General features: G+C 41.2%; 4 protein-coding genes and 1 long non-coding RNA gene across 10 annotated transcripts in view; 2 read left to right on the plus strand and 3 right to left on the minus strand.

The window, feature by feature from the left end:
* LOC121600596 (serine/threonine-protein kinase 10) overlaps positions 1–4,937 on the minus strand; it is a 16,079-nt gene extending 11,142 nt beyond the window's left edge. For 2 of the 4 annotated variants that reach the window (XM_041929323.1, XM_041929321.1), the window contains exons 1-7: positions 3,590–4,937; positions 2,626–2,824; positions 2,187–2,497; positions 1,947–2,090; positions 1,564–1,605; positions 757–832; positions 1–678 (exon numbers count right to left, since the gene is read on the minus strand). The exon at positions 1–678 is cut by the window's left edge and continues 2,342 nt beyond it. In XM_041929323.1, coding sequence (XP_041785257.1) covers positions 1–678; positions 757–832; positions 1,564–1,605; positions 1,947–2,090; positions 2,187–2,497; positions 2,626–2,824; positions 3,590–3,913 — 1,774 coding nt within the window. In that variant the 5' untranslated portion in view covers positions 3,914–4,937. The remainder of the gene's footprint in view (positions 679–756; positions 833–1,563; positions 1,606–1,946; positions 2,091–2,186; positions 2,498–2,625; positions 2,825–3,589) is intronic. The other 2 variants (XM_041929324.1, XM_041929322.1) reach the window with 1 other exon arrangement.
* A 12,615-nt stretch (positions 4,938–17,552) lies between these two features.
* Positions 17,553–35,178, minus strand: LOC121600037. The gene is made up of 4 exons (XR_006005777.1): positions 35,026–35,178; positions 32,112–32,289; positions 31,241–32,027; positions 17,553–17,706 (listed from the first exon to the last, which is right to left on the minus strand). It is a non-coding gene; the product is annotated as an uncharacterized LOC121600037 (long non-coding RNA).
* A 358-nt stretch (positions 35,179–35,536) lies between these two features.
* Positions 35,537–36,880, plus strand: LOC121598650 (NADH dehydrogenase [ubiquinone] 1 alpha subcomplex assembly factor 2-like). The gene is made up of 2 exons (XM_041925783.1): positions 35,537–35,911; positions 36,636–36,880. Exons 1-2 carry the CDS (start codon positions 35,664–35,666, stop codon positions 36,835–36,837), a joined length of 450 nt encoding a protein of 149 aa, XP_041781717.1. The 5' UTR covers positions 35,537–35,663; the 3' UTR covers positions 36,838–36,880.
* Positions 36,881–36,907: 27 nt separating this feature from the next.
* LOC121598649 (poly(U)-binding-splicing factor half pint-like) lies at positions 36,908–46,413 on the minus strand. 3 transcript variants are annotated; one of them, XM_041925780.1, is made up of 5 exons: positions 46,276–46,413; positions 45,605–45,797; positions 39,812–40,097; positions 38,964–39,467; positions 36,908–38,890 (listed from the first exon to the last, which is right to left on the minus strand). In XM_041925780.1, the coding sequence occupies exons 1-5, from the start codon at positions 46,294–46,296 to the stop codon at positions 37,945–37,947; spliced, it is 1,950 nt and encodes a 649-aa protein (XP_041781714.1). In that variant the 5' UTR covers positions 46,297–46,413; the 3' UTR covers positions 36,908–37,944. The 3 variants fall into 3 exon arrangements, with proteins under 3 accessions (XP_041781714.1, XP_041781716.1, XP_041781715.1); XM_041925782.1 differs by lacking the exon at positions 46,276–46,413 and adding an exon at positions 40,874–41,512 and having other exon boundaries at positions 45,605–45,675; XM_041925781.1 differs by lacking the exons at positions 45,605–45,797; positions 46,276–46,413 and adding exons at positions 40,874–41,512; positions 43,983–44,184.
* A 275-nt stretch (positions 46,414–46,688) lies between these two features.
* LOC121599244 (bifunctional peptidase and arginyl-hydroxylase JMJD5-like) lies at positions 46,689–48,503 on the plus strand. Its single transcript, XM_041926903.1, has 5 exons — positions 46,689–47,066; positions 47,162–47,327; positions 47,411–47,540; positions 47,598–48,015; positions 48,110–48,503. Exons 1-5 carry the CDS (start codon positions 46,785–46,787, stop codon positions 48,365–48,367), a joined length of 1,254 nt encoding a protein of 417 aa, XP_041782837.1. The 5' UTR covers positions 46,689–46,784; the 3' UTR covers positions 48,368–48,503.
* The last annotated feature ends 23,586 nt before the right edge of the window (positions 48,504–72,089 follow it).

The raw sequence follows: 72,089 nt of genomic DNA on the forward strand, positions 1-72,089 counted from the left end.
GTGGTGGCATTGTACCGGCTAGTGCCGTTGCATCCGGTCGATCGAGAGCCTTTGCTGGCGGTTCACCCGCCGGCGGTGTTTGTGGCGTTTCTGGTGGCGTTGGCGGCACGACATCCTTTGCCACGGAACCACCGAATATGAGCTTCGCCGAAGTTTGTCGTCCCGTGGGAGAAGTTGGCGTTTGCGGTGGCGGAGGTGCAGGTCCTTTCTTAACGGCGGCAGTGCTGGATGTTCCACCTGCAGCCATGATTTTTCTCTGCTCATTGCCTCCACCCGGTGGTTCTGCATGTGGCTCTCCCGTGGATGGTTGTTCAGGGACAATTTCTTTAGGCACAGGTAACACCGGCGTGGGAACGTTAACCGCTCCCCCACTAATGTTCGATGAGGAGGAGGATGTTTTGATGGTTGTTTCTGGTGTGCCCTCTACACTGACCGGCGAAGCAACGACCGGCGGTGGCGCGGGTGAAGGCGCTGGTTGCGATTTTTTCATTTCCGTTTTTGTATCTACACTAGGCGGCGGTGCCTCCAGCGGTGCCGCGCCTGCTGAACCTGGCGCTCCGACAGTAGTCGTCGCCGGTCCATTCTTCGATTTGCTGGGATCATCTTCGGTGGTGGGAACGGGAGTCGACTCTTTCGAATCTCTGGATGACTTCGAAAGGGACGTGGGTGTATCTGGAACTGATGCGCGATACAGAGAATGACGTACAACTGTAAGTATCGTGCATCCAGGAAGGTTTTGATATGTTTTTAACTTACGCTTATCAGTTTCTTGACTCTGTAGAGAAGAAGAATCATCATCCAAGTCGAGCGGAAGAGCAGAATTGCGGGGTTCCTGAGGAGTGAAAAAATTAAAGAATAAATTAATATACTAACCATGTTAAACATATTATAAAACCAAGCTACATAACAGTAAAACGAATGTATGAAAATAAATTTCCATTTCAATTTTAAAACAAGAATGTGAAGGAACGTAGGAAATGTTACTTTGCGGACAGTGCAAATATTAACATTTCTTTTATTTTTCTTTCACTATTCTCAACATCACTTTGCATGCTACTGAATAGAATAGAATAGAATAGAATAGAATAGAATAGAAAGCAAGCGAGAAAACCAAAACAAACAACGAAATGAACTTCTACATTAATGTATAAAAACTACGGAACTATTGCCAGACTAGACGTTTACGCACTGCAGTCCGATTTTCCTTTCTCGATGATAAAGATTGAGTTTTAAATAAATAGTACACACATGTACATGCCCGATAGACAACCGAAACGCGTTGAAAAATAACAGAAAAATCTTTAAAACAATATTAAAAATGCACACTTTAAAACAATATAGGTACCTTGGACGTAATTTTGATAGTTCTACTAGAGGTCTAGAGTTGTACAAAAATCTCATATTTTAATTCGAAATCAAGGCTTTCATCAAATAATACTCAAGCGAGCAAAGAATTACACACTATACATCACACACTTCACGCGCAAGAAAGGGACTTTTCGAAATCGGGCTGTCCTGATCATTTCGGGGCAGAAACATTCTAGTCTGACAAAACTTACCAACCCTCTGATAGAGCGATCTGCGCTTCGCTTGTCGTTTAGCCTTCTAAAGCGTATATTTGCGTGTTAGTGACATTTTGAAGCCAGTTTCGTTATTTCGTTTGCAATGAAAATATACCATTTGCATTTTGGTTGTTAAGGACAGCCACAAGTACAGACGTTAGTATTGCAATTGTGTTCAATTGTTGCAGCGTGTGTTAGAGAAAAGAAAAGAGTTAGCAAGAAAACGAGTTATATCGTAGTGGGTAAGTAACCGTATTGAAAGATAGCGTGTACACGGTTTGGTTCTACTGCAAGAAACCTGAAACGCGGTACGTTTATCAAGAGATAGCACTTCTTAGCCACCGTATCTTCATCGAACGTTCTATCGGTTCGCACAATACGCACCTCCGCTTCCTCGTCCACCAGTTCCTCCTCTACCACGTCCGCCTTGTACTCGAGCAGCAGATCTTTGATGGGCTTCGAGTCTAGATTACCACTAATAAACGACAATCCCATCAGCACCTCCGTCGACGGTCTTTGCTGTGGATCCTGTTAGAAAAATGTGCAAGTAAAAAAGGAGAAATTTAATATCAAACGCTCATGTACTCATGCGCAGTTAGCCGCACTTTCCCCTCCCGCACCTACCTTTACGAGCGCGCGCGCTAGAAAGTCGTTAAAGTGTTTCGACCACTTCGATGGTTGATCCAGCTTGGGTGGTTCACTTTTTTGTATCTTGAGCAGCACTCGCATCGGAGACATTTCACTGTTCGGTGGTTCCATCTGAGCAAACTCGATCAGCGTTATACCGAGGGACCAAATGTCGACCTTGAAGTCGTACGGATTGTCCCGGAACGTTTCGCACAGTACCAGCTCCGGTGCCATCCAGTAGGGCGTCCCGATAAACGTGTCGTGCTTTTGCATCGTGTGCTTGTTCTTGGCCGAAACGCCGAAATCCGCTGCATCATCATGGTGCGAAGTGTAATAAAATGTGAAAGAGCAACACGAACGAGAGAAAAAAAGACGTTAATGATTATTAGCTTCCTACACGCCTTCGATTGCACCAAAGGCAGCAGTCCATCCATACCCAGTTTAACGCCACCGTCCATTGTTAGCAGCACGTTGCCGGCCTTCAAGTCCCGGTGTATCACCTTGTTCTTGTGTAAATGGTTCAGTCCGGCGCACATGTGCTTGCATACGTAAGCAATCTGCGCCTCGGTGAGTGGTTTCTCTAGCTCCACCATAATACTATCTAAGGCACCACCATCACAATATTCTATCAGCATCTATAACGAAAACAAGAACCATGCAAACAAGAAGACCGATTAAATTTCTGAAATGCATCTGAACCATGCAAAAAAAAACCCTCCTACCAGTCTGCCTCCTAGTTACACCTACGAATATTGGTACACACTAACGGACCCACTTTCCGGCCTATTTACTATGCTCTCAACTTGCATTAAAAAAAAAGAAGAACTTGCAAAAAATAGCAATGGAAGCTTATGAATGAAACAGATTGCATTACTTTGCTTCGTTGTGTATCACCACAATGCTTGGAAGTGGAACTGCTAAACATAGGGGAGAGAAAAATCTCTACCAAGAAATATGATCCAACGCTTCTTTCTCCAGGGCACATTCTAGCATTTCCTATGAATCAGAAAAGTGCATCAAGATTGCATGTGCTTGTACACTTTCTTCACGTCCGTCCAACTACAACGAAAGTGCCGTGTGAGTATTCAAAACATTAGATCGGTAATAACGGGTTGCCTTCATGTTCAGATAACACATAATGCAATGCATCGATGAGCAAATGGTTTATTGTGGACCATTCACTTCTGCCGTGTACTCAAATGGAATCATTGCTTGGGTGCAGCAACATCACACCAAAGATTTTACTTGTTGATTGTACTTGGTGAGTAAAATGCAATTTTTGTGAAAATAATATAAGTACGTATCTAATCTATATAACTGTATGTAAAAATAATCCTACGCTAAGATATATTTCAAATTATCTAATGCTATGTCCTTTTTCCCCGAAACCCATTACTCACCCACAGCTTGTCGTCGATCGAAAATGCTTCATACAAACCGACAATGTTTGGATGCTTAATCTCGGACAGGATGTCAATCTCAACCATGTGATCGCTCAGATTTTCCTCATCCTCCAGTGTGCACATCTTAGCCGCAGCCAGCTGTTTCGTCTCCCTGTTCTGTGCCTTGTACACCTTGCCAAACGCACCATCGCCCAGCTCGCCGATCATGTCCCAGAAGTCGGCCGGATCCGTGTCCATGCGGATGTTGTTGAAGATGCGCTTCTTCTTGGCCTCTCCGCTGCCCAGGTGGAACACCTTCTTCAGGTTGTTTAGGAACGACATTTTGGAAAACAGTTACAGGTATCCTGGTTCACTAGTTACACAATTTCAGAATACCCAGCTTTACGGTACACTATCATATACACCTTTGCTCATCCAGATGACTGTGGGCTGTGGCTATTCGCACATTTACACAGTATCAGCACTTAATTACTTTACTATTCGACTATGTACTACTGGCACACTAACACAGCTGTGTGCTCGTGATACCAATGTCGTCAATGCACCTACGCTTATCTTCCGTGCCGATATCACTTAATATCCACGAACCTTATCTTTCACTTGTGCGCATGGAAAATGCCCTCTTTCTAGAACTTCCAGAGAGTATTGCGTTTTACTCATTATTGCTACAAACAAGTCTTTGCTGCATATAGAACACACTCTTCTATGCATGTGTTACTTTGCTTTTTACCGGTAGACGAAGAGTCCTTCAGTCAATGGATAACAAATCACACATTATCACACTTTTTTACAATCGCAGGTTCACATATTCCTCGCACCAAAGCTTGAAGTATAGCAGAAGTTGCTGGAAAACGGTGTGTCACAATGCTGTGCTCCCAACACGATCAAACCCGATGGAAATACGACAGCGGCAATCCGGTGTGCTGAAGAATAAGCTACTTTCGTGCGGTCGTGATGACGGTGACCATAATTACTCGTCCGGCATCTGTCGGCGAACAAGCCTCCTGTAGCCACACAATCGTTATCGGTAAGGCTCAGGGCTGCTGTGACGTTGCAAGTGCCAGAGATGGAGTCACCTTCTCTGCGTGCCATTTTCACTCGCACACTGGGACGAAAACAAGGCCGAGCAATCTGCTACTGTGGAACGGTCACCAAACCTCCAATGTTGAGCATTTGTTTAGATTTTGCCAAGGGCTATGACGGGTGCCGGGGGATTTCTGTTGACCTTGATAGGTGCTACATTAACAAGTTCTGCGTTGTTATCCACGACGGATAATGGACGTGCACAATAAATCATTCGCGTAAAGCATACAATGATGATGTTCAACCGTCCTAATTCGGTTTTGAGGTAAGAGGCCTAAAAGGATAGAAAACAAAAGAAAGACAAACCATATTAGTCATATTTATTGAAGTGATTAATCTTTATGTGTGGCTGATAATAATAAACGTCTGGCATCTAAATTCAGAAAATGTAAATAAACACCCCAACTATGACCGTCGGCCGTCGTAGGCTTTGTGGAAGAATAGGCTAACAAGGCCATAGAATTGGAAGTGTAATTTCCTACTTCCCATTTACTTCTTTCCCCTAGAATGTGACGTCTATCAATGTTTATTTATCTGGAGTGATAAATAATTACAATTATGAATAATGCTTTCCAAACAACGGGCGAACGATTTCTGGTATCGTTCTAGGAGACGAAACAACAATCAACTGGAGGGAAAGGTTTATTCTATAGAGAAAATAACACGAATTACTGTTTGGATTCTAAAAACTAGAGAGAAAACTTAACCTACATAAGGGGTATTACTACTCTCATGGCGTAAATAAATGTAACCTTCCGCGTTTGTGTGTTGCTGTGTGTAGATCATCATTCGTTAAATTGTTAATCGTAATTTCCCACCTTCGGGTAAACATTGCGCCCAAAAACCAATTAATCGGCAGAATTGCTCCCTTACAATCACACACATACACAGAAATACACGTACACACCACCTACTTAAACAACAATGAACATTATTCGTGCTAATAAAACTGTGAAACCCAATTGGATCAGCAGTAGCTGCGGAGTGGCGCGAAATTATGTTGTTGTATGCTCACAACACGCGCGCGTAAGTTAAAAAAGTTAGTGTAAAAGTAAACTGAGGAAAAAAAAGACACAAACAATTGATTGGCGTTAAATTAACGTGCACTGTTTAAGCTTCCCAGAGCGGTGCATTGACTCAGCCGCTTGGTGATGCCCAACAGCAAGCGAAAGATCTGCATTTAGGTTGCAAAGCAGAGAAGAAAGGCACGAAAAAAGGATTTCCCCTAATTTATGTGGCGCTATGTAAGCTCATCTGAAAACTTTCGATATTTTACGCAGAGGTAATTTAACTGATTTATTTAGCGAATCCAAAAAACTAACATGTTTCGATCCAAATAGGAAAACATATCATGATATTATAATACTAAGGGAGGTTGTTACACATAAATCAGGTAAAGTACAAGAGTGTAATGAAATAACATACAGTGAAGTCTTAATATAAAGTTCTCATATTAGCCACAAAATTTGATATGGTAAAATATCTAAAAGGAAATAAACTTCAATTTTATTAGAGTTCTAGATTAAAGGGAATTGTTAAACCCCTGCTAAGTGAGATTCAAACTGATTGAACAGTTCATTACAAGACTATACTCTTTAACATAGCAATTACCAATGATATCAGCTTTGATGTTTTTTTTCTAAACATTACTTGTATACATATTATTAAACTAAAAGCAACAACAGTGATCAATGCGAAAGGAAATTTAAAATTTAGTTTCCAAAAATATAAAAATTCAAATGTAAAGGGCTTGCTAAACCTTGTAGAAGTGAATAAAAATGTATTTTTGTTTCATGAAGAACGGTCAGACCTTCGTATTAGTTGTAATATTCAAACAAAATAAAGAAATAACAGAACTAGTTCTTTAAATCATAAATCTGAATAAGAGAAAAACTTCGATTAGTGCAGGGCAGCTTTGATATAGTAAGGAACATCTGTGTTCTAACTTATCCAGGATTCACTGCCTATATATTCATTCACTACACTAAATCTAATATGTTCAAATCTTGCTCTCAAAATACACTCTTGACTGTTTGCGACAAGCCATTCACGGATGAAGTTGTTCCACCGCCATTGCAAAACGCCCTTTGGTCACACCACTTTGTCCGACGACAGGTTAGTTTTGAGGTTGGAGAGCGTACAGCGCCACGGCACACCAAATCTCTACAAGCAAGTGACCGGTAATGTGATACACGATACGGTTGAAAACTATCGGAGTTCCAGCGATCTCCAATGCGTAGCAGCGCGGTGTCTCTTTACGTAATCGATAGAGCTCCTACACACACACGCTACTTGCAGCCGTGTACAAAATCAAGATGACGGGGTGTTAGGTGTGCTAACTTGCTCACGATAGACCCCTGGAATGGTTTAATGATACATACATACATACACACAGGCACGCATCTCGGGCAAGTGTGGTAGATACAATGCGGAGCAGCAACCACTTGCAGTACACGATGTTCAAGGAGAGGTCAAAAGTGAAACAATATCTACAGGTGCCATCATCTTCCCGCCAGATTCGTGACGACAGCCGTCTTCGTTGTCTTATGTTCCAGAGCCCGGTCACGACTCCAAATGCTTCGCAATAGGTAGTCGTCGAAAATGTTGTTGGTTAAAAGATGCCTCTTCAAGGACGCAAACGTATCTATAGAGGCGAACATATCCGTTGGAATACGATCAACGGTGATCCTCTTCGAAGATCACACTCATCGATGAAACAGTTCCCCCCATCATCAGACCTCGCGTGCAGTCATAGAGATTGCTAAGTGAATGGGGAAAAAGCAGAATTGATACAACGTTTAAAAAAATACGATGAATGAAGCACCCGAAATTAAAGACGTCCGCTTCACTAATCGACTCAATGAAAGCTACTAATTTCGGGTGACCGGTTTCAGAAAGGTTCGGGTCATCTAACCCACTCGTTAATGTGCACCTCAGCGAGGGAAAGATTGGAGAAGGAATCTTACTCATCCTACCAACGCACACAAGACCAGTTGACCCCATCACCGTGTATTTCTCTCCCTTAATGGTTACATTAGATGGTTAATTTAGATTAACACCCATGGCCCCTGGTGAGACGAAACCATCGAAAAGGCTTATCCAAGTTATCTCACCCGCATTCGGCAGGGGTTTACAAGCTAAGCGCGTTGTGTCGTCCATTTAGAAGCAAAATGATGCTCATCGAGAGTTACACAGAGTGCACTTTCTTCTCGTTTTTTGGAATCCAAAAAATTCAAGCAGAGTTAGGCTACTCCGACTAGGGAGAGGATTTGGAGTGAATTTACCCAATTGGTCTTAATGCTGGATAACATCAAACAATTCTGAGGACAATAAGTAACTGTTATAGCTCATTTGGTCATCAATTTCATATATGAAGTACTGCTTACTTTATGTTTGTGCCACAAAAAAACACAATAATATTGCATTTATTACATCGTAATTGCGTATCGTATCACCTTTTTATTTTAGTTATTTTATAATGAGATGACCCTATGGAATTTCAACAAGAATATTTAGTTTTCAATACAATCAAAAACCCTAAGAAATATGAGAACAAAAATGGACAATTCAGAAAAAACTACAATTTTGTATGCTAACCCCAACGGTTAGCCCCATTAAAGATTATCGACGATCAGCAGGATGTCATCAGAGGTAAGTCACGGTGGATTTGAGACCAGCTGTTTAATCTTTAATTAAAATTAAAAAAAAAATATCATCCCTCAACAACACCTTTATGACTTCTTCTTCTTCTTTGGCTCAACAACCGATGCCGGTCAAGGCCTGGCAACACACTTGTGGGGTTGGCTTTCAGTGACTTATTGATTTCCCCCCATAGCAGGATAGTCAGTCCTACGTATGGCGGCACGGTCTATTTGGGCTTGAACCCATGACGGGCATGTTGTTAAGTCGTACGAGTTGACGACTGTACCATGAGACCGGCTACCATTATGACTAGCCAAATGAAATCGTAAAATTGTCCAACCTGAAGCCAAATTACATTACACCGTTTAGCAGTAAAATGTCAGCTATTGCGTTTACATAGTGTCTAACTCTGCAAAGGTGTTTCAAAAGGTGACAAGCCCACTGGATAGATAGGAAGAAAGATATGCATTCGCTCCTGGTTTCACATGCCAAAGACGCTAGCAAAATAAACCCGCTATATCTACTTGACGTATTTACGCGACGTGGCCTCACGGAAATGCTGCTGGCCCCAACCCAAAAGCAACGTCGCTCCAAGATGAGAAGATGAAATTAATTTCTATGAAATTAAATTCCAATGCGCCAATAATGCGTAACAGGCTAACGAACGCGAACACACGAACGCAACGGCACTTTTCTTTCTTCTTTCTTCTTTCTATTGCATATTTTTCCAATAGCCTCTGTATCGATCTCTCTTTCTCTTTTTATCCCTTGGACGTTGCGTACGTCCGCAGTCGTTGAAAGTGAATTAGATATTGGAAAGGGAAAATATCGGAGCAAAAACTAACAGATCGATTAGCTCAATCAAACGTATGCTCTTTCCCCCATACTGGTCCCCTTTTCTGTGGGCAATAGTTATAGTTCATGTGTTGTCGGTGTTCGGGCAACCCGATTTCCATCGATTCCAATCTTATCCCCGAGCGGAAGCGGACACGGAGAGTGTGCACAAGAGGTAAACGATTGAAGGAAAAAAAAAACAAAAAAAAAACAAAGCAGAATTAAATCAGGTGAAAATGTGGTGCAGTGTCCCCCAGGTGGACGGTGTGCCGGAATACGAAGCGGTTGAGTCAAAATTACTTCCTACCGCGTACACCGTTATCTAGCTTCCTCGTACCTTACCCTCTCGCAAGGATTGGAGAAAGCCAAGGAAGGTCACACAACAGCTTCAAGGGTGGTCTCCTACCTCCACCCATTTGCAAGCGACAACCAAATAGACAACACACACGCGCACGCTCAGCTTCCTACCCTTAGGGCACACCACTTTCAATCCGTTAACAGCTTACGCTACGATCGAAGCTTTAAAGAGAAAAAAAGAGGCTCGAAGGCAGAATACTCCTCGGGAGGAGGCGGCAACGTATATTGGGCAAGCGATTGGACACCTCCTCTGCATCGCACCCTTTTGGGGGACAAATTCCAAACGACACGTACGCTAGGCCGCACCGCAGCGACAACAACAACCGCGTACAGCAGCAGTCAGGCCGCTTTTTTTATTTACGACAACTTGACTCGATCGGACACTGGGTACACTGAACGTGGCTGGCTAGCTGGCTGACTGGCTAGCTGGCTGGCTGGCTGGCGCTGGGGGACTGAGTTTGTTTGTGCTTTCGAGCCACATACCGCTCAACCCGGGAATGGTGAATGGAACAAACGCGATAAGCATACACACAGACATACGATCACATAGAGAGATGTAGTGGTCGGTGGCTATGTATCGTAGTCGTCGTTTTCATCGTCAGTACAACAGCTTCTCTCTCAATCGTGATCACCAAACCGACTGGCGTGATCATAGCGGAACTCTTCGCGAAGGAATAAAACATCTCTAAGATCGGGGACATATCACAACCATTCATAGCCGCATTTAACAGTGTTGAACACTCATTCAACTCTTTTTCTGAGTGAAAAAGAAACCTATCTCTTTACCCGTGGATTGACTAGAGTCATCAACTGTTGCTCATTGGACTTGCTTTTGAAGCGAACCCTTATCCTGCTGATATCCAAATGGCACGCTAACAGGTGCGTGTGTGTGTGTGTGTGTGTGTGTGTGTGTGTGTGTGTGTGTGTGTGTGTGTGTGCGTGTGCGTGTGTGCGTGTGTGCGTGTGTGCGTGTGTGCGTGTGTGCGTGTGTGCGTGTGTGCGTGTGTGCGTGCGTGCGTGCGTGCGTGCGTGTGTGTGCGTGCGTGCGTGCGTGCGTGCGTGCGTGCGTGCGTGTGTGCGTGCGTGCGTGGTGTGTGTGTGTGTGTGTGTGTGTGTGTGTGTGTGTGTGTGTGTGTGTGTGTGTGTGTGTGTGTGTGGTGTGTGTGTGTGTGTGTGTGTGTGTGTGTGTGTGTGTGTGTGTGTGTGTGTGTGTGTGTGTGTGTGTGTGTGTGTGTGTGTGTGTTGATCAATGCGCATATCTGACGGTCAAACTTCAAACTCCAAAATAACGGGGGAAATTGGTTTGTTGTTTGTTGCTCTATTGAAACATGTATTGAAGGTTAAAAAATAACACACACTTCCGTTACAAAACGTTTGGATGGAATCATTCCGCTCGATTCCGGGTCCCTTCTCCTAAGCACATCCGCGCACAACATGCACGCAACCCAGCAGCAATGTGGAACAGGTTAAATTGTTTTATGACCAAATTTAAAACCCATCATTCCTGTGCCTCTCCCTTTAAACCGAACCTCAGAGCTAACAGCCCGTTTGATAGGTTATTAATGGCGATGCAGTAGCGACGCACATCAGTCACGGGAGCGTCAAAACGGAGTTGTATATTAGCACCGAAGGGTTCTGTTTAAAAAAAAACACATTATAGTAAACAGTTTTATAACAGTGGAATTAGGAAGTACCAGGTAACTAGGAAAACATATTTTTCGTCGCCCTTTTTGTCACCGCTATCTGAAAGCGTCTGATCGAATTATGATCTTTTTTATGTCCCGTACACTATAAACATAAGTATAAAACATTTAAGCTTCCTTCGTGACATTGACAAATTTAAGGTAAAATGGAGCGTAAAAAAAGGCAGTACCGAAGCCGTTCAGATTTTATTTGTAAACCATTCACGATGAAAGAGTTTTGTTTCACACTCACTACATTGTAATTGCCCTTGCCGGTGGATAAACAAACCACCGCACTACTCATAGATAAACTTTTTACGAGCAGCTAACGCAAAAATTCAAACGGCGTCGAAGCACGCACCGTTGTAAAAATTAACATGCAACTTTTTCGCACATTGCGCATCAGCAAAACAAACCATGAAAATATCTATCATGTTTGTCCTTCTCCCAGGTGAATCTTTTACACTTTTCGTTTTGCGCTCTCACTGTTTGTAGCCATCACACACCCGCTGTCCCGTACCCACCCAGCCACACTCGCGTATCACAACGGCTCCACCAAGGAAAGCAATCATTAAAAGCAGATGTTGCAAGTGAGGAAATTTTCTGCCGAGAAATTCCTGTTTTCACTGCAAAACGTGAAAGTGAAGATGGTATGGTGGCGGTTGCAAACAGTTGCAATCTGCTGGTGGCATACTGCAACAGTTTTCACTCAAACTTTGGTCACCCCGCCCGGAGCACCTTTAGAAGAGATGCCGACTCTACCGAAAGCCGAGCCGATGCCCAAAGTATGGGTGACAATGTCATGCTAAACTTAACCGTAATAGTTAGGGGACATCGTAGAAACTTGTTAACCAACATCACGCTCAAACTTTGCGACACCCACCAGCATCCAGCGAGTGTCTGAAAGTTCACTTACATTTATCTTGCACTTTATGTGCTGTCCCCTTCTCAAGAGATTTAAATGCGATCCAACAGTCGGAGGTTTTGCAAAACGAGTCACTTTCAACAACTTCATCGATAGCAAAGATAGATAAAATAACGGCAGGAATGTGGGGCGTGAAAAGAAAACAAAACGGTGGGCGAAAGGAAAAGGAAACCAGAGAGTGGTATTTACTTTCCTTCCATCACGCGCAATGATTGCTAATGATTGACTTTCTATCTAAACAGCGCGCACTGCAGGAGCCCCCCACTATCGCCATAACACATTTGACGCACACATACACACACACATAGATACACACAAACATCATCATCATCCGTTCATCCATCATCTGCATCATGCAACTCGATATGCCAATAACCTATTCTCTCTGTGCGCATTGTCTGGCCAAGTCCTTCGCCAGACACTTGCCGCCTCGCCGCACGTATATGTTGAGACGCCCCACCCAGTGTGCGCGTTTTTGTGAGCGTGTCGTGACGATCGAAAGGAAATGTTATGATCGATACGAAAGCTGCAATCGATCGGTCTAATAATTTGCGCCCGCCAGTGCAATTTGAATTGCTACCGATGCAAATTGCGCTAACGATAAGCAATCTTTCGAGCCGTGGCCAGTTGGAATGCCGTTTGGCTGCTGCAGATTGAGTTGTTATAGTTCTTTGTAGAGTACCGGATAAACCGGTACACCAATACTTCACTATACTTAATAGTTTTTTTTTTTAATGATACAGCTCTTATCAAAGTACGAGTAATTTATGGAAAAGATCATCGAACAACAATACCCAATCCTGTCCTATGACAGGAAACAATCTGTTTAGCAAATCTCATTATTATGGTAGATACTACGGAGATTACGGAGTTTTACGATTTACGAGAGGAAATATTTTTTTAAAGAAAATATATTTGAACAAATGTTTATACTTTTCAAACCAAACCCGTTAAAAATCCCCTTCTTTTAATCCAACTTGATCACTACATGATCTTCTCCTTTTGCAACATCATCATCATCGCGGGTATTTCCTTTCGCTTTTGTGCCTATGAGGTTGCCTGATTTTTACTACCCCTATTGCAGACAGTGGCCATTTTTCGTTTCCTTCCTATCGTATAAAACTACCCAATAAAATCACGCCCAACTGGCTTTAGATGACGTACGAACAGTGTTTTCCTTCTTGTCTGAAATTTCATTTCATTTCGAGATTCATTTTGCAAATGATACAGCTACGCAGAGGTTAATTGGAACATTTCCACCCTTTTCCCTTTATTTTGACTGTATCAAAAAGTAGTTAAAAATAATCAAACAGCACCATTTTATTTAACCTAAATGTTTCGCCGTTTTAGATACCATTATAACGTATAACCTCATCGAAATGCACTGCAAATGTAACAAATGGACTGTTTATTGTTGCAGTCACAACCAGAGGGGAACCCGAGAAACCGTGTCAGAATCTGTCGATAATAATTGATTTCTCACGTGTAAATAACTTAAACACACGCTGACGCTGACGTTTGTGTGACCTAATGTGTGCACAGTGAATGGTAAAAGAATAACAACACGCTGCCATACCCCACCGGAGACCCACATCCACCGTAAAGATGCACGGGAAAAATAGAGGTCATGAACGAGTCGGCTCACGATTCATTAAACAAGCGCTGGTGGCAACCTGTCTGCAGGCTCATGTGTTAGGGTTTGCCATCATCCACACCACCCACCAGGCAATCGGTGCTCTGCAACTACATGCACTTGAATGCATTTCGCTTCCCTTCTGCCCGACATTCCAATCAGCACACCAGCAGCAGCGGCAGCAGTAGCATTGATCCCCACATCTCGCTACCATCTGAAGTCTATGGGAAACGTTGGCCGATGAGCGCTCTGCACACAAACCAACACAATTCAGCAAAACATTAATAACGCTCACTAAAAATACTTCGCCCCCATGCAGGCTCTGCTGCTGTGAAGGTTCGGTGGGCGAGTGAAAGAGCTGTCGGAAAAAATAAACCTCTGACTGAGGTTGATTGCTGAGAGAGGTTGGGTTAGAGCTTAGGCGATGGCACCTTGAACTCGTATCGCAACCTACACACACCGGCAGTTCGCTTCTCACTTTCCTAACTTCTCATGCGTGATGATCTTGTGCGTTGTTGAGTACTCCCCCACAAACCAGTACGGGGAGAGGTGGCGTACAATTATCGAAAATTAATGCTAAATGGCGGTAGCTTTTCGCTAAATTACTGAAAAACGGTAGATTGCCCCGAAAACATCAATCTCTCAACCAACCGCTCGCTAGTGGAAAGAGAAACAAGTGATAATTAGCACGTACTAGTCGTTAGAAATAGAATAACACTTCAATGGCGACAACACCGATCCGCATATGAGGTAGTGTTGTACTTTATGAATCTTTCATTCGAATGAAGTCTTAGAGATAAGTGATTCAAATCACGAATTGAATCTCCCATGATTCACGAATCTCGAAACATTCATGAAGGACTAAAGATATTAAATCATAAAAATAAATCAAAGTTGTTTGTTGTTAAGGAAACGGGGACATTTAGTTTATTTAATTTTGTACATCGAATATAAAAATTCGGCCTTATGACGTTCTATGAAGAGATAGAAAAGAGGGGAAATCTTTAAAGATAGAGTTTCATGAATCCATAGATGTTCGTCTATTCAACGAATCTTTAAATGAGGTTTTAGTGAAGCTGATGTTAAATATTTTTGAAATACGAGTACATAAAATAAATTCAAGCAATCAGTTCATTGAAACGTGCGTGGTGAATAATAGCAAAACGTCGACAGAATTACGTGGAAGAAGCAATACATATTTATGTGACAAATACAATCTATAAACAAACCATTTTTTTACAACCTTACTCCTGCAATGCCACTTAGTTTCGTTTCAACGAGTGGCCTTTATGATTATGAGAGGTTTATCATGAATATGGAGTCTCTCGCTACATATGCTCTTCAACTGTAAAATTACATCTATTTCTACATCATGTCAACATAGGTACGAAAACGCACAGATACCACGGTACGTAAAAGCACAAATAAAACACAGCCGTTTGAAATGCATCACGAGGGGAGCAGCCTTGCATTGGAAGTAAACCGAAAGGAAAAACCGACCGCGAGTTGATACATCGAAGCGCCAATATACGAGAGTTGATGGTCGTCGCCACTCATGATGATATAATTATTTTCGCACATAGCTACTATTTCCGTTGAAAGTTGACAGAGCTAGATGGTAAAACCGAGCTACCGAGCAAATAGTGGAAGAAAAGGGAGCACACCACTCGCGAAATCAAGCTCGTGTCGGATCGGATTTCTTTGCCGCATTACCCAAAGATGAAAGGAAAGCTGTCCAGAGTGAAGTACATGAGAAAACGAGTTGAAAATTATCACTCCGCAAGCGGATATTGAACGGAATCAAGCTGCCGCCGAAATAAGCCTTTTTTGGTAGGTATCTGTACCGCACGGCGAGAAAAGTGCCAGCCAGCGCACATTACACGCTTATGTACATCGTCGTCACGTCAGCCGGTCGCCATTATTTGCCCTCCCGGAAAGCTGTCCACTTATCAGCTGTATGCTAATTGGACATTGGTCGAACACAACGACGAAGGACCAGGAAACTGTAGCACGCTTCAACCGATGCCCATCGTACTGCTAGCTACCGAGCGTGGCGCGTTGTCGTCGTAAGACCGCTCAGATTTCATAATGCCCCCACGCAGACACGCCGGGCAGGGTCCAGCAGTCGGTGCTAAAAACGAAGAACCGTAAAACCGTGGTCCGTGCACCAGTTTAGTGGCCGCGTGTGTGGACGGTTGGAAGCATAACAGCACAACACGTCAACGTTCCAGGAAGAGAGCAAAGAAGAGGGAGGTAATAGAAAATTTACGTTGAAGGCTTAATCGAGTAAAAACGACATCGAATTAGACCCGGCACAGGTGTACCTTGCATACAACCTTATGGCCCAGAGTGCAATCGAATTATCTATATTTGAGGTATAGATAGATTGCATAGTAGTTTACCTTTGCCAGCTCAAATACAATACTATGTGCATCCATCTTGGCACCATAGATGTAAAATGGCTCACAACAGTCTGCTATATAGATGATTTTATATCACATCACTCTCAAAGCCCTTCAATACATTCATGAATGTAAATTGTTTCCAAGCCACTTGGCGGTAAGGGAAGATTATCTAACTCCACACATATCGAGGTTGTAGTATCGCGGGCAGGACACACACCTGACCATCGCACTAGGGTAGGTACACGACCATCCTAACTTACTAACCTTCCCTACTCTGTTCCCTACTTGTGTGCTCCGTCTTACGACACCAGCGATGGTTACGACCAACCAGGCACGGGCTTATCGTACCCGATTGCCCATACTCCGGCGGCCTAGTCTTAAGCCCTTTTTTCCTTTTACTACACCTTTAGCTCCACAAGACATCGCTGCAATAAACCTCAAGGGCTTACCAAAACAAAGCAAGCAAAAAAAACAATCACCTAGATGTGCATGCCGCTCACCCCTCGACCACAAACATACACGATGTTCGCTCATCATTTACCGACCGATAATAACACCCATGAGCGTCTCGATTAAACTCACGGGCCTGAATGGCGGCATCGTCACTTACTGCATACATCGCCGCTGTTTGTTTGTCAGTCGGTCATGAAGCCAGTGTACATACATATAGGCAAAAGCGCCGCGAAATCATCGCCCGCTGATGTCAGCATGTACACACAGAGGGAGACCCCACCTTGTCTGCTGTGTCTAAAACAGGTTAAGATTTTTGTTCATTGCTCTCCCCATTTCCAACCACTGTTCGTTTTGTGTGCCAACGCAAAGTGCAAGTTGGCGGCATGTTTTACCAGTTACCAGCGCTGAGAAATGATTGGAACGATGTGCTACCCTAGGGGATGGACGCCTAGGACGTTCGAAGGTCCGACGGCCTGCACGCATCATTGACTCTCCCTTTTAGTATGCATAACGTATGTAAAAAGGCGCCTTAGCGAACAGGAGCAATGTACATACAACATCATATCGCAACAAGTGACCATTGGATTAATTGACCTAAATTGTAAAACATCGCGTAAGCGAGCTCCTCCTCCTGATTGCAGCACACTGCATACAAGGGGAGCCATAAGTATAACCACCAGCAGGGTGGCTAACAGCCATCGTGAAGACTTTATGTAAAGATATTAATGAAACAAAATATGTTATGAAGAGTTAAGGGAGAAAACCTAAACCCAATATAACAAATCGAATAAAACACTATAGTACTGACCCCTGTCTACAATTACGCTACACTCATTACGCTTAATAAGAGCAAAGTGATATGTTTGTGAGATTGTCGCTATCGTCTAAATGAATACATCATAGATGCTGGCATTCTTAAGATACTAAAACTATACCTGGTTTCTATCCAGTTCGGAATCCATCGATTTAAACAGCATTAACTTCTCCACTAGGAAACCCTGAGCACCGTGGTCCGGGGATCTAATATAATTCGTTTCTCACGCACCATCGTCATTGACAACACATGCCACATCGCCTGGCTGAAGTTGACACTAGTAATACTAGGAGAAGAAGAACAAGTGATCACAAGAAACGATTAACAGTTCAAGATTCTTTCTTGCCATCGTAGCACGGGCATGGCGATGGCGTCACAAGATTGTCGGCTAGAGGAGCAATACCGAAATGATGAGGATTGGAGAACCGGTTCGGAAGGTAGTAGAGAATTGTTGAGAAGGATGATAGCTCAGCCGCTGGAACTGGAACATGGGCAACGGCCGTCGCACGGGCGTTTTTCGTATATATTATCGCGGAGCTGCCTTTCAACAGTTCCGGTGTATTGCAAACGAAGGTGGGTTAACAGCGTGAATTATGGTAACATGAGGCCACGATATGAGGAAGGTGTCTTAAATAGATGAGCAACTGTGGACACAGTGCAAGTTGATTGCTTCTAGAATAGATTTCAAATTTTAGAAGGCATCATTCATACATGTTTTCTTCTCTCCAGCAAAATACGCTAAACAAGTTAATTACTTCTATAATTCGCTACTTGAATTAGTTCAGGTGCATTTTCACGTTTTTTTTTTTGCGTTGACCGCAGAATTCATACAAACTCGGTCATTATGTATACGTTAAATTCGAACAGAAAAGACAAGTTAATTCTCCTAAAACAAATTGCAGCATTTTTTTATCGCTTCGAGAAATATTCATCGGACAGTAATGAATACGAAAAGCATTCGTTTAATCGTAAAGATTATTTTAACAATCAGGAAGACATTTGAAGCTATCAATATGTTCAATCAAGTAGAAGGCAATCCAAACTCAATATTACATTACGTGGAATTATTTTTATTAGGAGCTAATGCAAACAAAATTTTAACACTTTCTTCTGGTGTCAGCAGCGACCAACGTAGCGCAAAGAAAAAGTTTGTTGCACAACACTTTTCTTCTCAACTTTTACCATTCCCAGTTGTAGGAGGTAGATAGAAATTGAGCAAAACAATTTTCCTCGACGGTTTTATTTTTCTTTTTTACTTTCAGCAATCAATTTCATTCCGTTACAACGATTTTCGCAGCAGCTCGAGATTTAACGACTCCAAGATTTCATTTTCCCTGCTTCCACAGGTCCGCAAGCGAAGGGGGTGATTTTGAATGACTTTCGATCTTATGTTGTCGCTGCGTGCAAACACCCAAAAGTGATCTTTTGAGAAAGGGACATAATGGGAATTTCACAAACGACACAAACACACACACTCAACTCATTCATTCCAAAAATCCACTGTTCTCACAATAAAAGGGAAAAATGGCCGGAAAACTCACACTTTCAATTTGCTCCGGATCGCGATTTTGTCCACGACTCTTTTTTTTTTTTTTTTTTTTGTTCCACAAACTCTCCACCACCAAACCAAAAAGAGTTCTTCAATGATCGTGCGAAATGAAAGCTCATCCACTATGATTTTACTCAACTGTGATAGATACCGAATCCATTGGAAGGCTTTGTAAAAATGGCCAAAAAGTAGATTGATGACTGTTACCACTTATCTGTGGGGTTTATTTAGCCAACCAACAAAAGGTGTTGACGAAACTTTACCCGTGAACGTTTAACATTTTTTTACTAATATTGTGTTAGCGCATAGTAGTAGCATTAAAACATCATGCTGAAAAACACCCAGCCGTATTCTATTCTTAAAATCGAGTCGTCTCGACGTCGAGTTGATGAATTTTATGTGTTCATTTGAATGGAAAATACACTTTGGAGTTCATTTTCGCTACTCGAATCGAATCGAGTTCAAAATAGAATAAGCCTGATAATGTATATAACACAAACGCCTTTATAAAACATAAACTTTTGTTGTATTTTGTTACCAAATTCACGCATAATCATCTCTGACCCAAGAAAACTTCGGAGGGACAGAATATAACCGAACAAATTACAAATTTCCCAGGAAACCCTCGGCCTCACGCGCTTGCTTACAGCATGAACGATGTAATGAACCGATTACCGCCCTTATCGTGAAATATGTTCTTGTTATCTGTTTGCAGCAATAACGGCGCTTGTCTCCGAAGAAGAAAAAAAGATGTTTCCCAAAAAGAAAACCAGCACGATAAGCGAAAGCAACCTTTTTGCATTAAACGCTGACTGAGCTGAGAAGGGGAAGGTTTTAGTCACCTACGCACCACCATGCTGTGATTTTACCTTTTTGGCGGCGCAGGAAGTGGGTTGAGCTCAAAGAATACCCCCGCCGTCTACATAGTAATCACCTTCTACAATAAAGACGAGACAGTTCTTCGCCTCTACCATCTCATGCTTATCTCTCAAACCTTTTATTAAAAAACCAAGCTGTGCGGAATTTTACCAAAAGGGAACCGGAAAACCGGCCCCACACACACACACACCTTTCGGTCTGTTTGCACTGAGCAAACATCACTTACTCTTGCAATGGTTTACTTCTTTTCAAAAAAAATGCAGACCAATCCTCTGTGTACACTGCACTTCGTAGCGGTCAACGGACACGGGAAAAGAACGGAACGAACGGTAAGCTTGTCGGGCAGATGCTTCATCATCAACACATAGAATAAACTTCTCTCTCCTCTTTGTTTTCCTCAATGCCCTTTCAAAACAGCATATTATGGCTCGTCATGATCGCATCATTCCCAGAAGCATTTTCAGCACCCCGCTCTCCCGGTGGATGGTAGTGTTAGTTATGCACCCGGAAGTTTGAAGAGGCTAGGAACTCCGTGCTTCCCCTCATTCCCCACTTTCCGGTTGGTGTAATGATGGCTGTTGACTCATAACGAACACCTGCCACTATAAAGCAAATTCCATCACCGGCCATGACTAAGATGGCAATAATGTCGTCATTCAAGCTAGCCAGCAGCTTGACTTTGATAGAATTTTTAACGGGGTAAATAAGATAAGAACGGTTGTTGCAGATAAAGAAACAGTGATTAAAGCAAGTTTCTTGTTCGGGAACACTTTATACTTAATCCTGTGCCAATTGTTATGAAGTTCGGAACACATCGGAACACAAAACCTATTCCGTTAGAGAAAGAGAAGAAAAAAAAGTCAAAACTTCACAAGTCTCCAATGTGCCAACTTTTCATTCCATTTATGGCTGGCGATCGTAAAGCAATAAATGCCGGCCGACTATCAGACCGAGAGAATACCTTCCGTCCACCCTAAAGTTGCTAAAGGCAAAGGCAATTTAAAAAGACAACAAGGTTATCCTCCAGACGACGGTGCGCACCCTATTGTGTTCCTTTGTGCAAAAAAGGCACCGTGCCACCCAACAAAGCGATCCGCCGCCGGAAGCTGCAATTGAAGGCTGAAGGAAGCAGCCACTGAGCTTTCCGTGCCAAAAAGCACCCATTATCAACCTTTATCAGACTACCGACCGGAAGAAGAATGCTACCGGTCGCAGTCTAGACGTTGAATCGGAATCGAAATCAGAACCACTGAAGTGCAACAGAACTTGCTGTAGTTATCATCATCATCATAACTACCACCAACGGGAAGCAAAAGGCAACCATCATAGAAAAAGAGATGCTCTCCAATACATAGACCGAGCCAGAGTGCTCATGATAATGTTCTATTCGCATTAGTTTCCCACACTTCAGTGCTACGCTGTGCCGTTAGTGGTAGCACACCATTCGGCTATATGATGGGATGCTGCTGATGTCACTCTACTATAAGAGGGAGCCACTCCTCTACCTCCTATCCTGATCATCTTTCCCCCAACTTCACCACAACACAGCACACGCCAGCACAAACACATAGACAGTCTTCGGTTCGTATGCACCCGTGATGCACCCAGCGATAACGAGGCTTATCCCACCAACCAACCAACGACAAACGAAGATCGAAGAAATCTTGCTCGCTCACACTAGTGTAGCTTCTTGTACAGTGCGCAACATTCGTGTGCCGGTTCGACCCGTCCAGTTTCTAACTATAGAACCACTCCTCCTTCTCTTCACTCGTTGGTTGCAGTTGACGGAAAGATAACTTCCGTCTGAATTTTGGAGCTCATCGTGGGCGAAACGTATGCACGTATCAGGGAAGAAGTCGACGCGCCGTCAACAAAACAAGCCAGGGGAAAAAACTTGTCTTTTTTATTTTTTCCGCTTTTTCTCGATTTATTTTTGTTTCCCATTACCGGCTTCTGAGTTTTATGGACGTTAGATACACGGGGGGAAAATCGGCTAAGAGCAGGGAAATAAAAAAAATGGAAACAAACAAGTTACGGTACATTTCGTCGCTTAAACACTTACTTCTAGACACACGACTCACACACACACGATTTGGTTCAAGCTTTAGACACATTTTCCGGCATCCAATTTCCGGATTAAACTGGCAAAGAAATGCTTGGCTTTCCACCACCAACACAACTTAACATCGACGACACAACACAAAAACAGATCGTGATCGTGTACCGGCTCTGGCCTCGTTCCCGTTAGAGGGAGAGATAGTAGTAGCACCAGGAGGTGGTAGATACTGGTTTTTTTTAAGACACGCTAACACACAATAGTGTGGCGGATCTGGTTCGGAGTGTTTGTTTCCTTTGAGTGAGAGATGCCTACACACACCTTGACATTGAAACATTGTTTGCTAACGTTTTTTGGGTGTGTTTGCACTGGTGTATCTGTCTTGGCTGGCCGTTTTGTCAGACGCCTAAGACTGAGTGCTTTCGAGAAGGTCGTGTTCTAATTTGTTGTGTAAACAACGCACTGCCAAACGAGCTGCTAAATTCAGACATTCCGCACTCATCGTCAGTGATGATTTTAAAATGGTGAGGTGAAAAAAATCCAACTTTTTGGAATGATTAGCAAAATAAAGGTACGCATTGAATAACAATGTAGTGTGAAGCATAGGGAATTTAAAAAAATGACCAGATTTGCGTGTACAGTTACTAACTCTATCCAACGTGTGAAAAACAACATTTCCAAACTCAAATTCATTTGCAAGTTTAGCTTTAGATGATTTGATATCGCCGTTTTGTACTTGGTACAAGATAGCAGCACTGTCAACAGAGAAGCTAATTAGAAATTGACACCTTCAACATCAACACCCTCACTAGCACCTCGCTCAATTATTACCTTTTGCAATCACTCGTCGTCGTGTGTCTCACGTTGCTGACGGTAAGTTCTCCTACAAACAAAGTAAGTTTATGGCAAAAAAAAAAAATATATCCCAAAACAACTGCCATTAGAGCATGGACCAAACGTGGTCTCCCTCAATTGCTCTCGTACAGTAGGTGGTATATTTAATTTTCAAAGTGAACTTACTTAAATGAACCGTTTACAATCAGTATCTGTGTTCGCTCGAATGTATCTCTCCCTCATTGCACCAGCGCCCACATGCCATCTGTTTGTCCCCAGACGAGACTCGACAGACACATCAGCAGTGGCGTATCGCTACACATGATAAATGGGGAAATGGTACCAGCACACCTCCCCGTCCCAATGCTCTGATTAGATAAAGTTCACGCTGCGATTGTTAGACTCGAGGAACGCGTTTTTACTAGTATGCAATCAACGGCAACAACACATGACACGTTTATCTTATCTCAACGAACGGTCTCTATGGCCTTTGTCAGATATTGATCAGAGACATACACTGCAAAGTTTTGATTCAAAATTCAAGTTCGATTGAAAATCGTCTACGAGCATGATGTTCGCATTGTTCGAGAAAATGATAGAAAGTATGCCTTGCTTGCCCCACCGTCGAGCGTCTTAAAACCATTAACGCCTGCACTAAACGTAACGGCGCCACGACGTGAAGATGGATGGCTAAATGTTCCTCCTTAAATAAACAGCTCATCATTTTTGCCACAATATTCGCCCCAAACGATCCATCCGCCCACCGAACTTGGGACTGGCTGCACCACCATACGAAGTATAAAGAATTTCCCACACCAGATTTAATGGGATAAACAAGTAAAGAAGAGCCATATATCATCACCAGCTAAAATTGGTCGAGGAAAAGCTGCGCCCGATGCTTTGTATAAACAAAATACTTCTAACAAGAGCAACTGAGAGCTACGAGTTCCATCCAAATGATAGGACATCATGAGAGACAGAAGACACAACACATGTAAAGTTGTGTCTGAGTTACCCAAAAAATATCTATTATTCAAAACAAAACCAATTTTTGAACCATTCACCAACATTTTTACGTCGGTAGCAAAACGCACCATTAACGAAACGACAGGTTGTGCACAACTCTATCCCGACGTGGACGTGGCGTAAAAAACATCCCCAAAATGAGCGACTAATACTACTGCTGTACATAACAACAAAAGCGAGAGAGAGAGAGCATTTCGGGTTTTGCAGGTGTGATGTGTGTTGTGTTGTGAGATTGCGGAAGGTTAAAATTCGAAAGCAATAAAGCATCGCACACCGATAGTGTGACAAACGAGACGTTCAATCGTGGAGGAGAAAAGGAAGCTAAGAAAACGGGGGCCAGCAGACACACAGAAAACATGCTCAAATATGGCCGAATTCCTCAGCATGACCTCAGCAACAGGTCGCAACGGTATCGTCGTCCGCGGTTGACCGTCCGGCTGGCTCATTCACAGCCGTTGTGACAACCTTGAGAAGTTTTGTTGTGTGTGTAGTTGTACAAACATGACCGAACGAAGAGTGTGATCCACCCAAAACGACGAGTTGGACGCTATACGGCAGCTTAGTGTCAAATGTACAATGGTAACACATGTGGCAGGAAAGAGGTGAATGAAAAATAGTACATGAGGAAAAGTTTTTTGACCCGCAATCCCCACTTGAACACACTTACAAATGAATTACTATGCAGGCATGATATTAATGAAGACAACGAAAACAAACTCTATTCCATATTTTAAAATAATTGCGTGGTGCATGTTTTATCCCGCAATCTTAAGAGGAGAATATGGTTATTCAATATCACTGCGTTTATGATATAAGTTTATACAAAACTGTAACTTTGAGAGGAAACTACAACAATCTTTACCTTATGTTATATAGACGTTTTGCGAAAAAAATTAATCAAAAGCATCTCAATCACTTCAAACAGAAAACGAACAAAATTTCGATGCTAACGATGCCCTGTTTCTCGGACAGCTTACTTCTAGACAAACCGCTCCTCCTTTGTTTGCACAACAAATTAGAGACCCTGTGAAAGATAATGCAACAAAACCTCGCACGTTACAGTAAGCTCTATCAAATCGAACTGGATAAAGGCAAACATCAGAATATCATTCGAATTTGTTCACACTATAATATGACACGTAGCAATACGGCCTTTTTGGACCGTTCCTTCTGAATAAAAAACAATAACATGACACGTACAAGGGGAAACGTAGACCAATCGTAACAAAAGTGGGGTTAAGGTAACTCAACACCGATGTACCGATCAGCCTCTATCTTCACACCGGAGTGCCAAAATTTCAAAAAAAAAAACGATAGAGTAAAGCATTTTTTTTGCTTGGTTTTTCAGCTGCGAAGCGATTAGCTCTTTTTTTACTGCACCACACACAGCACAGACACACAAGATGCACACTATAACGCTGTTTTCATTCATGAGAACATATATTTACATAGCTGTACAACGGGCGAATGAAACTCCGCAATGCCTACATTTCTTCCGTTGAACATTTGCACAAGAATGCTAATAAATCAATCGTTTTCACGTAAAGCACTTGCGCAAACAATGAGCGAAACGGTTTCAGAGAAGCATAAGGATTTCTTCTGATCTAAACGATATATTTTATGCTGCTTTTATGCCTATGGAATGCTGTAGTCGTTTTTGCTCCTGACTTGCGTACATCATAGCAAATAATGTTATTTTTGAATAATAATAATTCGATTAGGTACAAGTTTATAAGCAAGTCAATTTCATGAATTAGAACAGAAGACACGATTTAAGTTCTTACTAAAAAAGCTCCTTCGATCTTCTCTGTCTAACCTTTTACTTATTTTTAAATTAAAATTATATTACGTCACTTCTCAAAAAAAGCTTTTTAATCAGAAAACATGCTTCTATGCCACAACCACGCCAAAGTGCGGCAAAAATAAACCCACACATAACGAACCCCGAAACAAAACCTCCTCCTGACAATCTAGACACGCAAATCGATCGAATTTAATTCCGCTCAATTAAAATGCCATTTCAGCACGGTAGAGCACACAAATTCGCGTGGCTCGCCGTATTGGCTGGGGCAAAATAAAGCGAACACTCTAGCTAAAAAGTTAGCCGTGCTTTTAAACACAAAAGGGGAATAATGGCATGCAATAAGATTGGCTTGGTAAATAAAAACTTTTTTATTCCATCAATTTTTTAATTTCGTACCCTTTTCGATCTTCTCAGCCCACGTAAGAAGTTTGAAGGATTAATTATAGCATCGAAAAAGAGTCATACAAATCCACATTACCAACAAAAAAAAAACGACGATACTAACATAACGAGATTCTCCCGCTCCCACCCACACTCCTTAAATTTTAGTTAACCAAAATAACATTTGCAATACAGTTTTGTGGGAGATATGTTCATTATTCAGCCAAGTTCTATGTGAGAACGACCTACAGTTTCCTCCTACTACGCTTTTTATAATTACTTTAGGCACAGATATATAACACATCCGAAATCTTGTTACTTCGAATAGAACGATCAATAACGGCGAAGCAATTGGAAAAGCTCTATTCGATCAAAACATTTCCTATACTACCTACTAAAATGAATCGGAGCTGTTATAGCTGACAACTTTAATACTGGCCGGGTCAGTATGATGCCATAGCGCACATTAAATCACGACAAAAGCACGCCATCTATTAAGAAAGAATATAGCATATCATATCTCGAGTTTATCACATGTGTCAGAGAGTGCAATCATCGAAAATGCCTACCTAATGAAGTTGGTATTCAATTGCATGGAGAAAGAATGACGCAACGATTGCTGCACAGTATTAGCTTGATGACAAATTACGTGACTTCACGTTCTAAGAGCTTCAACTGATGTTATTATAGAAAATAGAATAATTCCTTTCCGAAGATAGAGTTTCGTGTGCGTTTTTATTTAGGAAACATTAATATTCTTGAAACCATATTTGTGTCGTTAAAATACAATTCTTAAGTTATACGTTTACCGGCGACACATGTACAAATTGACGGTACCACTTTAGCTCAATTTAATTAATTCAAACCTCAAATGTGAAACACATGCAATCTTGTCCCGTTCGCTGTACAAGGCAAGATAGGAAGGATCAGTACAACAACCCTAGCAATAGCTAATCTAGTTCAAAGACGACAAACGAATTGATTTTAAACGTACGTGCCTCGATCTTGCTGTTGGTGGTAGCTTTGTTGTCTCATTGGCCATTTAGTTTAACAATGGTGGATAGTGACTGGCTTCGTAATCGCCCATGCCACGTAACGCTCATTTATTGTACCAGAACACCATTCTACTAGAATCACTACCAGCGGCGCATAAAACTGCTCAGTAATACATTGGAATCGCCAAACCAAAGTTGTCATTCCGGGCAAGACTCACTGCAGATGTTTTCGAGTCCGCTGCTGCAATACGAGACGATGGAGAGCCTGAGACATATGTTTCGGTTTGGATGATATGAATAGATAATTTTACAATTTTGATCATTGTATCATTGAAGTTTGAGTCGCTCGATATTAAACTCTTAAACTAGACTTCCTCAGCATGTAGTTAATATTAAACTGTTACTGAAATTTGGCATTTTCAATGTTGAAATGTTTTGGAAAATGTGTTCACTCTCCGTAAATACAATTTATGATAGAAAACGCATTTTTATAAACTATACTCTACTTATTTACAGTCAGTCCAAAAAGTATTCGTCTAGCTGAATATTTTACAGAAAAGGCGAATTATGGCCGCAATACGTATGGGGCGATAAAAGTAATGATGAGGTTTGATAAAGGGACCATCAATACACACGTTTTGTTAAAAAATAAACATTTAAATAGTGCAATAGCAACCAGAATACATAAAAAAACTAAAAAAGTCGTTTAAGGGGCGCGCAAAAAGTATTCGTCCATCTAGCTTTTTAATTATTTACACTGGACAAACTCTACGTAGACGTGAATTAAATTTATTATTATCAATCTGCTGGTGACTTCCTTCTAAATAATGCATTTCTGTTGTTTCAATTGGACTTCAAGCGGTCAGAGAGGCACTAAAATCGGGGGAGTTAAATGATTGGAGCATGATGGCGAACATCGTATATTTAACTTATGCATAACCTATCCTTCTCATTTTTGAAGGTTACAAAATGTGTGGGAGGCCTCGTTCCATCATTTGATCAGAGTTAGGCCATTTTTCTGACACTAATTGAGTGACAAACTGCCATGTAAGCAGCCATCCTTGACGGTTAATCTAACGAAAGCAGTGGTTTAATGTCCAAAAAATCAAATTTTACCAAGGAATCAGTGCATTTTGTGATGGCCAATAAGATCAGGAAAAGAGATGGGTCACATTTGGTTGATGGGTTATGCTGCATTTCATCGTAGCTGGTCATGTAATAGCTTGAATGAGTGAGTTATTACAAACATATTTTGTTTGAATAATACCATACACATAAAGAGGCCAAATCTGTTAAAGTGCATCAAATAATACAGGAATTTATTCCAAATTAGGCTCTACTAAAATATTAAAACATGTTTCCATCGCCAAGGTCATACGGCCGACATGTACCATAGCGAAAACAGTCTACTAAGATGCAGCAACAAACTCTCGTGTAACGGTAGCACCATGGTGTCATGATACTAGGACTTAGTGAGGAAAGGTGAGCTAGAAAAATGATTCAAAATGATAGGAGACGAGATGGGGAAACATATTAATACAGGTTTTAAGTACTTTGAGTCCCAGTTCTGAAAAATTTTACTTAATGATGTATTACATGTTTCAAGAACAGTCGAGCTGGAGAACATACAGGGCATTGTCATTTGCCCGAAACTCCAAACCAGCTGAAACCAAACTGATGAAAATGATTTAGAAGACTCTCACTATGATATCAGTTGCCATTTTTTCAATTGAACTTGGCCACGTAGTCCGGAAATGCAATATTTCTACCAGAGAATAATTGGAACAAGTCTTGTAGGATGAGTGGATCAAAAATACGCCTTTTTTAAGGTTCAAATGAGTTCTTGCGTTGTGCAAGTAGTCACCAATAGTTATAAATGCAATAAGAAACAAGATCAGGGCATTTTTTGATTCCATAACCTTTGTTTTCATACGCATATTACGCCAAAGGTCTGATGGACGAATACTTTTTGCGCGCCCCTTAAACGACTTTTTTTAGTTTTTTATGTATTCTGGTTGCTATTGCGCTATTTAAATGTTTATTTTTTAGCAAAACGTGTGTATTGATGGTCCCTTTATCAAACCTCATCATTACTTTTACCACCCCATGCCTATTGCGGCCATAATTCGCGTTTTTCTGCCAAATATTCAGCTAGACGAATACTTTTTGGACTGACTGTATATACACGTGTTTAGTTACTTTAGGATGTTTATCAAAAGATAAACTTAAAAGATTGCTTCGTATTTGATTACATTACTGTCACTACATTTATTTTCGTTATCTGAGACTTGTTCATTTCTCATCAATATATTAACACCATAGTCCCAATACCAATGTGAGTTTGATAAATCAATAGAAACATCACACAAGTAACATGTAAGGAAAAATGTTGCTTTTTTGGTACACTAGACAATCCAATAAGCCACGGTCGAGCTGCGAACGATACCAATAGCCGATTGGTGTGCAAAGCTCAACCCACCCTGGTAAGGCGCATGCGACACATCCATCAGTGCCACAGCAAATCCATCCTCGTATCATGAGTTGCGGTTCCACTACCTCACCCGCAAATACGTACGATCCATCAAATGTGCCATCGTCGGGTGACAACCCCCTTCAACCAAGGACGTTGAAACCCGCTAAGACGCTAGGAAGAAAGGTTGTTAAAGAAATGGCATTTCGGTTTCATTCTGCCTACGAGTGTACGCTATTAGGTTAGTCCAATTGTGCGCGAGCAATATTTGCTGTACAGCCCACAGACGGACGAGGTCTTTCGGGGCAAATAAAATGTATTTAAATTCGCACACAATACACAACGCACCAAGTGCCCACACGTACCGCCATTGCTTCCATGGAGCACACCTTCCATCCCACATTGAAACACACGTGGTCGTCGTTACGTATGTACGTTGGCACAAATATATAAATGTGTATTGAGTACCTCCCTTTTTACATAACCGCTCGGAAAGTACAGTGATGAAACAAAAACGCTAAGGCTCCACAATTCCTAGACACAATTCCAAGAGGATTTTTTGCGGCTTGAATAAAGTGCAGTGTAGGCTGCAAACCTTCGCGATCAGGCGCTCTAACCCAGACAAACAATCAGAGAACATGAGATGCCCTTACTGGTCTAGAGATGAGATGCCGAACATTGATGTCAAACGCATCGTTCTGCTCCAAGTTCAAATATTCGTAAAATGCTCCGTGGGATGACAGGGACACTAATCAAATACACATCGTCAGTCCATCTGATTGGGTATGGCGAAAACAAGCAACGATGCACAATGTCAATTCGTTTGGAATGTTATAATTATATTTTACTATTTCAAAAAGAACACAATTGTGCCCAGAGCATAAAGGGGACCTATAACACATCATACACATTTTGGTAATCAAAAATTGTCCAATTGTCCCACGGCAAGAAACGAAGCTAATAAATAATGCAAATGATTGTTAAATGCAGGAAAAATATTTCGATTTTTCCAAAAGGCCCTTTTCCCTCACTGTCATGTTTTGGTGTCTTTAAGGCAGTGATCCAGTGGAATAAACAGAAGTGTTCCGCAATTGAGTCCAAAATTGATTTAAAAAAAAAGCTTATTACAACACATATCGTAATTTTTTCCCCACAGCCAAGATTAAATTTTAAACAGGCATGTTTAGAAAATGATTTAAACATCAAAAAGCGTTGAACTAAGTGTGCTAAATATATGCTTTCAATATATGTGGGCCTAAAAAGTTTGAGGAACACTGCTTTAAGGCATCAATTGTCAACTGTAAGTTTGTTGTTTACCATGTTTTTTTTTTTTTTCTTTCCAAAACTGTGTGTCCAAAACTTTGTCAAATCAAGTTGCATAATCAAAAATTTAATGAACTATACAGTTAAAAAATTACAATTGTTGCTTTGAAATAGAGTAGGGTCTGTTATGATAACTCAAGTTTTAACGCACATAGAATATTGCCGTGAACAATATATAAAACTTCATTATTTTCTTATTTTTTGAAGAATATTGTTTATGCATAATGGAATTCATATTCATAACGACACATAAAATCGCAATAAGCAGTGACGTCTAATAGTTTTGCAGACATTGTCGTAATGTTTTACGTGCCTTATTGGCTGAGTAGTTCACTGGCGGAAGAATTGTCAGTTGCAAGATGATTATCAGCACTTTGATGTGTTTTATTGATTCTACAGCATTCTACTGCACTTCCCCTTGTAATAAACTGTTTTATAACATCTAATAACATAATTATCGACTGTTGCCGAAGATAGTTCAATGACTATCGATTTTACCTTACCTTGAAACTTTGCAGTACTCGCAAATCGAAGGCTTGTCGCGCACCGGTAAGAAGAGTCCATTCAATGCATGCCAACACTACACCAATACAAATACGAGTCGAGTTGATTGCAAGACAAACACAGCATTACTGAGGAAGAACAGGCGGCGAAAGTATCCTTGCCAAGATCCTTTTCAACGACCGGCAGACGGCTCCTTTTCAATCGTTTGCTCTGTTATCGTTTTGCAGCGCACTGGAAAATGTTTTTCGCTGCACGCCTTCACTATCGCACACGCGCGCACGCACACACACTAAACGAAAACTCCGGCGGTTCCTTTGACCGGAAAAATATACCACTGCCGGCCGCAGCCAAGCGGCGATAGCGGCGAATCAACGTCAAAACAGGTTGACAGGACGACACTGGAAGAATGTGTACGCGCACAGCACAGCTCACCCATACACACATACACACTGTTGGATTCTTCCTTTACCAACACACACTTACACACACTCACACCACATCATATTACACACTTATACACATGGACGCATAAGTACACATACACGTAGACGGCAGAGACGCACGGGTCGAAAGATGTTTGCGAAACTAAAGCGCATCTTCCGTTACGCCGCCGTAACGGACGTAACGTTGCTTCTGTGCGCTACCATTAGCATGCTCTTTCGCTCGTACCATCATCTGCCGCTAGCTTTTATCATACTTTTGCAACACATTTTCGATTTGCTTTCAATTCACTGTATCATACACCAAACTTTTCTCTTTTCCTTTGACGTTGCTTCAGCTTACACCCTTCAAATGATAGAATCAAATAATTAGCTTGCGGAATACTACTTTTTAATGTGCACTTCCTCCCATCCATCCACTCACACGCACCCAGACTTGGGCAGCCACAAACACACAAAAGCAAATAAAAAACTAAGATAGAAAAATCCTCGTTTTGTTTATGGAGATAGTTTTTGACACCTTTTGCACCTTGAGTGCTCTTATGATCAGGTTCAGTTCTTGCTGTAGAATATTTTCAAATGTTGTACAATCACATCAAAGTATTCGACTGAAAAATGTAAAAAAAAAGTTAATCGAAAATTATAACATTAATTTTATGATTGAGCAACTTAACATAATTAACAAGGTAAAGCAATACGGAAATGCAATAACTAAACCTTGATATAGTGACTCTTGCATGGGAGAATTATCATAAAGACTCAAATCCCTATAGACTGCTGATCGATTTATGGCATAACATAAATTACTTAATTTTAAATTACATTTACAATTACAAATTACAATTTTATCAACTTAAATTACTATAAACTCTTATATTATGATGATATCTTAGGAAAAGAAGATGGCAAGTGCTATATCTCCATATATATATATTTCCTGCCATATATATCATCCATATAAATATTTATAAAAAACAAAGAAAATCATTAAAAAAAATCAAACTCCTGGTTTTGGTTTTCTCAGCTATCTTTCATAAATTTTACTATTTATTGATCTTCTAATGATCAAAAACAGAAAACCAAAATATGGGACGTTGTTGTTTGCCTATTTTGATAGAGATTTTGGCCCAAAACGGTTTCGTTAGCCGCTTTAAATACATAAGCTTTCATCTAACTCTTAACATCAAAACTGTATTCTTTCTTCCCCGCAGAGATAGTTCAAACATAGTATCAATCAATTCAAAATATTGGTTTAAAACTTCAAGACGGCAGACTTCAGCTTGAACAGCTAAATAAAATGAATAGAACGATTTCGTTTCAATTCGAATAAAATTCAATCTCAGTTTGCCCAGTTACTCATTCGCATATTTGCAGCCAAATAATTGAAAACCCTCGAGCAACAAACCACTACACACACACACACACACAGAGCTACACTGCTGACTTCCACCGGGCTGTGAAAAGTGTGTGCGAGAGACTGCGACGGTTTCCTGGTGTGGCACAAACGACACGTAGAAATAAATAATCGTAGAAAACTAGACACGAGTATGTTTGACACACTCAATCGGATTGCGCAGCAAATGTCACTTTCACCGACTGCATCGAACGAACGGGACATACGATCAGGGTAGTATTTGGTAAGCAGTTCAAAAAGACGCAGTCATTTTCTTCATCTAATTCATTTTCATGCGCTAATGCCGTCGATAGAGTCCAACACTGTGCTACCAGTTTTTCTTTACAGATTCGCATCAAATCACGACTAATTTGTTGCCTGTATGAATTTCCTACTGCCTTTGTGTGTGTATGTGTGTGACGGTATGCATGTGTGTGAGTATTTTCAGAAGTTCCTTCCCATCGAGGGATGGTTTTCCTTCTCGCATGCTTTGTTCGGGAAGTGGCAATTTTAGAGTCGAAGCGGAGAGTTTGTGCTGCTGCGAAAGGAACGGCTTCAACCAGAAACAAAATTCCGGCAATAAAAAAAACGCGTTGTTCAAAGATGGAACGGAATGTTTCGCTTCTTTCCAGCGCACACACAGAGAAACGGACGGGGCAACACACGGCAAACAGTACGACGGCCACGACAACGAGGCGGAAGAAAACCACCGACGATGGGAAGAATGTGTGTACATACACATACTCGCCGCAGCTCTCGAGAAGGCACACACTCGGCGTGGTTTGCACAAACACAACGACAGTGTACTTAGGGAGTAAAGGAGTGATGGGGGGGGGGGGGGGGTCGACGGCGGCCAGCCCATACACACTCCACACACACGCGGCGGTGTTCATTCCTTTCGCAGGCTAATGAGGTTTCGTTGCTCCCTCTAAATATGTTGTTCACGCTCGAAAAACTGCACCGCCTCCACCGCCCTTTCCCATTTTGCCCGTTGTGCGCTCAGTACCGGACCCATGACGGCATCAGGGTGGGGGTGTGATGTGCAAGTGGTACAGGACCAACAAACAAAAAAAACAACAAAACACACCCTACTTTGGAGGCGATAAACGAGATGCCAGGATGCAAGGAGGGCTTTTCCCTAATATTTTCTTCCTGTCTACTTGGATGGAAAAATCGCTTTTGTCTCATTCTGTTCGGTGAGGCATATCACGTAAACCACCAACGGACGGCAGCATAACACACGCATATACCGCACAGCAAAAGGGGAGACAGGATGTTCTAAAAGCTGCATTACACATCCACCGCATCCGCACAGCACTGCCCCAAACGCGCGTTAGTCATCAACACCGCCCAGCCCCACACGGCGTACAGGAATCGCGAAAATCGGGTGCGTTTGGTATATGAGGTGGTGGTGATGCCCCCCGGGGGCTACATGAAACGTTATCACGTCACCAAAATTTTCTCCACACTAACATATTCTACACACGCACACACGGCTGGTTGTTGCCCGGTAGCGCTTGCGTTTTCCTATAACAGGGCGAATTTGCTCTCTGCGGACTCGAACAACACTAACTTTTCTCGGGCAATTCTGCTGCTGCTGTTGCTTACTTCAATCCACGCCAATCACACAACCCGCGATGTCGTCGTCGTCAACATCAGACATTTTTTCGCTGCCATTCAGACACACACAAACACACACGCGCGCACGCACGCACACGCAACACGGAACAGTGGTGTTAGAGCGATCCTCTACCCCATACACACAACACACGCACACTACTGCACCATTTGCTCGATTGGGCTCCGTGTGTGAAATGGAACGCGCTTGCCTGCACTGTACGCCCAGCAGGGCCTCGCGTCATGTTTTATGCGACGAAATGGAGATTACGAGCGAGAAATTGAGATTCACACCTTTTACACTATCCCGTTAACGTTTATCAAACAATTTTACCTTCAGTTTATTGCTGCAAACACGAACAATTCACAAATGGCGAACGTATACTGCCCCTGGCAAGCGGAGGAGTTGCACACGTTTCAACGCATACCTAGCGAGTCAACAGATTTTGCTGCGAACTGCGGTGAAGAATTTTCAGATCCTACTCTAGCGCTTTTTGAGCGTGGTCTAGTGTTCTCCCTTTCACTCTAGCGAGATTGCGCGTTTTTTTCTCTGTCGTTCGTTGTGCCATCTCGCCTACTCTAGCGGCAGACATACTCACGCACTCTCTCCCTCCTTTTTTATTCTCGTTTGCTTGTAAATCAACGTTTTATTACCAACTAACAATTGAACTATATGCAAAATATTTTCTTAAAAGTTAAAATATAGATGTCCAACATTGGTGACTCATTTTAAGGTGAAAAATGAACTTAAGTGCATGTCATCCACGCGATCCTTCCAGGTTGACCCAAGCTCACGGTTTGACAGCGTCAAGCTAAATTTGTCACTTTTTCCACGACAGCTGTCCCGTTTTGTTTACAAAATTATCTAGAAAATTTCGACACCGGTGCACAAGTGCTCGAACCTACTGTTTATATAATAATAGTAAACTATCCCTTCTCGGGCTTGTACTAGTTCAACTCATACAAACAACGATGGCCAACGGTCCACCAACGCGCAACCTAATGCGAATCGTGCTGGACAACTTTCTCAAATCGTTTCGACCGCGCCAAATGAAGGGCAACTACGTTGGGGAGGATTATTTCGGTAACAAATATTATGAAATTCCTCCTGATCCATCCGTCGGTCGGCGCCGTGCCTCTCGGTGGTTCGAACCTACCGCCAAGGAGGCGTACGATCAGGAGATTACTGCCGAATGGGAAGCGTGGCTACGTGGAAGAAGGTAAGGTCCATGAATCGGCCTGGGCTTCCTACTGAAGTTAGGGAAGACTGCTTGACCACAAGTTGAATAACACTTAGGGCTCTATTCACTTGCCAATTTATGCAATTCTTGAAATTCGGGATACTTATTATTTTGGGTTAAATCACGATTTATTAGTGCATTTAGAATTTCAATGTATTGTATCGTTGAGAGTTTCGGATATCGTAGACCAGCGTTCGGTTAAGTACGACTAGCAAGCCTTTGATTTGGTGAAGGCAGCTCTTAACCGTTCATATATTGTATATAACTCTCATACATTTTTAATTTTGGTTTATCTATTTGGCTTATCACGTGAAACTGTAAGAACCTTTTTTTGTAGAAATTGCATCTTCAGATCGCAAAGATAAGACTCTGAAGATGTAGCTTTTCTCAATGCATCACTCGATATGTATCAAATAGAGTGTAGAGTGTATTTGGTGGGATCAGAAGAGGCCGTTACATTATGAATTGTTGAAATTGGGTCAGACGATCACAGGTGACCTGTACGCAACACAATTAATACATTTGAATCAATTTTTTTGGGATTCATAAATTGCCTGAAAGATGGAAAAATGTTATAGCTTCTGACGGGCAATACTTTGAATATATTTATTGTAAGATTTTTCCACAATAAAGCATAAAATTTCGCTAAAAAATTCCGGGTTTTAAGTTAACCAATAATTGTTTTTTTTGTTGTGTGACACAGGAAGGAACCGCCGACGGAACAGGAACTGCTGAAAAATCTGGCCATTATGAAGATGAAAGAGCGCAATGCAGCCGAACTGGAGGCCAAGTACAGCAAACCAAAGGATGCGGCAGCACTGGAGCAGCAGAAAACGGGAATGGGTTCGTTCCCTCAGTACGACGAGTACGAAGTTATGCCTGGCAAGGGAAAGCACGAAAAATAGAGCGAACTTTTGCTGTTTGGTAGGCATTTGGAAAGCAAAAAGAGAAAAAACAACAGCACCGCACGGTCAATGATTTTGGTGACGTTAGTCCTATATTTCCTTGATCATGTAGCACCGGAAAAGCAGCAAAACGAACAAATGGCCGTTACGCGCTTCCCGAGTTTGTATATACAGTTAAATTATAATATATTAGAGCAAGAGCAGCGTTGAGCGACGCTCGAAATTTATGGTGGATTTAATTAGGTCCGTGTGAATTCCTAGGTATTGCGCCTTAAATACACACAGCTCGTCCTTTACGATGCAGAATTAATTTGACTTTATGCCTATGTTTATGTCTAACACATGAATGAGAAATGGTGTCTGTGTGCATCGTAATGCCATTCACTCTCTGTTCTATGCACAGCTTGGTCTGATGGATTGCATCGTAGTAACACACGGGGGACACTGCTAGTGCAATAAAATTTGTCCTCTTGTCGAAACTCCAAAAGTCCATCAAGGTGTTTGTTGCATGAAGTGTGTGTTATGTAGTTTAAAGGTAGGTTTCTATTAATCCTGGGTGTGATCTTATGGTTGTGTTATTAGGTTTTTAATATTACTTTTAGTCTAAATGAACCACATCAATGCTGGTTCAGTGAAAAGGGTCCGTCGTCCACGCATTATTTTCTATTTCAAAAGGGATTCAAGTTGAGTGGGCCGGTAGCATTGGTGGTAATATGATGCTTGAGAGCTTATAAACAACTGTGTTCGGTACAATCTTTCTGGCTAATCGATATTGGCGGGTTTTCTCTTTGCGATGGGCATGGTCAAAGAACTGGACACGATTTTCATTTCCAGATGAACAAACTATGAACCTGCTAAGTCTCCCATTACCAACGATCGTGTTTTTTCGATCCATCCAATTCTTCCTGCCCATCTAAGGGTGTGTGCATGAGAGAGAGTAAGAGTACTTCACACAAACACACACACATATAAGCGGCCACAATGTTTGTGTCGAAAATTGATCAGCTAGGACCATTGCTCGAGAGGTAAGAAAGTGTAGAATGCGGAGCGCTTCCCACACGACCCCAAACACACACACACACACGCACGTGCTCACGCGCCCTCGATTTAGCCAGACAGATCGCCGTGGTCAAAGAGAGCCTGATCGTAAGACTCCGCCTTGACCAGGCGGCCGCCAAAGTAGCGACCGTTCAGTGACTCGCGGGCTCTATCTGCTTCGGTGGCCTGCGAGAACTCGACGAAGATCTTTACGATCATGTCGGTGTTGTCGTCCTCGGCAAAGTTGCCCTCCGATTGGCGCTCCTTGTAGATAATAACCCGGTCCACGGCACCGTACTTGCTACACTCATCTTGAATCTCCTCCTGCAGCGTCTCATCGACGTCCTCCGGTCCGACCATATTGCGCAGAATAACCACCTTGCTTTCGCGCGGTCTCATTAGCCGCTGCATCACCAAATGCCTAGCGCTCTGGCCCTTGATCGACATCGACTCTTGCTGCTGTAACGTTTGCGGTTCCCCTTCTTCCAGTAGCTTCTTCTGTAGCTCTTCCTGCTGTTTTTCTTGTGCCTTTTTGTACACATCTTCCGCTGTAGCGTTCGGGGCCGCAGCAGCTGCCGCTGCTGCTGCTGCTGCCGCGGCGGCCGCCGCCGCAACCGCAGCCGGATTCGCTTGGCTCAATACTGTGGGCAGTGGCTTGGCTGCAGCACCCAGCACCGGATTGACCAGCAGGGAGGGAGCTAGCGAAACTGGCGGCACCAGCAACCCCGGCTGACTATTTATTGCAGCTGCGGCCTGTGTGGCTGCGGCCAACTGTGCTTGCGCAACAAATCCAGCACTGGCTGTAGTGATTGCCGGGTTAAGCGGCAGCCCCGTGAGACCAACTTTCAGACCAGGCGAAGTGGCTGACAGTCCCAGGACGGCGTTCGTAGCCACAGCATCCATGGCCTGAATCTTGGCGGTAGCAGCTGCTGCAGCGACGGCTGCTGCTGTTGGCATGGCGGAATTCGCCGCCGGACCCATCAGCGCGTTCGGTGGCGTAATTGATCGTCCAACCCTGTTTCAATCGATGGAAGAAAAATTAATATTTTTAGCTACCAGGTCTGTGAACTGGACTCCGCGACGCTTACCTTAGCAACTGTCCGCCCAAATCAAACAAATTCATACTGGCGATTGCTTCGATTGCGGACTGATTCGTCTGATACTCAATGAATCCGTATCCCTTGTGCGTGTGTACAGCATTTCCCTGCGACATCTTGCAGGTCATAATTGGCCCGAACGCTTCGAACACGCTCTTGATGTCCTCCTCGGTCAAATCCGGATGGATCGAGGCAATGTAGATGCGATTATAGCTCTTCGCTTCCTCCTGGATCTCATCGATCACCTGCTGCGCCTGTGGCATATTGCTCGGTCGGCCGACTTTGATGTTGCGTCCACCGAGCATGGCACCGTTCATCTGTTCCAGCGCCAGCTGCGCTCCTTCGGGTATTTCATACTCGACGAACGCAAATCCTTTGTGTTTCTGCGTGATCGGATCCCAGGACATGTTGATCGATTTGATCGGCCCGAATGGTAGGAATGCCGCCCTGATGGTGTCTTCCTTCAGTTCAAACGAAATACTGCCGACGTAAACACTGTAAAACACGAAAACATTATAGGTTGGCGATCAAAACTTAAAATATTGATTGTGTCCGCAAGTCTGCAGTTAGTAAACCGACGACGATCAGATCTTATCAGCTTATGTTGGTTAGCATCAAAGTTTGCACGAAAATGGACTGACTTCCGTAGAAGTGCGAGAAGAAAATCAACGTTTTCTACATTCAGAACCGTCTTAGATAACATCATATTCGTCTTTTTCATAGTTGGATCAATCGATTTTATCTTATATTAAATAAACTTCGTGCATTCAAATTATATTGCAAGTGAACAGCACAAATGAAATAAAAAGCATCCCTTATAACATCCCTATGCAACTTACCGACACATAAGAGCCAAAGCTTGCTGCCGCTGCACTTGGGTGCGCTGGCTGGCCAACTGCTGCTGCTGATGGGCTAACGTTTGCTTCATCAACACCATCTTGATGCTCTGCTCCATGGCGTACTTTTTCGCCCTCGATACTAGCTCGATCTGCTCCGTGTTAAGCCGGGGCAATGCCCCACCGAGTATGCCCAGCAGTGCCGACCGAGTGCCCGGACCAAAGGCCACATCGCCAATCTGTCGAATATCATACACGGGCTGCGCAATGTACGGTAGAATCTTCGGTTCTGCGAGGAGGATGGAGGAGAAAATAATGCGTTAGTGAAATTCTTATATAGACAGCTGGTCAGTCTTGCTTCATAACGTGGTAGCGCGTATTCAACATATTACACGCGACTCATTTCTAACAGCTATTGATTCTCGTATGGCTTCGAATTTGTTTCTCGTTGCTTTTAATGCCTTCATGGCGAACGATGATATTGTTAAATGAACGGGTTTCGGTAAGCGACGTCAGAAGAAACACAACTTGTTTAAAACAAACTATATGAGCAGAAGGAAATCCTTTAAAACATATGCCTTTACTTTTCTCTTTCAGATACAGGAGCTGACCAATTAATTCATTAAAAATATTTAAACCCCTTATTTACGGGAACTACACATTCATCTACAAAATCCGTTTAAAAATAATATTCAGCTCGATATAAGAAAAAAAAACATGATGCCGAAAAAATAAATGCACCAATAGTGTAATATTAATATATTTTAAGAACTTGTGAGTTCCTATATACATGTTTTCATCATGATGGAACATACTCTCCCACAACAAATGTGCAGTTTATTGCATTTGAATATGAATGAAAAATAACAAATAACAAAACTCGTACGAAAATAAAATTAAAAATTTCAACCTTCAAATTAGGGTCCTGCAACATTTTCATTTTAAAAGCACAGGCAATGCTTAAATTGGCATCGCCAGCACTAAACATTGTCAGCCCCGCGGAGTTGGAGTACATATAGAAGTATATTTAAGGAAAAAAGAAACAGATTACAAATCAATTCTAACCTCTTCCATGGATCTGGGGGAGTCAACTTGTGTGAGGATGTTCACAAGAGACAAGTTCACAATCTTTTGATACATTTTGCTCGCCACGTGCTGTGAATATGTGTGATACTGTTCTTGTTCGTATAGTCTGCCTTTTCATTAGAGAGCAGTGGTAACATGAGATAACATTCAGAGTCTTGTTTTCCAACCATCGCGATTACGCAGTACACGCACGCGTCAGTCGTGATGCGAAATTCAGTCAAAGGACGAACGAAAGAACCGGTAGCAATTATGATGGTGAGTGGTGGTGATGATAGTAGCGGTAGTAGTATAGGTAGCAGTAGGCAGTAGTAGTAGTAGTAGTAGTAGTAGTAGTAGATAGGCGAACGGTTTCATTGTCGGCCTTTCGCTTGGGCAAAGTATCAAAATGTAACGTGATGACGAAGGAAGAATAGTTGTTGTGGTAGTATTGGTAGTAGTAATAGTGGCAGTGGCAGATTGTGTATCTGTCTTTACGCAGTACTTTTGCAAAGAAGGTGCATTTTCGCTTCTTTTGGCATACGCATGGGAGTAGATGAAACAAAAAGAGAAATAGAGAAAGATAGAAAGAGAAAGAGAGAGAAAGAGAGAAACAAAAACAATACGAGAGACATATAGATCCTGAAAATAAATAAAAAAACAAGAAAAAATAATGTGGATTAATTAGTTGACTCGATGATAGCGGGATGCGAAGCGGGCGTAATCGACAGAACAATTAGGATCATAGAACACACACACACACACATATATATGTATATGCCACGTGGAAAAAACGTTTGATCTGTGTAACGTTTTTTTTGCTAAAATGAACAAGTCCATCTGGGACGTCAAGCAAAAGGTCCCAGGTATATTGGTCATTCGTAACACAAAATAGAGTAATTGGTTTAATCACCAAATATGTTATGTCCATCTGTATTAACAGTTAGAGCATACGTTTAGCAAGACGAAATTAACCATCGGCTTTACAATTTGATTGTAAAATCGGGATGAATATGCGCAAGTTCTCATTGCAATTCACGTCTAAATATTCTCTGATAATTTACTAATGGAACTGATGGTACTTTAATGGTAGATGGTACGAAAAACAATCGATTATTGGAGACAGATGGTATCAGTTTTGCGATGTCACACAGGTACAACTCGTGTGTTGGATCAGGAGTACAACGTACAGTCAAAGTCAAGTAGATGCGGTCGATATTATCTTCCACAGCATAAGCAGGAAGAGTCTAGGTCGCATCCGGAGGCCAGGAAAGATGATATTGTTATCACAGGAGTTTTTTTTCGATTGTTTAAGAAAGAGAACAATATAATATATATGTAATTAAAGATGAGAGAGAGAGAAAGAGAGAGAAAAAGAGAAAAGAGAAAAACCAAACGTAGACAAAAAAGAAAGAAAAAAACTGCCAACGGCCTCGTTCCCAGGCTCTGTTCACATATATATTGTTGCGGTGTTGAGATGGTGACGATGATTATAGGATGGTTCAACCAGGACGAGAAGCACAGAAACACACGCGCACTCGGACAGAGCATGTCCTTGCAGAATAGCGAGCGTCGTCCCACATATCGAGCCTACAAAATACATCCCATTTTCGTGGCCCATTCCGACGATGGCTGAGGAGAACAGTGGAAGTACTACTACTATTTATGCAAAGGATTATGTGTGCTACTACCGTTGTATCGTCTCAAGAAGTTAGAATTGTACAATTATACTCAACAATACGCGCATACATGATGGTTCAGTTAGCCTAATCTTGGGGGCAAGCACGGTTCATTCAAACAAAGCTGTTCAAATACAACACGCCATCGAATCACAAACAATCCCCAGTTCGCTGAAAGTACGATTAAAGAGAACACATAGATTGAACAAAACAAAACAGAGAGAGAGAAAAAGAGAGAAAGAGAAATGGACAAAAAAAAAACAAAAAACACGATCACCGTGTTACCGCAATTAGCCGATCGCCAGGAACTTGTCCCATGCTGGAGTGGGGGTGGGAGTTTTCTTATACTATGCACTTTTCTTTTCATTTTTCAAGAGAGAGTGCAGAAATGCTGCCGATTAATACGTTCACATTAATCGTATGTGTTTCCATTTGCGCGTATATTCGTCACATTCTCTCTATCCACGTATCTTTAGACTTTTACTTCAGTCGCGCAATGTTTCTCTGTGTAATACAATACGATCAAGAGTTAGGAGGTTAAGAAAAAAAACCACAAAGAAAAAGAATAAGAGAAAAAAGAGAAAAATAATTGATCGATCTCCTACGCGCGCCCGCTAATAGCGCCTTCTCTCTGTTTCCCTCCGGGAAGGAAGGATGAATTCGATATTGGTTTGGGGTATACGCCGATGATGATTACAGCGAACGACGCAGAGAAGAGAAGCTCGTGTCCTCGAGATACGCGCACGCCGATCGAACTCTGTGTGCTGAGGTTGCATGCCCGTTTATAGGAGGTTGAAAGCATAGCACAACCGACTTGAGCTCCCATGAGTTCGACAACATTCAGAAATAAAAGAATTAAGAGAGAAAGAGAGAGAGAAAAGAGAAAGAGAGAAGGACATTCGTTAGCTAGCGTCCCCACGAGACGAGAACGTAATATAGTGTAAACGAAAAACAAAAACATTCCGGTAAGTGTAAGCGAGCACGCAGCACGCGTGTATATTACCCACGTGGACCATCGCTCGGGAGTATACCTCGCAATACGCTAACCCCAGCCGGCTGGTGCTTGATCGTACGATCCTACAGCGCTGGAACGTAACAGCAACCGTTTGTCTGCTTCCCTTTTTGCGATGCCCCGAGAAGAGGATGGAAAAGCTTAAATAAAAGTACATAGAAACAACCCCCAAAACATAGCACAATGTACCCCACGCAACAACAAATATGACCACCGATGCAGCGAATTGCAACTTAAGGGTCACACAACTTGTACTCTAAGGTACGCATGATTAAAAAAATAGTACGAAATCATTTTCAAATACAGTACACGAAGTACATATATCGCCGTGCCTTGCCGACAGCTTTTGCGGGTGCGTTTTCACACATTCACATTTTCTTCGCCATGGTAAGGCTTTTACAGTACACTAACAATAGTTTACCTCCCAGCCACATAATCGATCATCCTTACGCCAATAGATGGGTGAGGCAGTGTCATTCACACCCTGATAGATTATCGTCTCGGAAGGATGTGGGCCGTTATCGGTACGTATTACAATTAGTGCCTAAATTAATAGGCTATCTTTCTGATACATGTTATTCTTTAGAAACATTTTCACTACTATCATATCAATATGATATCAATCAAATGCCGCTGAAAGTACAGAAACAAAAAAAGAAAGAAAGAAACGAAGAAATCCCATGAATTGATTTAATTGTGTGCGGATAATGAGCTGTGGAGACTAACATGTAAGAGGAGCATGAGGAATGTGTATAATTTGGAAGGAATTTTAAACTACGTGCTCTATAATTTTCTATTTCCTTTCGGTCTGGCTAAACTTTAATGCGCGATATATTGCATACTGAAACTGCAAGACGGTGTTGTTTGTTCTACTTTTAAGAAGCGTACATATGGTAAAACAAACTATTGCCGGTTCTGTTAAAACATTTCAATCTCTCCTCAAAGCACTGAACAGCGAAATGAAACGCAAAAAATCAATTATTTTCCAATTGAAGCAAACTATCGTTTGATTTGAGCTATTGTCATCAAAATATTAGTCATACCTTCAAATAAAATAACACTTAACGATGAACGTGTGCGCTGTTAATAATAGAAACTGAATAAAAGTTGAGCTTTTTGTGTCAGGCACATTAACCCAACTAATGTTTCTAGGTATTCCAAGAATGTCTCTTCAAAACGAAGAGCGGTGTAACTCAACGATTATAATTATAAGTACATCTGGCGTAAAGAAATACCTTCAGGTGAATGTCATTGACGAAAAAAGATGACTACACGGCATATGGACAAGTACGAAACAGAGTACGAAAATGTAGTTTAACCATACACACGCTGCAAAGATTTGAGGGGGAAGTGCGTAGATGCCTAGCTCAATTTGTTTTAATTTGTGTGTTCAGAGTACATGGGGGATGGTGAAAGTTACGCACAACTGTGACAGATTCTATGATTTATTGTATTTTACCTATAATTGGAAAGAGAAAGAAAAAACGAGAGAAAAGAGAAGAGAGAGAAAGAGGAGGTGATGCACAATAGAAAGACAAATCGAATTATTTAATGGTGAGAAAACTATTTACAGTAGTAGCATATTGGCATATGATCACATTCCCATTTTACTCAATGTTTTCACATTAATTGCTTCCGGTAACTGTATGAAAAAAGAAGACAAGAGAGAAAGAGAGAAAAAGGTATGGACGCGCGGACTGGGAACCGACATCCGTGCGAAGTACACCACACCGGTTTCTGATAGTTCCACTTGAAAAGGAACACGGAACTGCACGCCGTCGCAGCCAATCAAACTTTCCGTACATCGAGAGTCGCTTAAATACCGTTCACATTTGTACTACCATCAATTAATCGTATATCAATAAGCATGCTTTTTGTTATGTCCGTTCTACAGGTGGTGTGTGTCCCCTCGCAACCGGATCGTTTCTCTCGTGTGCTCGGTTCTCGCTCGGGCGAAACGTGATTTCAAGGGGAGATGTCAAACAAGTATTAAACAAATATCGGACACTGTCGGTATCGGCTCTACAGACCGACGACACTTACCTCGGTCACGTTCCTCGCGCTCTCTGTCCCTTTCGCGACGCTCGCGACGTTCGCGATCGCGTTCCCGTTCCTTATCGCGCTTCGAAACTTTCGCCGGCGGCGGCGAGCTTTCCGCTTCCTTTCGATACTCCTCCCGGGCTGGTGAGGCTTCGCTGTTGTTGTTGTTGCTTCCGGAATTGTACTCGTTGCTTCCCTAAAAGTTTCAGATGCAGGTTAGATATGTGTATCAGTAGTATGCTTAAAAAGTGGTGCACCCCACACACGCACAAGGCGTTTTCTTATTCCACGCGCAATAGGACCTTGACCAAGGACAATCGAAAGTGGTCAAAAAGGAAAGTTTATCCATTCAATCTCTTTGTAACTTAAAGTTTTGTTCCTCCCCGCTACCGACAGAAACACAGCTGTCTATGAATAAACACTTCACTTCGCGGCAAACACACATGAGCACGGACTCACTCTCACACATTATACTATCATCCTTCACACCATTGCACATTCGATCGCCCACATCCCCCGGTTCCATTTTTAACTCGCTTCCAGAAGAAGCACAAGCCCAAACCCAAGCCGCCATATTGGATTACGCTGTTCAGCACTTGCGGGAGTGTCCGACTATTCATGTTCCGTTTTCCAGCGAGAGAACATTTATTACGTGAAAAACACACCGTACTTACCATTGTTACGGCACCATTCATATTCTACACACTGCACAGAAGCGTGAAAAAGGGGTTTTCACGATATTTATTGCAAATTAAACAGAGAACCACAGCTTCCGTATGCACCGTGCAGCAATCGCTTCGTTTTCTCAATTGACAGCTACATGACAGATCAGGACTAAGCAGTGTTTATACGTTCATGTAGAAAAGTACCGAAAACTGTCCGTTTTGTGAAGATGAAATTAAAAGCAAATTTATTGTAATTATAGAGTAATTTTAAATTATTACATTATTTAAAACAAGCTGCTTGTTTTTTGGCACAGGCCTTTATCAACAATTTCAACAGTCTGCTTTGCAAAACACGTGCGATTTGTCTGGCAACACTGGCAATCGCTTGACATAGGGTTTTTTTTTCAAACATATCTTTTGCTTTCAAAACAAACATTACCGGGAAGGGGGCACATTTTATCACTTTTCAATACCAATCACAGAGTAAAATTAAATCAAGTAGTAAAGTTATTAACATCATGGAGCGGTGCATCAAAGCTATCCTCTCCATAGTCCCGTTTAAAACTTTTCTTTTGAATCGAGACTGTGTAAAAGAACATAAACTCTACCAAACAGTGCTTTCCATCATTGTTGAACCATTAGCAAACGAGCTCACAACAGATGCTGTAAAAACCATATCTACCAATTTAATAAAAGTCGGTGTACTGTATGATACTGTGTACAATCGGTTGCACACCGGTCAGTGGAATGCGGTGGCCACGAGCGAAAGGGAAATGTTCACCATCCTAACATATGTCCGAGTAAGTTAACGATGTTAATAAGTTAGTGTTTGTTGTTATCTATTATCCATCGTATTATCTGTCTTATTAATTTGCTCTTTTAATTTTCCCCGTAGATCGTGTACACCTTATATGCATCAAATAGTTACGAAGATGCAATAAAAGATAGCATATATTTGGCAGATCTGGGATTGATGCTTGGATGTCCGATCGGGATAGAGTGCAAGAACGTCGCAACAGATTTGCTAACCGAAACGGCATCGATACTTACGATAGAATTAGGTATTGATAAATCATTAAACTCTGCATTTAAATTAATTATTGTATTTGATTGTATGATATGTATTATTATTTTGTTTCAAAAGCAAACTCAGCTAAGCAGGAACCACCCGTCAAACGGATTAAGCTGGACGACATTACAGCGGAAATTAATCTAACGGAAAACAAATCCAACGACGTTCCAATAATGGAGTGTCCATCGTTAGAATGTTTTGGGTACAACTCACCTTACCAAAAAAGCACAAATGTATAACTCTTCTCATCTTTTCTCAGAACCCGATGCTACGATACAAAGCAACCGGCCGTTCTGAAGGGAATAATCGATGGCTGGCCGGCAATGGAACGGTGGCACGATTCAAACTATCTGCTAAAAGTGGCCGGCGAACGAACCGTCCCAATCGAGATTGGTTCACAGTACAGCAGTGATGATTGGTCTCAAAAGCTAATGAAGTTTCGGGACTTCCTTGAGCAAAGCATCTGCTGCGAGCCGTCCGAATCGGCGGGAAAGCAACCACCGGCCTACCTAGCGCAACATGATTTGTTTGATCAAATTCCTGTCCTTCGAGCGGACATTGCCATTCCCGACTACATTGGCCGAACGGATGCACAGCCACGCATAAAAGCATGGCTCGGTCCAAAAGGCACTGTCTCGCCGCTCCATACCGACCCGTGCCACAATCTGCTGTGTCAGGTAGGTTGATGATGCGCACATGTGCACCATGTCTATCGCCATCAAATATTTGCAATGTTATTAACCGCGGGTGCCGCTTTCATTCGTGCGCTAGGTTTTCGGCGCTAAACTCATCATCCTCGCACGACCGGAAGACACGGAAAGGCTGTACCCACACGACCACTTCATACTGAACAACACCTCGCAGGTGGATGCACGCCGACCCGACTACGATCGGTTTCCGCTGGTGCGGGACGTTCGGTTCTACCGGCTGACGTTGCGCCGGGGTGAGGTGCTTTACATACCGCCAAAATGGTGGCACTATGTGGAATCTCTGTCACCGAGCTTTTCTGTTAGCTTCTGGTTTGAATGATTCATGTTGATTGTAGCCACCTAGGTTTCTTGCTGCGACCCGAAAGTGGCCGAAAGCCGGCGTAAATACTTATCAAATCACGCATCCCAGTATAAAACGGTGCGAGTGTGGTTGAAAGTGTCTCACAGACAAATGTGGAACGCATCGGAAACGTTGCTTCGGGTGCGATATGACCACGAAGTCAACGCGTTAGGAACGGCAAGCACATGCGCCTTGATACAGCATCCACACGATGCGAGCTATGGTTACAGTGCACCACCAAAAATATCGATATGTAAATATTATTTTCCATCTTAAAAAGGGTTTCAAATGAACACACGATACCTAAAGTGAGTATATCACAGCAGTTAGCTAATTCATTTTTTTCTCTCTTTTCTGTTGTATTTGTAACATCAAACTAATACTTATTCACATAAATCCATCAGTGTGTTGTTCACTGTGCCAACGGTACGAGCAGCATCGTTTCATTCAAAAAGGAGGTTTATCCTGCCACAAATTATCCTTCCTTGCAACGTGAACGTACACGTTTAGTATGCTCGATGGCCTCGGGGTGAAAGCATTCCACCACTGCTCGGTCGTTCTTCAGTTGGCAGGCGGTACGCATCGATAGGACCAGTACCGGTAATCGCGCAAAAGTTGACGGAAATCTTGGCGCGCGCGTATGGTGGCCGAATTTTGGCGCCCCTAATCCCACTTAAGCTAAAGCAAAAAAGCATAAACTCTTGTGCATCCATCCGGCAGTGTCCTACATTGTATAGTGAACGTTTGCTGATTTTGCTGTGGCCCCTCTGGACGCAACGGCAGTACGTTGTACGATATTTTTGAGTGTGAATCCTTCTTTCTTACATCGTAGTGTGCATTGTGCTTCATACGCTGCCGGCAACCACGGTTTTGTGACGTTCGTTTGGAGTATAGTTCGGTGGCCCAGTTTGGTTGGTGCGGAAAATTGAATGTGGCGCGCAAAAAATGTGCTTCCGATGAGCAGTGGTGGTGAAAACAGACGTGGCTGACGGGTGCAATTTTAAAACACACATACACACACATACACACACACACACGGGCGCAATTCACACAGCACGTCTACCCACAAGCGCGAAAATATCTCCATAACGAAATCGCGTACGAGGCGGACGAAATGTTTGGTATTAATTTGTTCAATAGCGTGTTGACAGTTTTCGTATTTGCACAAGGTGAGTAACGGGCACCCGCTGGGAGGGATTGTGGGGTAAGGGGAAGAGCAAAAACATACACATCACATCCAAAATCGAGCTAAACAAAACACCGGGACCCGATGGCAACGGAAGCAGTAATCCCGTTTTGGGAGAATGGGTTAGCGTAACGTTTGGAAGGACTGGCAGGTGCTCAGGTTGGGGTGGTTCGGTGGCTTTCCACAATCTAACGCTCCTCACTGTTCGGTGACGTTTGCCAGTTGGTTAGATACATCCCATTTAATACATTTTTGGGTTTTGGTGGTTTGCGGTTGATTTCGATGCCGCCAAAACTGGTGTGCTTTTTAGTGCTACAAACACCCCAACATACCTTGCGCCCCGTTTTGCGCCCATTTGGGATTTTTTGATTACCAACAGCATATTATTCCAGCTTGAGACGATTCCACAGCACATGAATGAACATGAAATCCAATCTAAAATGTACTCTGTACCATGAAGGGGGGGGGGGGGGAGTCCATACTCCGCCTCCATCTGCGATTTCTCAAGCCGCTACCAATGAAGGCTTTTCCCCTTTTCAACGAAACCACGGTACCGCAAGGAGGGGGGGGGGGGTAGGTAGAAGAAACCACATTTAACGCTATTTCAACGAATTTCTAAACCCGACGTCGGTGCAACATTTCTAAAGGAATGGAGAAGCATTTCGTTTGAGGTTTTTATTTTCCCTATTTTTATTTTGTATACATTACGTTTTATTTCGAGCTGCTTGAGCGGTGTACAGCGGCTAATCTAGAGAGAAAAAAATAGAGCTAAAATCCGTGTTTGTTGGAATTGCGCCAAAAAAAAAAGAAGAAGAGTGGAACAAGGACGCGCTTTACGTTTGACCGTAAGCTATAGGATCGCAAGGATTAAACATTAATTCGCTTGTCCTTACCCCGCGCGGGTGGCGGTTGGTTGCAGCATTGAAGGACTTGACAGGAGCGGCAGTTTGAACTATTCGCCTTAATCCCACCATGGGACGCTTCCAGGCGAACCCATCCCACCCATTTGCCGACTGTCCGACCTGCCTCGCGCAAAGCGTTATTCTACGAGGTACTGGGCTTCTCCATCCGCATTGCGCACACAATAACCGATACGAGCCATATTGTTGTTTTATCACCTTTTTTGTGAAGCTGTTTGTTGTTGTTTTCTTCGTCCCCATTGCCCGATCCAGCTTGGCCGGCCCTGGGCTCTGGACCGGGTTGACCATTCAATCCCCGGTTACTAATCCGGTGCTTAACGGTCTGGAAGGAATCCGATTTTATTGTTTATTTCTTTTTTATAGCTTTTTAAACGGTGCCGTGCTTTCGCTGTGCGAGTTGATGCAGTTTTTTGTGGCAAAACGTGTACGAATTTCCTTTAATTGCTTGATTTAATGCTGAGGAAAAGTCACAAGTGAGCCTTTGATGCGGCGTGCCGGTTTTGATCATGTTGGTTGAGGGTTGGCTGAATTATTTACTACCCCGCAATGGTGGTGCCACCGGTACAATAAAAACAATATGCGTGGAGGTGTAATGGGCGAAGGCTGAATATAATTGCAAATGTAAATACCGCCCTTTGGGAAGGTCGATGGCGTGATTTACAATAAATATTTTTAGGGTCGTGGAAAAGTGCAATGCGAGAGTTGATGGAATGAGAGAATTTATGATTTTTTATGGAACATATGTTATCAATATACAATAAATGTATTGCGATAGAATCAACGATTTATACTTTTCTTTCAAAATTAGATAAGTGCAGCTTTTATGTTTGCACCAGCTGATGTTTTAAATGATAAGCTCTATCATCGTCAACCGCACAATCGCTAGGACGTGTGGTGGCAAAATTAAAACGGTACGATGAAGCGGCACAAAAGTGTCAAAAGTATATTTAAATATTTACCTTATATTTTACCCTTTAGTTAAATTTCTTCACAAGTCCTTTTTCAATGAATGTATTTTCCCGCTAATCAATTTCAACAATCAAGTTACCGAAATACAAAATCCTCATTTCCCGGAAGCAGAAGCGTTAGTTTTTACCTCCCCCGGCAAATCCGTGCTTCTTTTCCCATGTACTTCTGGAAGAGCGCGGGTTAATATTTAATGATCCCTTGAGTCTTGGAACAAAATCAGCACAAAAACCTTTGCGCTGTTCTTTGGATTTGCCACTGCTTGGATTATGTTTTTTTTTCTTTCAGCAGTTTTATATACCAGGCCACTACGTCGCTCTGTAGAAGCATCGGGAAAGCTACAACAATGGTACAGTGATGCGGGGAAACAGTATCCGATTGTTCCCCCGGGCGCGCACAGTACGGACGGTTTTGTGTTTCGACACTTCAACATGTGAAAGCATTTAAAAAGCAATTTCCAATTAGTTTAGTTTGACTGGGCCCGATTTATGCAGTGTGGCAAGAATACTGTAACTGAATGCTTTGGCAATTAGATCAGGGAAGTGGCAGTAGGGAGGTTAAAACCAGTCCATAAACGTTCTTAGCAGGTAGGTGTGTTCTTTCGTAGATTTTGGTAGAAACGAAATATTAGCATCAATGCTAAACGTTCGTAGCCGAACCGTTCAACGGTAGTGCCGGCAAGCACGAATGCCGGCATTGTTGATTTGCAAGCCTATTTTGTGCTATGTATTGTACTCTTCCCATACAAGGGATGCAATCGTTTCCAAACCACTCTGAATCACGTTCTTTGATATGATCAAAGCAAGTACAGACTTGTGCACACTTACAGATACAGTGGCGTTCGCTGAATTGAAGGTACGGATGCATTGGATTTTGCTTTGTTCATTGATTTCAATTTTAAACTGAAGTCATAGTATGTGACGTTTGGCATACAAAAAAGGACCTCCGGGTACCTTCAAGGGGATTTAAATTTTAAATCTTCTTCTTCTTCTTTGGCTCAACAACCGATGCCGGTCAAGGCCTGCAACCCACTTGTGGGGTTGGCTTTCAGTGACTTATTGATCTCCCCCCATAGTAGGATAGTCAAGTCCTACGTATGGCGGCACGGTCTATTTGGGCTTGAACCCATGACGGCATGCTGTTAAGTCGTACGAGTTGACGACTGTACCATGAGACCGGCTCCAAAATTTTAAAATAATATTTTATTTATTCAGTACGATTTTCAACATTCTGAAGCTGGATTGAATTTGACAGTTATTTGTGATGTGTTGGATATCATGTGCAAAAACTGAATGTTGAAAATCGTGCTGAATAAATTAAAAATATTATGATGGTTATGAAATATCAGATTGGGGTCGATTAACAACATCGCGGTGAATAACAACGTTTATATTCGAAACTGACTTGAAAAAACTAGTAATTATGTGCACTTCCAAGTCACTTTCGAATGTAAACTGTCTTTTCATCACGTGCAAATTGTTATGCCACATCACTCTGATATATAATTTCCATCATAATCATTTTTAATCTAATCATTATGATTTTCAACACTTCAACGGTCTGTTGACATCATTTTTTTACCGGAGTTTGAAGCCGATCTCATCACCCGTTGGGCGTTGAAGTTGTCGTTGTTGAAGTGTAGTGTGTCGTCGTTGTAGTCTGTTTCAATCTTTCGATTGTAGCCCTTTTCTTAAAATGTTTGCCGACTTTAAATGTTAAAATAAAAAAAAAACAAATCTATTCGCCTCTTTTCCGAATAGAATTTTTTTATACAAAAAATAGTAAAAAAAAAAACAAACAGTTTATGTTACTTTTCAATTACCAATAAAAAATCGATGTACAGAAATATTATCGATCGAATTTAGTTTTGCTTTGTAGCTCGCTAATGAATTTGCAAATAACTGCATACTAATTGAGTGTAGCATTAATTCAGTGAACCACTGTGCCTTTGCAGAATGGCTTTGATTTACGTGGTACTAAGACTTTTCCTCAACCGGTAAAAAACCCACCCCACTCCTGAAACACTAACGCTTCTGTTCATTTGACTTCACTTCCCTCCCAGAGTAATAATCATCGCACATGAATATTTAACTATCTTGCTAAAATGAAAATCTCTTCACCATCCCTTCTACGGCACCATTTCGCTGGAACTATGAGCAAGAAATCCTGTCAGTTAACACAAAACTGTTTTCGTCTTGGGAGAAAGTTTTTGTCTTCTGCGTATGTATGTGTAGAAGATGGTAAAAATGATGGTATAAAGTAAAACAAAAGATTTACAGTATTTTTTACTGTATAGAACCAACAGCAGCATCTCAAGGGAACGAGCAAGCTGCTCTTTCCAGCTTACACTTTTTTCTGTATGCAGCCGTCCCGTGTCTGTTGGGAAGTTTTCATTGAACTGACACGGCTGTAGAATGTTCAGAGACCGGGCGGACGACCTGTCCTCGCCGATCTGGTGTAGTGTGCTGCACCGAACGCATCAAACGCTGGGTCACACATTTGCAGTGAATTTTAATGAATTTAAACCATCATCCACCCGACTTGTGAGTGTGTGTTTGTGTGGCAGGTGGAGGGAGTGTGTCCGTCCGCGCGTTGACTTGCAAATGTTCGTACAGGCGAACCGCGAACCGCCTGTGGTCCCTCATTTGGTTTGGAATGAATATTTACGGCGGATGTTCAGGTTTGACTTTGGTGAAAGATAAAATGGTGACGCAGCCTTTGCATGTGTTGCTGTGAAATTAAAAAAAAAAAAAAAAACAAACACCCAAAGGTCGCACCTTGTTTTGGCCTTTTTAGGGTCATGTTAAGCGTGTCGCATATATTGGGAATTTTATGAGCTGCCAACGACCCAAACAAAAAATATTGTAAAAATAGAGTAAGAGTAAGAGTGATCCCGGCTTACGAATGCGTATGACATCTCTTAGTCTAGCTATAGTTTTTTTTATCCGCCCACAAATAAGTCTTTTCAACTTATGGATGTCCTGCACCGGATCCCAACCTCATTCCTAGCACCGAACCCACCGTGACCACTCGGTTAACCTTTCGGAAGTATCTGACAAGGGTTCTGACCTGCTAGATCGGTTCACACACACACACACATACACCTTACCAAAAGGAGCAGCAAGGAGCAGTGCTAATAAGAACGATCCATGCGATCAACACTGCTCCATGCGGTTTTGTTCAAACGAAACGGCAAATACCCGGCATCATAAATTCCCCTTAGAGTCCGGCACGGCACGGCAACGGAAACTTTGCTTCTATCCTCACCCTATCACCACTGCAAACACACTCTTCTCTACCGAAACTCTCAATAGATCCGATTTGATAAGTGCTGCCGCTGCTCCCCTCTTTGTTGAGCGTTGCAGCAGGTAGCCCTACACAGCAAAAAAGAAAGAAAGCGAAATCCTTTGTACTTATTCCACACTTTGCACTCTCTTGGTGATGCAGCACTCACTCAATGTCTTGTGCTTGCTCCAATGTGACTGCTTTCCCTATTGCACCAACCGCTCTATCTAGCCTATTTGTTGTTGGGTGCTGTGACGAACGAACCGGCAGACCGAACCAGGTCCCTGCATGCGGATGCGTGGCTAGCAGTCGCATGTGAATGGTTTTGTCACCGAAGATAAATAGCCTCCATTCATTTGCGAGCGACGTTCTTTTGCTATCGCGTACACCACCACCCGAGGGTCTATATATGTCGGTTAGTCCTGCTGGTCAACGGCAACGGGTAAGGGAGCCGGGATCCGGGAACCTGTTGGAGGCTTTTGCTTTGTGCTTTTTGCCTTTTTTGTTGTCTTCTTATTTTATTTTCTCACTTGTGCTCCGGTGCGAAAGGCGATGTAGTGACCTATAGCAATGCAGACACACACTTCATACCACATGAGTGCATTCGCAAACACACACACACACACACACACACACACACACACACACAACACACACACACACACACACACACACACACACACACACACCACACACACACCACACACACACCACACACCAACACACACACACACACACACACACAGCACACACACACACACACACACACACACACACACCCCACACACACACACACACACACACACACACACACACACACACACACACACACACACACAACGAGTGGTCTTGAACAAGCTGACCATAACTTGGACGGTGCATCCATGCGTTTTAGAATGCTCTAAATAAGGTTGTCCAATTAAATTGTTCAAACACACGGGGAAGGAAAGGCATTAAAGTGTAAGTAATTTTATATTTGGAACATTTCAAGTAGCTCAATATTTTACTCATTTAAAGCAGAACATCGAACCAGCCAGTGTAGTGAGTTAGAAGCATTGAATCTTTTGTATTTTATTAAACGCTTGCGTTTGCGAGGGTTAATTTCTCAACATCTTTATCCAAGGTATTAGAACTTCAGTGGAATAGTTTCCGGTATTCCAGGTGTGCTAATACACAGGAGCTCCATTCGCTGCATTCATGCCATGCTTACCGTCGTCCAGTTAATGATGTTGTCCGGAATGACCCGTCCTGGTTAACCACCGTCACAGCAACACACTCTCCATTGTCGGAGGTTATTTAGCTCTGTTGCCGGTGCTCTTCTTCTACGTACCTACGTGCAACTGAAGCACACACAGTCTTTAAACGTGCTAAATGATTGCTGGAAATAGATGGTTCCCTTTTGCCAGTCTGACGACCATTAGACCGACCAGACTTCAACCGCTTTTTGCCCCGTGGTGACATTTCGTACTTGGAACGCTTTCTCAATTTCTACTTAGTGCTCTTGTGCTTGATTTCATTTTTTTATGTGTGTTATTTGTTCGCTTTTGGAATCGCTTCCCTGCAAGAGCAGAAATCTCACACTGGCAAGCTGCTGCCATGGCCACGTGTACGTCAATATTTTGACCTTCATGTGACTCCCGCACTCGCATCGTATTTGTGGCGAATGCGCTGAAATATTGCATTTGCGGCGGAATCCGGTCGCTATCGGAGATTGGATTAATTTTCGATTTTTCCGTACTGCTTCAGCTTCATCGTGGCATGCCTCCCTCATCTCGGCCATAGCACTGGCTGGCGGCAAGGCACCATGGACCGAATTTGTTGCAGTGATTTTCTCGAACGAACACACGGAAATGATTTTCTTGATGACGGTACGATGAACGAAACCTGATTGGTTGATTGTGGGAAAATTTAAAGTGTTTTCGACTGACTGCTGCTTATCTAAATTGGTCTGCCATCAACGACCCGTACCTGTCGAGTTAGTGTAGGTTGAAATGTGGACGGTTGCATGGAATTGAATTATACTGCGCAGTTTTTTGTAGAGCTTCAGGTTTGCGGAAGAAGGGTGCTAATCCATTGAATAGGAGCTCATGATAGCTCTCTTATAGGTTTCAATGCATTATCAATAGAACTTTCGGTTATACTATGTACTTGTGCAGGATTATGATACAAATAGAACAATAAAAATAGTAAAATTGGCGTTGTCGGTCAAGGCCTGTCTGTACCCCTAACCCTACTAGTGAAGTGAGCTTGGCTGTCAGTGACTTGTTATTGTTATAGGATAGTCAGTCCTATGTATGCAGGGCACGGTCTATTCGGGGCTTGAACCCATGACGGGCATGTTGTTAAGTCATGCGAGTTGACGACTGTACAACGAGACCGGTCAGTCTAACTATGTTACATACCTGAATAAACGTCATACTACATCTAATTAGATATTTGTGAAGAAAGGGTATATTTTATTGAACTACAAATTATATTGTTATTTAATAGACCTAATGTAGAAAAAAATATTTTTTAGTCAGATGGAGGTTGATGCAACCGTGCAGTTCAGTATGATTCCACTGTAACATAATATTCATTTTATGATTGGAATGCTATGATTGCTGTATGGGTGGACTGTGCAGGATGCAAATATTCAGATTCTATTAGTAATTTCCATTTTTTATAATTTAAATCGATGTTCACCCACTCAGTTTTGTTGGACTTCAGTGCAGCAGTGTTAGCTATGGTCAACCCCTGTACCCGTTGCGCTTATCAAGTCAATTTATTAAACTTAATTGGTACATTTAAGCTCATTTCCGCATGTACTGGGCAACGAATAGAGCCCTCCACCTTCGCATAGTAACGAGGAAAATGTGGGAATGAGGTTTTGTTCCACAATTTTTTCCATTAACTTATTGACCGAGGCGAAGCGAAAGTGCGGTGGTCAAGTGAAGTCGCACGACTACGATTGAATTCACAGAACGCTGTAACATGAGTACATAATAAAGTTCATATCTTGATAGTTATGATCTATTGCAGTTCTATTATATATTTATATTGCAAGAGAGTTTTTGTTTATTTATTTATTGTTTGACTATGCTTTCCCGCTATCCGAACATCGTACTATTTACAATTAACTTTTTTTTACTATATCGTATAACTTTTAAATCAATTAACTGTTTATCAGAGTCGTAAGCTATCAGTTGTTATATAACTGTGCATGTGATTTGAATCCTTTTAAAACAGCAATTTTACCCGTTTTTTATACATGATCTCAAATGTCTAATGATTTTTATATATCTTCTAATCAAAGAAAGTTTGTGTTACAAGTTGAAGGAATCATGATTACATCTGTGTAAAAATAAATACAGAAAATACTATACATACATTATAGCTCTTTGTTAGTGAAAAACTTAAGTGTATATATATGTTTTCAAGACTAATTTTTGACAAATTTACTATCTTGTCAGCAATGAAAGATTGAACTTATTCATTTTGAAATTAATGTAGAGTCGAACCCCTCATATCGAGTTTAATCCATTTTTCCGACTCCGATTCACTCGTTATGCAAAAAGAAATCGTTATGCGATAGGCACTTTTCCATATGATTAGTATGGAAAATGAAAGATTTGGTTACAGGGCTGCAAATGTGCCGAATATATACATCAATATATGAAAAATGAATTACTTACTTACTTATCCGGCGCTACAACCGCTTTGCGGTCTTGGCCTGCCTCAGGAGTGTCCGAAACCGCTCACGGTCTCGCGCTTTCGTCTTCCAGTCCGTTATCCCGGCCTTATGGCGGACGCCTCCACGCCATCTTGCCACCTCAATTTGGGCCTACCACGCCTCCTCTGTCCTTGTGGACGGCCTAAAAAGACTTTACGGGCTGGGTCGTCCGTTTCCATGCGTATAACATAGCCAGCCCACCGGAGCCTGGCGAGCTTTATACGCTGTACGACAGTGAGGTCGCCGTACATCTCGTATAGCTCGTCATTATAGCGGCTCCTCCATTGTCCTTCCACACATACGGGGCCAAGTATCCTTCTGAGCATCTTCCTCTCGAACGCGGCTAAGAGGGTTTCGTCAGATTTGGACAGTGTCCATGTCTCAGAGGCGTATGTGAGTACCAGTACTATATAGGTACTATATAGTCCCAGCTTCGTCTTCTGATTATTTATTGGTAGGCCCGCTGATGTTGCCACCATCTGTTTGGTCTTTGCCTCTGTATATAAAATCAGTGTATTGGCATACACATTGGGATCTGGGTTGAAAAATGAATAACGTTTAACAATACTAATAATTGAGAATATGGGTCACTATTTCTTTGTCATTATAATTGGTCCATTTTCTATAAAAAGTGATCGTTTGTTTTAGTTTTTCTTTATTTTAGGAAACCCTTTTTAAATAAGCCAATTGCACCACAATCGGGGATAAAACCTCAAAAATAAAAAATAAATCTTTTTGTCAAGTTAATTTTTTGTTTCGATACCTAAAGAATGAACTAAGGAACGAATGAATGAATAAAATCCTTTTTTTGCCAATTTTGTAATAAATAGCATATAATTTTAAGCCGGTCTCGTCGTCAACTTGAACGACTTAACAACATGCTTTTCATGGGTTCAAGCCCCGAATGGACCGCGCCGCAGGCTGATTAGCCTGATACGTCGGGCTGACTATCCTGCTATGAAGGGAACCAATAAGTCACTGAAAGCCAAGCCCAGAAGTAGTGGTACAGGGCTTGACCGACAAATAATAATAAGATAATAATAAGAAGCAAATAATTTAAAATAATAATTTAAAAATCTGACATATGCATGCTTTAAAAAAGAATATTTTAAATTTTAAATTTTAATATGTTTAAAATATGCATATTTTTGTCGATTTTTTTTAAATCTTTTATATGCTCTGTTTAACAAAATAAAGCATTATCACAACTATTTTTGGTAGCAATAAGGTTTCTTTTAATACTTGAAAAGGAATGTTTTGGTTTGGGCCTAAAAATGTCTTACATAAAAAAGGGACACAAAGAATCAGCCCTAGGCATTATTTATTTTTATACTCAACCATGTAGCCAAAAAGTCTTAAGAGGCGCCATGGTTTTATGTTCTACATATTGTAATCTATACCATTGGCTGTCATTTGTTTATAAAATAAGGTGCGACCGTGCGCGATCACGAAAGTTTTGGAATATTTCTCATATAAATATGGGTAACGCTCAATAAATTGTGGGAACGAACTAAAACACTATGGGAAACATAAACAATGGGAAATAACGAAAACCCCTTGTTAGAATTGGCATTATCTGACAGGTTTAGCAGAGAACGAACGATCGGATGATTTATCCGATCAAATGATCCGGATCATCTTTATGAATGAACCGGAATTGAGCTGATTTTCAAAAAGATCCGTTTTTAACACCATTACTTGAAAGGAAAAATTACAGTCTCTTCCCGAGTTACGCGACACTCGAGTTACGCGAATTTTTATTTTTGACAGTTCATATGTACAATTTTCTCCAACAATTTTCATATGAAAAATAAATTGCAATTTGTCCAAATTTTAAATAACCAAAAATACAGAAATAACCGAATTTTCTACACGAATTGAATAAATATGTAAAAGAGCAAAAATGCACTCATTTAAATCAAATATCATTATTAAACAAGAGTATTTTGGCAGCAAAACGTGATATTCGATTTACGCGAAAATCCGAGTTACGCGAATGTCTCCGGGACGCATTATTCGCGTAACTCGGGGAAAGACTGTATAACATAATTTAACTCAACTTTATAGGAACTTGGTCTTATTTGAGATTCAAAACTTATATCTTCCGTTGCACTAGTAATATTCATTGAAATATGCATATTCAAATCGCATGTTCACATTTACTCACGGTCGAATCACATGTTTTCCTTAACAGCGCAACCGTGTGTGCCTGTACCATTCGTACATTATGTAGATTACATTCAATTATTTCGTTTTATTACCTTTTAACAACATTGCGGCGATGATGATGGGAAATAATCTATCCTCCCAGCTAGACCTCTCGTTCCTACCTCTAGCTTATTATAAATTTAACCGCATTGCATCAAGTTTCCAACCACTTCCGATACTAACACTGAACCGAATCGGGTGGGATTGCTGCTTTGCCGCCCGTCAAGTCTGTTAGGCGAGTCCGGGCGGGTTGCAATTAATTTTCAATAACATATTTAACATACAATTCCCATCATTTGCGCAATTCCAGCACACGGGTACCCACCGGTACCTACCATTCATCCCTAATCATAGGCACAGACCGTTGTCAGGAACGTCGAAAACATGGTTCATCCATTTCAATCGATTTCTGTCCCCCTTTCTGTTCCACAGCGTCTTCCTCCCACTTCGGCGTTGTTTGATGCGGACCAGGAAGCAGCCAAGGGACGAAACCCTAACGGAGGTCACCTAATCCAATAATCGTTATTATTGCAAAACACTTTGCGAACGGTTTAATTAGCTCCGGCAAATCCAACGCGCCCGGTAGCGGACGTTAGGGATTCATTAAAATGTGTTGTGCTTAATGTGTTTCTGGCATGCTGCTGGCAAACAGCTTACGCTGCTGGCGTCATTAAAATACGCCAGGCAAAGCATCTCCGTTTTGGGGTTAACGTTTTAGCCTCCGTTGCTGGAAGCGTCAGGTAATCGACAAGCCAGAGGGAGGAGTTGGGCATGGAGGGGGCTATGTTGAAGGATAATATAAATTCCAAGTATAACACAGGGTGAATAAAGAAGGAGGGGGAAAGGCAGCTTTAGAAGCAAGGGTGAAAGTAGGAGCAGAAGCTAAACTTTGAATGAGTCCCGAATGACTTCTTCCCCACAGGAAGAAACACTCTTCAGTGAGAAACGGCCGGGGAGGGTGTAGTCTATTAACACAGTGGCGAAGATGAAATGCTTTCATATTATGCTTCGACACTCCAATTTGACCGCCTACAGTGTAGGATGTAGATGTAAAGGGTACGAGTGAAATTATGGCAAGAAATATCATTTTGCAATTTGCTCGCATAAAAGTTCTAGTAAACTATAAACCTTCTAAGCTACTTTACAACTAAACTACGATGCACAATGTATGCTATATTTGCTGTAACTGAAAATTATTATTGGTTTTAGCGTAAAATTCTCCCATTAATAAGAAAAAAAAATTACCATTACATATAATATGCGAAACTTCACAAACAATGTCTGCTCCTATCTGTATACAGCCAAGTGTGACGAATTTCCGTCAGCGAGTGAACCGGTTGAGAGCATTTTGCGTTGTGCCGCAATCTCAGAACATCAACCTTCCCGTAGAGAACGTGAAACAGTGGCAGCACTTAGCCGAACGATGAACAAAACAAAGCAATAGTGAAAAAAGCATAATCTAGCTTCGCCACACTTCGTGGCGGATGGGTAGGAAAGTTTTCGAGATTTTGTTTGCGATAAACTAAAGCTTAGGCGGATGCTCGTGTTGCTGGATGATGCTTTAACGTTCTACGCGCTCTGTAGCGCTCTAGTGCGCTCTGCACTAAGGCGCACTATGGTTGAGAGCAATGCAAGGAGAGTGGTGAAAGAAAATTTGCCTATCCTATGCCCCAACACAGGGTATACGGTACGATCGAATGGTAATGTGCCCACTCGAAAGGGAAAGGTGTAGTAGCCGAGAGGAAGAAAAGTCTGCAAAAGGAGTGCGTCAGCTTAAGACAATAAAACGGAATCGGTTCGTTTCTTTCACTCGCTGTGTAGCTGTGTGAGTTTAGTTTGTTTACTTTGGCTAGCCCATGTTTACTATCGAGAAATTTGTGCTATTCTTACATCCCTTCAATACTGGGATGCTTAACCGGTGGAAAGACGAACTCGGACTGTTTTATCTGCTCCTTTGCAAAATGAAGCAACTTTACCGAGTGCTGTTTAGTGTTTGTAGCTGTTCAGTCTTAATGGTCACTTTGAGTTTTCTTAAAAGCTGCATTTATTATTTTTTCTGATCTAAACCTTATCAATGAAATGATTTGCAGTGCAAACTGGGATAGCCACGCAGATATATGTATCGACGATGCTGTTGATTTATTTACCGAAAATTTGAATGCTATATTCAATAGATGTGTCGCTCAACGTACACAACAACGTCACTCTCCATGGTTTACTAAATTCTTCAATGTGTAAAAAGGATGAAAAAATCAGCATTTCGAACATACTATCGCCATAAAACCTGTGCCAATCATGATAGGGCAATAAGATTAAGTCGTATTTATCGCTCTCTCAAACGATCCCTGTAAAAAATCATATATACCGTGTGCAAAATATATGGAAGAAAACCAAAGAGATTTTGGGCGTATGCCAATAGTAGGAAAGCTAAAAATCAACTACCAAAGAAAATCAGATATAAAGGTGAAATAGCCAGTTGTGAACACGAAGAAGCAAAAAAAATTGTATCTCGCTTTCATGACGTTTATGATAGTCAAACATTTAATGCAACATTTAATGAAGCTTTAAAAAATACTCCCCACAACGTTGTCGATGTTCATACCATCAATGTTGACGAAGAATCTATGTCACCTGCTTTATGTAAACTAAAACTGTCATTTTGTCCAGGCCCTGATGGTATTCCATCTCTGGTACTAAAACGTTGTAATAATCTCGTTTTGCATCTATTACATCTATGTCGTCTGTCCTTTGAACAACACACTGTTACTAGCTTGTGGAAAAAATCTTCGCTAATCCCTATATTTAAGAAAGGTGATAAAAATGAGGGAAATAACTACAGAGGCATTTGCACTTTCAGCAATCTGCAAAATTAATTGAAATAATTGTACACAATGCATTGATAGGACCTTTAAAAAACTATATTGCAATTGCACAGCATGGCTTTATGCCAAATCGCTCGACATCCACAAATCTAATTGAATTTGTCTCGGAATGTATGAGTAATATTAGCAAAGACATCCAAGGCAAAGTCAAAGGCATGCAGTCTATGCATATATACTGATCTAAAAGCTGCCTTCGACAGTGTATCCATTGATATTATTGTCATGGCTTCGATCATATCCGATGAATAGGACTTACTACCCCTCAAGTTTGGGAAAGCTAGTTCAGATATCTTTACAAGCACATTCCTCAGGCTAGCAACCTTGGCCCTTTATTGTTTTTAATATATGTAAATGATGTCTCTTTTGTTTTACCTGTCGGCAGTTACTTAATGTATGCAGATGATGTAAAAATATGTCGTCCAGTTAAAACACTCATTCCGACCATAACGAACTACAACGCGTGATTAAAATGTTTTCCGACTGGTGCAATCGTAATTTTCTTGTTCTTTGTATCGATAAGTGTGTCATAATCTCCACATCTATCATCTCGTTTACTCGTGCCCGACATCCTATTTATTATATTTATGACATAAATGGACAAACGATTAACCGTGCAGATTCAATTCGCGATTTTGGTATCTTACTAGATCATACATTAACTTTTACAAAACACATAGAAGAAATTGTTAGCAGAGCCAGTAGGACCCTAGTTTTAGTACGGAAAATGACGAAAAAGTTCAATGATCCTTTGTGTATCAAATCACTGTTTAACAGTCTAGTCAGATCTATTTTAGAATATGGTTTGTGTGGAATTGTGTGGTGTCCACATACTGACCGCTCGATCAAACGCATTGAAAGTGTTCAAAGAAAAATGATTAAATGATTAAAAATGTTTCGCGATTAAAGTGCTTACCAAATGGCGACACGCTACCCTATAGAACAAGATGCTTATTGTTAGGTGAAGAATCGTTAGAGAAGCGCCGTGAAAAGGCTAAAACAATCTTTATGACCAAACTGATAAAAGGAGAAATTGACGCACCTCGCAAAGTTATTAAGCAAAGTGAACATACACGTTTCTCGCTCTAGTCCTCGTTCATCGTCCTTTTTGTATGTACAGTCTGCCTCCGAGTTACGCGGTTTCTGCGTTCCTGACGAATCCGCGTAACTCGAATATCCGCGTAAGTCGAATTTCACGTTTTTTGACTAAAATACTATTGATTACTCGGAGTTTTTGATCTAATTCTAATCTAATCTTTTATACACTTTATCATTTATTTGATATGATTCGCGCAGAAAATTCTAATATTGGGGTCCTTCACGATTCTAGTCAGTTTTTTGTATGGAGTTTGACAGTTGGAGGCTAAAATCATGCAAACACTCCATACAAAACCACACAAAAACTAGCCTGTAATTTTCAGTCTAGATTATTCTAGCCTCAAAGCAAGAATTAGTTTCGAGTACCTGCTGGAAAACACGGTGTTGTTTATTCCAAGGTGCATTAAAGAGATCACGTGGTGGAAACTAGAATCAAAGTGTATGTAGTCCAGGTGGTCTCATAGCATGTTTTTTAAAACCAAATTTGAATATCACTTTTAACAGAATGGGTGAAAACTTTTGTTGAAACAAGCTTTCTGGAGACTTGACAAATATTCAAAAAACTGTTAAAAACTTCATTCAGAAGCAGAATTGATAAAAAATCAGCCTTCTAAATTCATACATCTTGGGATAATCCCTCCTGTATATTATACCCACTTAGATAGTTGCTCGAAAACTTCTATACTTAAAACGGAAAGGCTCCCATTTCTGACTTTTAAGCGGTTTCAATATATTAGCAAAAATGCAATTTATACCGAACTTGAAGCAAATTGTACTGATTTGACATTTAATCTGTAAAATTTAGAAAACCGCGTATCTCCGAATCCGCGTAAGTCGAGAACCGTGTAACTCGGGAAGAGACTGTAGATAGGCATAACAATAATTATTCGGCAAATGAACCGATATCAGCAATGGCACGCAGTTTTAATCTATTTTATGCAGGAGTTGGTTTTCATACATCCTTTTCTAGTATTAGTGAAGGTCTGCGCTACATTAATATATATAATTTACTATATCGTATGGAGCCATCATTGGCGGACAAGAATTATTTAAATAAATAAGTAAATAAATAAATAAATAAATTCGCCTTTTTAATGTAGTCGTATACATTAAAAAATAAAATTGAAAATATGCACAGGGAAAATTATTTGAAGATAGTTTATTGATTATATGTAACAAGTAGCTTGACCAAAAACTGAACAAAGAGCTCTTTAAAAAAAAGTATTTAATCCTAAACAATACAAACGATCAAGTGAAGATAACGATCGTATTGATCCCTGTGCTATCCTTCTGAGTCCGCATCGTGGCTCAGACATGCTTCTGTAGTATCGAATGCATGTGGGCATGTCTGCTTGTTAGTAATCAATCCTATATCTCTGCAAGTGCATCAGAATGATCAGGAGATGCTGGCTAGGTGAATATTCACTTGTGTTATTGTAATTATATTCATTTTTCTATTCCTTATCTTAATCGTAGAAATAGCATATGCAAGCAAAGGGGTAAAGCAATCACATGTCAACACAATTCAAAGAATTCGTGGACTAGGTCGATTACTTTGCAATAGTCCGTATTCGCTTCCAATTTAACATGTTTTCTTCAATGGATGTTCCATAGATGCCTGATTAAAAATTAAAGTTTTATTTGAACAATCGATTTGTAAATAAAATCATTAGACACACATGTTCAAAATTTGGACGAACTTAAAAAACACAAGATAACGCACCATTAGTTTTCTCTAATAATTAACCTATATCAGAACTCTAAGATCAATCTGGACTAAAGAACTGGATATAAGTTTTTTTTTGCTGTATTAGGGTAAATGTACCAATAGTGGTGCAATTTGTGGTGGTACAGACGTATTTTAATGGATTTGAAGTTTCAGGAAGAACAATTTCTGAATATTTTAACACATAACAGTTGGAATATGTTTTATCTTCGCAATCACAACCATTTTTAACCATGAAGCACAAAAAAAATTACGAAAAAATACATATTTTTGTGATTGCTTCGTTGTACCTATAATGGTGGTATGGTTCCTATAGTCGTCGTATTGTGTTCCTATAGTGGTGGTAAACAAGGATGCCTCAAAACAGTATATAATATCAATGAAACTTAGTTTTGAAGCTGTTTTCGTGTGAATAGCAAGAATCACTGCCACAATAATGATTTCTTTTGTAATTTGATCGTAAAAAATGTATGAATTTGGTTGATGAAAATGTTGACTTAACACTTTGACCGCCGGCATGACGTCACAGTTTTTGAGTGAGCAGGTAGCGCATGGCAAGAGAGCGATGAGAGCGACAGTTTCTCGTGGCATTGTTATCACTCTTTTGTTTCATTGCGAAAAGCGGTGTAGCACATGTCGTTCTCGTTCTCTCTTTCCTACCTCATTCGTTATCAAGAGAATCACAGAGCGTCAGATACAAAGCTGAACGGTGAGCAAAACCGTCATGCGAATTTATATGACACGGCGCTTAAAGTGTTAAGTACTGAATAACACCTGTCGTTAACCCATACCCAGAAGAGTTTGCTTGATTTGAAGTCGATTTTTCACTTAGCCAAATAAGCGAATTTTGGCCTTTGTTTGGTAAATTACTTACAGAAAACTCTTTTATGTTGCTTATTTTAATGAAAACAGTACGACATGTCAAAAATGTCGTCGAAAAAAATCTATGATTACCTGTTTTTTATTGATTTTAGAACTAGGACCACTATAGGAACATACTTGTTTGGTGTACCTATAATGGCACTATCGTAAAAACACTTAAAAATACGTAAATATGGTCAAAAGCCAATGAATTAGAATAAAACAATATCATTTGATAACAATTATGTTAAAAAACTAATAATTGCGTTGTTATGTGGTAATTTAGAACGTTAACAAAAATATGAGTATCGTTATGGAATCCTAAGGATTTTGGAAAAATGTTGATACCTTTCACAAAATAATGGATTTTTCGGTCACAAAGAAACGGAATGGCTCCATTTCATTTTTAAATCCTTTTTAAAAGGCTAGAGAACATTTCACACTATCGTAGATAACTTAACTACTGTTAATTTATCGTATGAGACGCATTTTAGTGCAATACCACCACTATTGGTACTAGCACCACTATAGGTACGTTTACCCTATATAAGCAGTCGTTTATATTGCATAAACATTATTTTTATTTAAACATCGAATTATAATTTTTTGTACCTTTGCATCTAATCTTATGTTTTTAAATGTTACATTATGGTTGATTACTTCTTAGGAACAGTTGTAAATCTCTTGTTTTTCTTTGTGGTGAGAGAAAATATAAAAATACTCATAACTGTCTCTCATGGAGGTTTGAGCATCCACTTTCTATAAAAATATTCAAACATTAAATAAATCACGGTCTCCTGCATGACATTAAGTCAATTATTTACCAATCCTGATTTATGTATTGCATTCAAAATATTTCCGGAAATACACATACACCATTTAGAATGAAATAAATAATTCTTTGTCTAAACAGTTGCTTCTTGCGAAATGCTGCTCAAACGGATACAATAAAACGCAAAACCTTTACCAGAGCGCTACATCGAACTTCGTTCACTTTATTTCCCCTGTTTACTATTACGAACCCACCGGGCGGGTTACCCATTCCCAGCCAGCTGGAAGAAACACAGAGTGCAAACTATCCTTTCTTCAGTTGGTGGATGGCGTTATAGTAAGGGGGGTTTCGCAAGCTTGTAGCACAGGCCATCCTACCACAGCAAGGAGCGGAAGAAGGTGGTGTAGCAATAGGGTAGCAGAATTTCAATAAAGGCTAACATATCTCTTCTGCTCATCTTCCTTTCCTCTATGGTGCTGGTTTGTGGAATTTAGCTTTGCAGCTTGGCACGCTCTAGAATAAAGCTGCTTTAGGTTGACGGATACAAAAATGGAGAAAAGCCGGCAGCTGCAATCATGGCGGGATCGTACCCAACAGTACAAACTTCATTTAAGCTTCGAACCACGAACCCGTCATCCTCTGCCCAAGAATGCTCCGGATCGTTGGCTGTCTGCTTTGACCCGTGGTTTGGGACCACAACTCGTTCGTAACTACGTCCCCCTCCCGCCCCCTCCTTCCCTTGCATACAGTGTGCACAGTTGGTTGCTTTCTGGGGTAAGGTTCAGGTTCACACCATGCTTGATTTTCCATTTCCGCTTGCAAACACACAGAGAAAAAACATGTCTATAGTGAATAAAGAAGACGTCTGTGTACGTGGTTGTGTGTGTGTGTGTTTGTGCTGGTTGGACATAAATAAACCATCTTTTGCTGCGTCTACTCCGGTCAAGCCGCCAAGGGTCGCCACATAAATAGATGAAAGGCCAGTGCAACAGAGGGTTGCAGAGTCGGGTTTGTTTTCTTTCTTGCTTCCGTCGTCCGCCATCTTTGTGATGTGATGTCGCAAAGCGCAAGGGCGGGGAGAAAGGTGAAAAAGGGGGGAAGGGTTGATAAAATAAACATACCCGCCTACTGCTGGCACTACTGTTGATGCTGCTGCTGCTGCTGCTGCTGCTAGTAGTGTACGGCTCCTTAGTTACCGATACACTGGGCTACACACATAGCGGATACTTTATCCTCGATCCCAAAACGCAGGATAATAAAAGTGGAAAAATAAAAAGATACAGATCGCTTCCTTCTTGTGGCATGGACGACAGGAACGAAAAAAACCAACAAAATGCGAAGCCATTCTTCAATGTTGCTTCCTGGATGTGTTGAATTTTATTTTTAGTTTTAGAGCATCTTTTGCGTCTTGGTTTTCCTCCTTCCGTGGCATTTATTTGTCCCTTCGGAGCAATTGCGTCTGGGGCTGGTGGGTCTGATCCTGCTCTCTTCTCTTGCACAAACAAACTCACACACACAAACACATTCAAGAGAAAAAGACATAAAAGAGGCAAAAGGGGTCACTGGCCGTCACGGGAAGATGATCGTCCCACGGTGCATCGTCCAGCAGCAAAGAAGGAACGGAATAGCACCACCACACGGATCCAGATTCAAGTGTTCCAAAACAAAAAAGGAGGTTAAAGACATGATCCCTGGTGTTGTTTTCTGTGTATTTTTTTCTATACCTCAAACCGAGGATATAGTACTACCCTTCGGTCCAGTATACACATTTGCACATTCCGGCCGGGTCAGCAAATTGAATTCGTGTGAGCAAAATTATCCTCACATAAACTGTTTTTTGTATATAGCAACACATCCTTTCCCTTCTTGGTCTGTGATTTTTCGAGGATGAAGGAGATTTGTGTGGATTTGATCCTTTTTTTTTGTTCCACACATGAATCTACTTGATAAAAAGGTTGGAGCAGAATTTCATATTTCATGCTTGGTATAGTGTTACAAAACGTATTGCTTCGTTTTACTGAAGTTACAGTCATTTTTTGAGCGTATTGAAATTATTATTCAATCACGTTTTCTCTTCCGTTCGGTAGTGTACCGCTCGCAATGCAGAAAGGAGTCATCAAATATTTAATATACTTCCTCGGAACTGGTCCTTGAGAGGTGCAAAATGCGGATTCTGTTGATGACAAGTTTTATATATTTTTAATTTGATTTTCATTTAAATCAATCTCATGATGAATGTAGGCAATTTGGAATGGTTTAATTTATGTACATATCGGATGTTTGTTGTTTAAGTATTATTCGGTTATAAACGAGTTAATATTCCAATAAGGATACATATGTTCCATGTACACGTCGTTTGAAATCGTCTTTGTAGTATGGCTTTCATTTTTATTTTGTATAAAATTGTAGATTTATATAATTTTTTGTCATATATTATGGTAGTAGTATACATTTTGTATGTAGTTTGGAACCATACCACTTGCTGGCGCTGCTTAAATGATCGTATGAAGGGATTTTCAAAGCCATTTTTCATTTCTAAGCGTAGTTTTTTCTGTTTTGTTAAGTTTTAAAAATATTCTGTCATGTTCCAGACTGAAAGATATTTCGTAAAATTTTAAATTACACATTATGTTTGGCTTTGAAATAGGTAAACTAGCTTTAATTTTGGCCACTTTTATTCACACGTAGAACATAAGATAAAAACCACATACACACTTATGGATGATATTTCATTCGTCTGACACTATGTATCGTTTATATGGTGGGTATTCAAAATCGAAAACTATTGCTGGGAATTACATTGGAACCCGGTTGCTTTTTCTGCTTTGCGACGCATTTATCAAATTTCCAGAATTTAAAAATGTAATGAAATTGTGCAATTGGCTTCTTGTATATCCTTTCCCCGTAATTAAAAAAGAGCATTGAAGACATATATATTGGTTGCGAAAATAACAGGGGGTCAATGAAAATATTAAATACCGGCCGAATTCAAAATGTACGATTTTGAATACCCAAGTTTTTCTAGCAATATGGTATACAATGTGCACAAGTTTTAATAAATTACCTGATACAATTTGCATACTTTATTAACTTTGCATGATAAGTAGTATATTTGATAAAGATAGTTTCAAAATCAGGAAGATAAAGAGGAAACTTATCTTCTTTAATTTCCGCATATAATAGAGACCTTGATATTCTGCTCTAATGACCCTCCTTCGACTATATATATATAGATAAATATTGAAATCTGTACATAATTGCACCTATCGCAACAAGCGGCAAGGACTGGTTATTAGGTAAATAAATAATAGATGCTGTCCACAAATATCAAATCATTACTTACCCTTCACAAGGCCAGCTGGAAAAACATTTTTTTTATGCAATAATGACAAAAAAATTTCATAAAGATATATACGACGTTCAAAAGCATTCTGCTGTGGATAACCCAATCAAAAGGTGTTATTATAGTATAAGCGTTGCGTTAGATTCTTAAAAATGATTCATTGTTATTGGCTTAGCCAACTAACCATCGCAATGGAGACGCCTAATTGCTATATTTGCCAAACAGTTGCTGAACAAAATTATTTTTTTTTTCAAATTCGTGCGTATTTGTAGAGAAACTTTTCACACAATATTGAAAGATACATAAAACATTAGTTTTGTTCACTGCAAATCGCATTTTGCGCGATTCTGTTTTGGCAAGGTATCAAAGTTCAAATTAGGATCTAATTAACGTAATATAGTTTACATTTATGTAAATAAGTCGTATACCGTTTTGTCAATCTGTATTATTAGGAACATTTTTACAAGATGTATGAGTTTATCTTTCCAAAAATGTGCTTTTTTTCAAAATTGGACTTTGGAAAACTTAGAATTTGATTGAAAAAGAACCCTTTTTTCCTCATAATTTTTCATGTTTTTTTACTTTGGTTGTCAAAACATCAGACATTTTCAGACTTAAAGTCGCAATATTTTCAATTTGTCTTAGTTTGGTCCTACATATTGAAAAATGTATTGTATAGTTAAGCAAACCCATACCCATATTTTGCCCTGGAGAACGCCCACTGTGCATTGGATAAAATAAATAA

The sequence above is a fragment of the Anopheles merus genome, chromosome 3L (genome assembly GCF_017562075.2).
Source record: "Anopheles merus strain MAF chromosome 3L, AmerM5.1, whole genome shotgun sequence".
Lineage (NCBI taxonomy): Eukaryota > Metazoa > Arthropoda > Insecta > Diptera > Culicidae > Anopheles > Anopheles merus.

Bases quoted from the DNA above. Each gene is read 5' to 3' on its own strand.
- LOC121598649 (XM_041925780.1), bottom strand. From the start codon at position 46,296: ATGAATGGTGCCGTAACAATG. The intron at 45,798-46,275 runs GTAAGTACGGTG...TGAAACTTTTAG, and splicing joins TGAATGGTGCCGTAACAATG to GGAAGCAACGAGTACAATTC. The intron at 40,098-45,604 runs GTAAGTGTCGTC...TCCTCCTCGCAG, and splicing joins GCGCGAGGAACGTGACCGAG to AACCGAAGATTCTACCGTAC.
- LOC121598650 (XM_041925783.1), top strand. From the start codon at position 35,664: ATGGCCAACGGTCCACCAACGCGCAACCTAATGCGAATCGTGCTGGAC. The intron at 35,912-36,635 runs GTAAGGTCCATG...TGTGTGACACAG, and splicing joins GCGTGGCTACGTGGAAGAAG to GAAGGAACCGCCGACGGAAC.
- LOC121599244 (XM_041926903.1), top strand. From the start codon at position 46,785: ATGGAGCGGTGCATCAAAGCTATCCTCTCCATAGTCCCGTTTAAAACT. The intron at 47,067-47,161 runs GTAAGTTAACGA...TTTTCCCCGTAG, and splicing joins CCATCCTAACATATGTCCGA to ATCGTGTACACCTTATATGC. The intron at 48,016-48,109 runs GTAGGTTGATGA...TTCGTGCGCTAG, and splicing joins GCCACAATCTGCTGTGTCAG to GTTTTCGGCGCTAAACTCAT.